The 71,725-nt window shown below is 47.3% G+C and overlaps 2 protein-coding genes and 1 long non-coding RNA gene across 7 annotated transcripts; 2 read left to right on the top strand and 1 right to left on the bottom strand.

Annotated features, from left to right (window-relative positions):
• Positions 1-6,914: 6,914 nt before the first annotated feature.
• LOC120673370 (probable protein phosphatase 2C 3) lies at positions 6,915-23,873 on the top strand. Of its 5 annotated transcripts, none has more exons than XM_039954178.1 (8): positions 6,915-7,409; positions 7,837-8,008; positions 8,098-8,254; positions 9,390-9,453; positions 9,608-9,715; positions 9,836-9,961; positions 10,092-10,324; positions 11,380-12,144. In XM_039954178.1, the coding sequence occupies exons 1-8, from the start codon at positions 7,020-7,022 to the stop codon at positions 11,471-11,473; spliced, it is 1,344 nt and encodes a 447-aa protein (XP_039810112.1). In that variant the 5' UTR covers positions 6,915-7,019; the 3' UTR covers positions 11,474-12,144. The 5 variants fall into 5 exon arrangements, with proteins under 5 accessions (XP_039810112.1, XP_039810111.1, XP_039810113.1 ...); XM_039954177.1 differs by lacking the exon at positions 11,380-12,144 and adding an exon at positions 23,333-23,873 and having other exon boundaries at positions 6,916-7,409; XM_039954179.1 differs by lacking the exon at positions 11,380-12,144 and adding an exon at positions 10,667-10,956 and having other exon boundaries at positions 6,919-7,409.
• Positions 14,564-27,673, bottom strand: LOC120673372 (chaperone protein dnaJ 15-like). Its single transcript, XM_039954180.1, has 12 exons — positions 27,506-27,673; positions 27,269-27,414; positions 25,644-25,767; positions 24,187-24,269; positions 23,995-24,106; positions 23,805-23,909; positions 18,442-18,492; positions 16,689-16,778; positions 16,502-16,610; positions 16,277-16,425; positions 16,146-16,199; positions 14,564-15,054 (listed from the first exon to the last, which is right to left on the bottom strand). The coding sequence occupies exons 2-12, from the start codon at positions 27,397-27,399 to the stop codon at positions 14,836-14,838; spliced, it is 1,227 nt and encodes a 408-aa protein (XP_039810114.1). The 5' UTR covers positions 27,400-27,414; positions 27,506-27,673; the 3' UTR covers positions 14,564-14,835.
• Positions 27,674-29,594: 1,921 nt separating this feature from the next.
• LOC120673373 lies at positions 29,595-30,665 on the top strand. Its single transcript, XR_005674636.1, has 3 exons — positions 29,595-29,782; positions 29,971-30,208; positions 30,295-30,665. It is a non-coding gene; the product is annotated as an uncharacterized LOC120673373 (long non-coding RNA).
• Positions 30,666-71,725: the final 41,060 nt, after the last annotated feature.

The raw sequence follows: 71,725 nt of genomic DNA on the forward strand, positions 1-71,725 counted from the left end.
CTACTGGTACTGCTGAGGCTGCTGGAGGCGTGGACGAGTGTTGCTGCCGGAAGCAACGGGGACAATCTTCCTCTTCTTGTCCTCCATCTCCAGGTGCTTGCGCTCAGTGTTGAGCGCTGTCAACCAGATGGTTGAAGTCGTCGAAGCGGAGGTTGAGCAGCGCGTACTGGAGGTAGTCCTCAAGACCCTCCATGAAGTGCTACTGCTTCTTGCGGTCATCCGCAACATCGGCAGGGGCGTAGCGAGCAAGCTGCAGAAAGCGATCATGATACTCCGTGACCGACATAGTCCCCTGAAGTGACAAAGACAGATAGATATCGAAAGATTAACTCAAGATTTCATAAGGATGGAACAAGGGGCATTAGCTCAAAAGAAACCGCTGAATGATTATATTTAAGATTACCTGCTTCACTGCAAGGAACTCCTTCTGCTTCATCTTCATAACGCCTGCGGGGACGTTGTGGCTGCGGAAACGCTCCCTAAACTGGAGCCATGTGAGAGCCTCGCGGTCCTGGATTGGGTGGGACTCCCACCAGTCCAAAGCTGCTCCTCGCAGCTGTCCTGCTGCGTACAGAACTCGCTCCCGATCATCGCACTGGGCGATGTCCAGCTGACGCTCCACTGCACGGAGCCAATCGTCAGCCTGAAGAGGGTCGGACGTATGAGAGAACGTCGGCGGGTGACCCCTCAGGAACTCAGCACGCCTGTCGCGAGGCTGCGGCGGTGGAGGAGGCGGAGGCTGAGTGTGAGCCTGCTGAAGAGCCTGAACAGTGTTGTTCAGGGTTGCCATCATCTGCATCTGGAGCTGGAAGTACTGCTCCGGAGTCAAAGGCGGCGGCATCGGGATCCCGGTCCCCTGGGTGTTCTGACCCTGGTTGTTCTGCCCTTGCTGGTCAGAACCACGCCTGGTGTTCACCAACTGATTTTGGACAAAAGATTTCACGAGTAAGGATATTGCAGGAATAAATTCAGATGGATATGATCACTCTTTGCGGAAAAAGACTCAGACATGATAAAGTAGACAGGATGGAGTGGACTGTTTTACCCCCAACGATCTAACTCATTTTATTAATTAGTTAACTTTAACACCTGAGTGATTTTCTTTAAACAATTTTAAACTACTAAGCTATACAATCATTCAAAAATCCAAATCAAACATGTAGCATAATAACAAGCAGACAATTTTCACAACTTAGCCGAGTTTAACATACGACTCGACTAACACAACGCGTCGCAGAGCGTGCTATCGTATTATTATAAAAGGGTCACTAGCTAATACTCATGGTGGTCAGATGACTGATTCAGGCCAAAGTCTATGAAAACTATTCTTCAGAGAGAGAAATCAAGGCAAGACGAGTAAAAAGTCATAGAAGTCAAGGGGTATAATAGTAAAATAGTTTCAGCAGGCAAGGATTGGAGAGAAGAAGTCCTAAAACTCGACCAGTTCTATCTAGGCTTCGTCCTACAGTCGATACGGCTCTGATACCACTCTGTAACACCCGGTTTATAAAAGAACATAAACCGAGCAATCATATACGTGCCAGGATCAAGTCACACGTATATACAACAGAATGAACAGTATATCACAGCACATATCACGAATAAGACATAATAAAACGAAGTACGAATGTTATTTATTACATTAATGACAAAGATGTCTGATACAGCGGAAGCGAAGTACAAAATACGAATAAAGCTCTCCGAAGCCGAAGCAGGGCGCCACAGGGACGTCGACTGGGAGACGAACTGCCTAGAAGTCCTCGTAGTCCTGGTAGCGATGGATGAACTCCCTCGTGTCGGCAGGAACTGAGCAGCAGTAGCGTAGCCAAGAGGAAAAAGTAGAGAAGAGGCAAGAGTGAGTACACAACTTGTACTCAACAAGTATAACACAAACTATGAGGCTCTAAGGTTGGCTGACTCAACTGCATTAGCTTTTAAGTGTTGGCAAGATTTTATTAAAGCTATTTACTACGAGTTGATGAATTACCATTAACCCAGTTACATAGTAATTAGTCAAATTTAATCATGATACTACTGCGAACCAAACCAAAACCAAGCCACCAAGGTAACCCCGAGAGGCAGCTCCCTCGTCGGAAGGAGACAACCCCACTAATCAAAAGGAGGATCTGGGCCGCTCATAACCGTGAGCACGGCTAGTATACCAGTTTTACACTCTGCAGAGGTTGCACATCTTTACCCACAAGTCGTGAGCTACGCTAGAGGTTCATCACACTTCCTTAGGTGAGATGGCTAGCGACTCACTACGAGGCCGTTACAAAGAATCTCGTTGGTAAGGCGTAACCGCGAGAGATAGGTCAGCGACGATGGGGCCCACCTCCGGGGGTACAAGCACAGGAGCGCAATCCAAGCACAGACCAAGCCGGAGGAGCAGGGACCATTGAAGCTTACTACTCTTGCCCCGCAGGTAAGTTACTCCAAACCAAAAAGACCTAATTAGTAAGCCAAGTCTATCCCATTCTAGCCTTGTGGTAGCGCTGTTGTCCCAGGTTGTCGCTCTATGAACCGGTCCTTATGGAGAGTGGCTAACCAAGCACTAAGCACCGTGCTGGCCCCCTAAACCATGTTTCTAACAAAACCAGTTTTAACGAGAAGTGAGCCACTCAAGCCACACAGAGTGCCACTCTCAGAATTAAATTCAAGTAAACCATTAATCAATTTAATTAAAAAGGACCAGAGTCTGTTATAGTGCAGCAACCTAGCACAACTAACCAAAATGCAACCCAAAGGTATATATAAAGGATATAAGGTGGCTAGGAAATCCTTATAGGCATACAGTATTAAATGCAGTATGAAATTGTATTTAAAAGTGATAGGTTGTTCATGTTATACTTGCCTTCCTCATACTGCTCCTGCTGCTGCTCAAAGTGCTCGGAAGACGGCTGCTCCGGGTACTGGTACTGGGGCTCCTCAGATGGATCAACGTCTACTCACGAACACATGGCCAAAACAAAGCACAATAATAAGCATACAAGCAAACACTAGCAAAAACTAAGAAACAGTACATCAATACATAAAAACAGCACACTAAACTAGTCTAACACTATTCTACGCGTTACAACGATCGCATGGACATAAAGAACGCTAAAAACGGAGCTAAAACGCATAAACTAGGCCTAAAACAAGGTTCAGGGGCTTATTTGCAAGAAAACTGAAGTTCCAGGGGGTTTTCTGCAAAAACCGAGGGCTAAAACGTAATTAAACTAAAGCTTCAGGGTCTAACTCGCAAAAACTTCATGCCTGGACTGCGGGTACTAATACTGGAAAATGCAGGGGCTTACGCGCTAAAATCTGGGCCTCAGTGTAAATATTTTACACTAAATAGGACTGCGGGTTGAAACCCAAAAAGAGCAGGGGCTCTTTAGCAAAAGGTACAGGCCGAACCGGTATGGGTGATCTTCGGCCGTAGGATCGCGATCGGAGGGTTCTGGATGAAGGGGTTTCTGGCTTCTAATCTTGGGCGTAGATCTTGGATCGGACGGCGCGGGTGTGTTGGGGACGTGGGCGGCGGCGGGCGTTCTGGCGCGCGGCGGCGCACGGCGGTGAGGTCGCCGGACTTCACCGAAACGGTGATTCCGGACTTGAATTCGAGCGGAAATTGGTCGGGGAGCAAGGGAGCGACACCCTAAACAGATCTAGGGGATTGACGTAGGGCCACAGCACGGCGGAGGCCCGGTACGGCGGTGAGGCGGCGAACTCTACTGCGGCGAGCGATTATGCGTCAACAGAGGGAGGATAAAGGGAAACAGGAGCGCGCCGAGATTTCTCACCCACGTGCGAAGCTTCGGCGGTGGTCCAGAGGGTCAGAGAAGCGGCGGAGCGCGGAGTTCGCGGTGGCGCGGCGGCTCTGGTTCTGCAGGGCGGCGAAGTGCGAGGAGCGGCTGCGTGGATGCTTCCCTGGGCGTCGAGCTCCGGTGGAAGGCGGCGCGACGGTCCTGCAGAGGTACCAAGCAGGTCAAGGGGGCGGGAACTCCACTCCGGCGGCCATAGCCACCCTCCCGCGCCCGCATCTCATCCCATCAATCCAATCTCGAGCGAACGCCTCAGATTAGATCGCGACCCAAATCCGATCAGAACCGCCAGATCGCGATCCAGCGGCCGATATCTGAGGATACCGGTTCGGCCTGGTTTAATTAATAAAGAGCCCCTCAGCTTTTCTATATTCAATCCGAGCTCCTGGTCAGTTCAAAACTAATTCCAGTTAGACCCAGAACTTTGCAGGGACACCCCTGGGCTTTCTAGAAATAGAACCCGCAGTCCAGAGCCGTCAGTTTTGCATGTCAGACCCCAGATCTTTAATTTAATTATGTTTAGGCCCTCGGTTTTCACAGAAAACCCCCAGAAACTTAGTTTTTCTTGCAGAAAAGCCCCTAGAACTTGTTTTAGGCCTAGATTTTGCGTTTTAGCTCCGTTTTATGCGTTATTTATATCCACGTGATCGTTGTAACGCGTAGAATAGTTCTAGCATAGTTTTATTTGCTATTTTCATGTATTGATGTACTATTTCTTAGTTTTTGCTATTGTTTGCATGTATGTTTATGTTGTGTATTGTTTTTGGGTCATGTATTCGGGAGTAGACGTTGAGCTACTGGAGGAGCCCCAGTACCAGTACCCGGAGCAGCCGTCTTCCGACCAGTTTGAGCAGCAGCAGGAGCAGTACGAGGAAGGCAAGTATAACATGAACACCACCTATCACTTTTAAATACAATTTCATACTGCATTTTAATACTGTATGCCTATAAGGACTTTCCTAACCACTTTATATCCTTTATATATATCCTTTGGGTTGCATTTTGGTTAGTTGTGCTAGGTGCCGCGCTATAACACACTTGGTCCTTTTTAATTAATTTGATTAATGGTTTATGCAACTTAATTCTGGGAGTGACCCTCTGTGCTCTGTGCTTGGGTGGCTCACGTCTCGTTAAAATATGTTTTGTTAGAAACATGGTTTAGGAGGCTAGCACGGTGCTTAGTGCTTGGTTGGCCACTCTCCATAAGGACCGGTTCATAGAGCGACAACCTGGGACAACAGCGCTACCACAAGACTGGAATGGGACGGTCTTGGCGTAATAATTAGGTCCTTTTGGTTTGGAGTAACTTACCTGCCCTGCGGGGCGGTAAGCTTCTATGGCCCTCGTGCTGAGTGGCCTCGTCTGTGCTTCGTGTCTTGACGCCTACTAGACCTGCTCCATAGTCGCCGATCCACCCTCGCGGTTACTCCTTACCAACGAGATTCTTTGTAAAGGCCTCGTAGTGTGATTGCTAGTCATCTCACCTAAGGAAGTGTGATGAACAACTAGCGTAGCCCACGACTTGTGGGTAAAGATGTGCAACCTCTGCAGAGTGTAAAACTGGTATACTAGCCGTGCTCACGGTCATGAGCGGCCCAGATCCTCCTTTTGATTTGTGGGGTTATCTTCCTTTGACGAGGCAGGTTTCCCCGGGTGGCTTGGTTTGGTATGGTTCTCAGTAGTAACATGATTAATTTTGATTAATTACTATGCAATTGGGTTATGGTAATTCATCCACTTGTAGTAAATAGCTTTAATAAAATTTTGCCAAGACTTAAAAGCTAATGCAGTTGAGTCAGCCAACCATAGAGCCTCATAGTTTGTGTTATACTTGTTGAGCACAAGTTGTGTACTCACTCATGCCTACTCTACTCTTTTTGCTCTTGGGAACACTCTACTGCTGCTCAGTTCCTGCCGACGCGAGGGAGTTCGCTCAGCGCTACCAGGACTACGAGGACTTTTAGGCGTTCGTCTCCCAGTCGACGTCCCTGTGGCGCCCTACTTCCGAGAGTTTCTCGTATATGTACTTTACGCTTCCGCTGTATCAGACATTTTGTCATTAATGTAATAAATAACATTCGTACTCGCTTTATTATATCTTTTTACGTGATATGTGCTGTGATATATTGTTCATTCTGTTGTATATACGTGTGACTTGATCCTGTCACGTATATGATTGCTCGATTTATGTCCTTTTATAAACCGGGTGTTACAGTTGGCAGTTGGTTTTGCGTCGGTGTTGCAGTTGCTAGGCCGGCCGGCCTCCCTCTGGCCTATCTCGGTCTTTGACTTGGCCGAGGCATGGCTCTGCTCTTGAACATCCATCAGGGAAGTGGGTTTCTGCAATTTTTGTGCTCTTGGGCTGCCTTGTGAATCTTTGGATGAGTGTTGAGGCCTTTCGGTGTTTCCAGTTGAACCAAGTCCTGACCCTCGACTTAGAGCCTCTTTATTGTGTCACATTGTTACTGGTTCGAAGCCGGGGCCTTGTCTGTGGAGGTGCCAGGCGGCCGGCCTAGGAGAGGCCAGGCGGTCTGGGATTTTCCCCTTTTCTGCTCAATTTTGGTATACTTAGTTCTGAAATCAAAACTCATCCAAAACTCGTGAAACTCGTTAGAATTAAATAATATATGAATGAAATATAGTGCAGAGCTCATGTTATTTCCGAAGAAGTTGACGGCTTAGAATGTAAATTTATGGCTGTCAACACACTGTCTGGTGTCAGCTGGTCAAACACGGCGACAAAGACGTCAAACGTCCGGTGCTGGTTACCCACGTAGACTGCAGTCAAGTAATGCTGCGAATTAATATCTGCACATATTTTTATAATATGACATAGTAATGGAAATTTAAAATTTGAAATAAACTTACATCTCGTTTCGTCTGGATCGATCCCATGGTGGGTCTATGGATCGCGTCGAAGTGTCTGCCGCGCGCACGGGATTCCCTCACCATCGACGACTCAGCTGTCAGCTCTCATGGTACAACGGGAGATTGGGCCGGCGACTTCCGTGGGAGCACGAGCCTGCAGTGTCGACGAAGGAGGCGATGGCTCTCTTCTCCTTCCTCATTTAATTCCTGTCATGTAAGATAATTTTGCACATATGAATATAAATACAATCCGCCATAATAAAACCAAAACCGCGTCTCGCCTCCATATGGTTCCACCCCCTTTTCCTTGCCTCCCCCCGCCCCCCAGCGCGCCTCGATCCGATGAGGGACGGGTCGAGGGGCAGGGGAATGTCGTCGTCGTCTTCGGCGGCGGCGCACCACCACCAGCACCGGCGCCAGGGCGGAGGGAGCGGGCTCGTGCCGCTCGCCGCGCTCATCAAGGAGGAGGCCCGCACCGAGCGCCGCGCCTGCGCCGGCGGCGGCGGCGGGACCAGGATCTGCGCGCGCGACGAGGACGCAGGAGGCTCCGGCGTGGGTGGGGAGCCAGCGGAGGAGGAGGCGCGGCGGCAGCGCCCGCTGCTGCGTTACGGGTGCGCCGCGCAGTCCAAAAAGGGCGAGGACTTCTTCCTGTTGAGGACGGACTGCCCGCGACCTTCCACGTCTGCTTCCTCCTCCGCGGCCTCGCCGCACCAGACCTTCGCCGTTTTTGCCGTGAGTAACTCACCCATCTCGCGTCTCCGCTCTCTAGGCATCCATCTCTCTAATCTTGGTCACCTAGTGGGTTGAATTGCAGCAAAAGTACCGAGCTATTCTGCATCTGTTGATTTGGAACTCGGAATTAGCCAAATATCGAGCTAGCGAGCTTCGATTCGCTCGCCTTAGCAACTGTGCTGCATTGGTAGCTTGGAGTTTGCTTTGCATCTATCAGGGTGGTCGCTGAAAAATTGTCCTCTGCTGCAGATCTTAGTAGGCCTGTTCGCTGTTTAGGACCTAGGGCATGGAGCCATGAGCTCAGAATTCGCAATTACACACTTAACTGTTCCATGGGTGGTCAATAATGCAGAATGCTTGACGCTAGAAGTGACATGTGTAGACTGGAGTGGCGCCAAGCGCTAATAGTACGTTTCTCTTTCTTCAGGTACTTGATGGCCATAATGGTAACGCCGCCGCAATATACACAAGGGACAATTTGCTCAACCATGTCCTCAGTGCGATGCCACGTGGGCTGTCCAGGGAGGAGTGGTTGCATGCGTTGCCCCAAGCACTGGTCGCAGGGTTTGTTAAGACTGACAAGGAGTTCCAGAGCAAAGGCATGTACCTGCAATCATTATTTTTCCAATTACTCCTGCCCTATAAGCTATCAGGAATGCTGATGAATTTCTCCTTTTTGGATGTTTAGCAGGCCAAACTTCTGGCACAACTGCTACTTTTGTGATAATTGATGGATGGACTATCACTGTTGCCTCTGTTGGCGATTCTCGCTGTATTTTAGATGCTCAGGGCGGGACTGTTTCTTTGCTTACTGTGGATCACAGACTAGAAGAAAATGTTGAGGAGTGAGTATTAGTTGGTTTCCAAATTATGTGCTGATATGGTATTTTGCCGGTAAAATTGCATGCCAACAATTTTCTCCATTGCTTCATCTGGAATTGGGATTATGTGTGCTTTTGTTTGTTACTAAATCAGCTGTATGTAATCAATTGCTAGTTGCTTTCAATGTTCACACCTCTTCATGCAGCAATTACTCCTCCCCATTTCTATGTTACTATTCATGGTTTTTAAGGCGTCGCCTAGGCGTCCGAGCGGGAAAAAAAGCTGGGCGTCGGCGTCGCCTTTCCATTCCTCGCCTTGGCCGGCGTTCCAGTGCCGCCACCTGGGGAGGGAGCTGCGCCGCCGTCTCCTGTCCTTCCTCCCCCTCCTCCTCCTCCGGTCTTGCATCGGGCGGAGGCAGGGGCTGGCGGCGGAGGAAGCAGAGGCGGGCGGCGGAGGAGGCAGGGGTGGGCGGCGACGGAGGAGGCAGAGGCGGAGGATGGCAGCGGCAGCGGCTGAGGAGGAGGAGGTGGACGAGGGCAGGCGGCGGCGACGACGCGGTCGGAGGAGGAGAGGCAGAGGCGGCAGGATCTAAGGAGAGGCAGAGGCGGCGGGATAGGGGATGGGAGGGAGAGACCGAGAGAGGCACAGGTGGCTGGTAGGGTTGCGATAAGGTGGAGGAGGGAGATGGGTTCAACTGGGTTGGGCTGACTTGATGGGCCTGTTTTGCACCTCTAGGCCCAGTGATCCTCTATTTTCCCTTTTCTTTTACAGTTAAATGTATGTGTTTTAGAGGTAAATGAATGTGTTTTACAGGCAAATAAGGCGTCGCCTCGCCTCACGCCTTATCGCCTAGGCGTCTGAGCGGTGGCACATCGCCTCGCCTCGCCTTACCGCTTTAAAAACCTTGTTACTATTTCCAGACATTAATTGGAGCATGCCAGCACTATTAATAGAAGTTACTAATTACTATATTAGCTTGTATTAGTTCCCAATATTCAAAAGTAAAAGACTTGGTTTGATGAACTATAATCGGTAGCAATTCTTAATGTTCTTGCTTTGTGTGCTAGTGTGGATATTATTGTTGACCAATTGTTTGGCTGGAAAAATAATAAATGGTTATTTTTGCTTTACCAAAACTATCACGTGAAATAATGGCAGGAGGGAACGCGTTACAGCAAGCGGAGGTGAAGTTGGAAGGCTTAGTGTTGTTGGTGGAGCTGAGGTGTGCTCTCACTTAATGCATTTCTTCTGTCAAAAAATAGGATTTTACATGCTACCTTTCTATGCTATATGTATCATACCATGCCTTAAATACTAGTAGCTTAACATTTCAAGGATTAGAAAACAACATAACAATTGCCCTACCCTGTTACAAGATTGGCCCACTACGATGCTGGCCAGGAGGACTATGCCTATCAAGATCCATTGGAGATATTGATGTTGGTGAATTTATTGTTCCTATTCCTTATGTGAAGCAAGTGAAGGTACTCTATTGTTTTCATAAATGTCAGAAATTCTCCTACCTATCACATCACTCTCCATGTAGATGCTATCCATCAATATGCTATTTGGTTGACTTGGTTCATTTTTCTTCTTTCCCTTAGTTGTCAAATGCTGGAGGAAGACTTATCATTGCCTCAGACGGCATTTGGGATGCATTATCCTCAGAGGCAGCTGCTAAGTCTTGCAGAGGATTGCCTGCTGAGCTTGCTGCAAAGCAAGTCGTTAAGGTGAATGGTTCAAAACTAGGTTATAGATTCTTGTTTAGCCTTGATGATGCTTTTTATGGTTGCCAGTAACAATTGTTTTATCACCAGACGTGTTTTTCTTACCAACCACATGTTTGTAATAATCATTTAGGAGGCGCTCAGGACAAGAGGGCTAAAGGATGATACAACTTGCATTGTTGTTGACATAATCCCACCTGGTCAAACAATACGGCCTCCATCTCCACCTAAAAAGATGAACAAGTTGAAATCGTTAATCTTCAGAAAGAAAGCAAAGGAGCCTTCTCAGAAATTGACTAAGCAGCATTCAGGGGCTGATGCTGTTGAAGAGATATTTGAGGAGGGTTCAGCCATGCTCTCAGAAAGGTTAGATCGGTTCTCTCCAAATGTTTTTTTTAGAATCTTCATGTGTGTTTTTGCACTAGCTCCATGTTTATAGGTGTCAGTAGCAGGGTTTGTTTTCTTTCAACGGGGTTGCAGTAGTATTTTGTTGTGAACTATACAAATATATTACATGCCAACTAGGTTGGAGCCTAGTAAGCTACATTAGTTCATTGTAACAGCTAGTTCATTCATTCCCCGCCTCATTGTTCTGTCATTGCTAAACATCTGACTTGAACATTGATCAATTCTAATATGGAACCTCTGTGTAGATTCAAACCAGTTTGACGTATTATTAGTTCTCACAACCTACTGTTTATGATCCAGATCAGAGTTTTGTTGTTTTCTCTACGGTTCTCGGAGTTGTGATATCTCAATTCTTCAAGCGAAGTGACTCCCTACAGATTTTAAGGACTATTCCATTTGACTGAGTGCTAAGTGTGTTTCAAACTTATAATTATGTATGTAAAATTTCAAATGTTGACAAAAGGAGTTTTGGCTAATCAAAAGAAATGTTTGATTGTTCCTTCTCTCTAGTTTTGGTGCTGGTAAGGTTTTGTATTAACCTTGAAAACATCGGTAATTCCACAAATCAATTTTGTGGAAGTTAGATTCTATTTCTTTAACCTTGAAAGTTAGATTCTCATTTGGAACACAGTTTTGATCCTCGTAGTGGTTGTTTGAACACGCTTTTTTTGCCCCTAGACATTGCCCTAGATTCTTTTCAACCATTTCTTTTGGATCCATTGAAATTCTCCGCACAAGTTATCGGCTCCTTGCTGCACCCAATAGCATACTTAAACATGGTACTAGCAAATGCACCTTTTCATCACTAGCATATCACTCATCATTGGCTGAATATGCAAAAAAAAAAAACAAACAAAAACAAAAGCAAATGCTGCGTATAGTCCTTACCACCTTGCTGCAACCCATGGTGCAATTTTTTCTTCACAGCGCAATCCTATGCCGTTAATGCACAGGTGAAGTAGATGCTATAAGCTCATAAGCATGATGGCTGAATATGCAAAATCTGGATGCAGTGTCTCCATGATGTGGGCGCTCCTTTTATCTGCCAGTACCCTTTTATTGTTCACAGCTTCATTATGGACCTTGGCATTGGTCTTGTTTTTCTAATGTGAGAAATCAATTTTTAGTTTTTCAGATTTAAACATTATGTTGTTGCTTTCTATCTATGCTATCCATTATATTGTATATGCTGAAGCATGCATTCAGTAAGGCTGTATATTATTTTTTTTCCAAGTGGTTAATTTTCTGCATACTACACATCTTGTGTTTGATCTCTTATGTTTGCCTCACATTATTTCCCTGGAACAAGAAGCTGGTTGAAACCTCACTCCCAGTTTCAACAGCATGGGTTTTGGAACTCAACCCATGTCAATAAACCTTCTAAGAGGTTGGCTATGCTCAATAAGAGTGACATGAAATATTAATATCTAGGAAACAGTGGATGTCAAAGGGAAATCCTGCAGTACTCTATAGACCATATGAAGGTTAATGGGCTGCTGAACTTGGTTTGAACTGCCCAGTTTTTCAGTTTCTGGGGAGGGAGCCAATTTTTGCGATCACCTGGGTTTGAGGTGGGGTGTTTGGTCACCTCAGCATAGCTCGATTCTGTTGAATCTGAAATTACATTGCTGGCTGCAAAATCACATACTGGCATACATTGTCATCGCTAACTTGTTACTACTAGTACTGTTGAACTAGCGTGCTAAACATCATTTAAAATTGAAATGCTATAAATGTTTTGTTACCTGTCATTTGGGATATCCACAATAGAGCAGCACTAATTTTCATGTACCTGTATCTGCAGGTTAGGTCCCGATTTGAATGGCGGGCATACATCCTCAAGTTTGTTTACATGCGCCATTTGCCAGGTAGACCTGGAACCAAGTGAAGGCATATCTGTCCATGCTGGATCCATCTTCTCTTCAAGCTCCAGGCCATGGGAAGGCCCATTCCTCTGCTCTAATTGCCGTGACAAGAAGGATGCAATGGAAGGCAAACGGCCCAGCGGAGTCAAGGTTCTGTAGTCAACGGCAACCGATCACCATTGTAGCTTCCCGCTCTTCTTTTTTCTTGGTGAGCAAGGAACCTTGCGTTACAGAAAATTTCCTTAATTTTTTAGGTGGTTTGGATAATTTTTAGGCTGCATTTTATTTTGTTTTATTATGCGAGGAACTAGCCGACTATGTAAGTAGCTCTTGGCAAAAGGAAATGTGAAGCGAGTGAATAGGGTATGCCTTCATTTTTCTTTCTCTTCTATTATAGGAATGGACTAACTGTAGCTCACTGCTCAGGAGGTGAGTATGATAGCTAAGCTATTCTTTATTTGTCACCCATTGGTTCCTTTGCTAATAGAGTATGTAGTTATTGCATTTTCGCCACCCCACCCCTTGGCTTTTCTACTAAGAAAATGCACCCCATTTGTTCAGTTTCTCCTAGCCCTGTGTGGCTGTATGAGCCATTCATCTCTCTCCCTTCCTCGCTCACCCTCTCTCCTGTATTAGATAATTATAGAATTTCAGGCATATTTCAATTTCAAAATTAAATATATATTTCAGCAACATTTCCATGACTAGTGAGTGATATTAACATGTGCATGTGTTCAGGATTAACACATATTTAGCTAAAAGCAAAATGAAACACAGGAGTCTCAGTCTGCACCCCGAGGCGGGATTGGTGTTGGAGACACCTGTTGTGCCGTTACAAGTTGGAATAGACATGCTATTCGATTGGTCTTGTACGATGTAGCCGTATAATGTCGATGCAAGAAGATGTTTGGAGTGCAATCCCTCGAACTGTCACCTGGAAGTAGAAGTAATAGTTGTTCTCGAGAATGCCACCATATACTAGAGGATGTAGTTGACCAGGAGTGAGCAGCAGTTTAGTCAGTTTTGCATAGAGTTTAGTTCTTTAATTAAATGGTCCAAAATTAACCCAAAAATTATGAAACGTACTAAAACATGTGCGGTCCAATAGTGTGGATCGGGAGCGTTTGTTGCGAAAAATTCCAACGCAATTTTGTGCCACGAACTTTTAAATTAATTGCTCTAGTTCGGCCTGTTTTTCATCATATTTAGTGCAACAACGAAATAGTCCGAAATGAACCATACATTACGAAATGCACCAAAACATGAGTGTAGGGTCCAATGGTGTGGATCGGGTGCGATTGTTGTGAAAAATTCCGACTCGACTTTGTGGCACGAACATTTGTATTAATTGCACCAGTACAGTCTGTTTCGCTCCGAGTTTAGTGCAGTAATTGAACAGTTCCAAATGCAGCCAAAACATTACGAACAAAGTTTGAGTTCAGGATCCAATAGTGTGGATCGGGTGTGTTCATTACAAAATGTTCTGACACAACTTCGTGGCATGAATTTTTGCACTACTTGCATCAGGTCGGCCTGTTTTGCATAGAGTTCAGTAAGGAAACGGTCTCAAATGCATCCAAACATTACAAAACGCACCAAAATCTAAGTTTAGGGTAAATTGGTTTGGATCAGGTGTGTTCGTAGCGAAAAGTTCCAACGCGACTTCGTGGCACGAACTTTTGCATTAATTGCACCAGTACGGCCCATTTTGCATAGAGTTTACTGCAGTAATAAAACAGTCCCAAATGCCCCCCAAAACATTATAAAACGCACCAAAGCATGAGTTTAGAGTCCAATGGTGTGGATTGGGTGCATTCGTTGCAAAAAATTCTAACAAGACTTCGTGGTACGAACTTTTGCATTAATTGCACCAGTTCAGTCAGTTTTGTATAGAGTTTAGTGCTTTAATTAAATAGTCCAAAATTACCCAAATATTATGAAACACACCAAAACATACGTTACGAAAAATTTCTATACAACTTTATGCCACAAACTTTTGCATTAATTGCTCTACTTCAGCCCGTTTTTCATTGAGTTTAATGCAATAACGAAAAAATCCCAAATACACCTGAGCATTACGAAGCACACCAAAAATCAAAGTGGCGTGGATCGGAAGCATTCATTGCGAAAAGATTCAAGGCACTGCATAGAATTTAGTGTAGTAATGAAATGGTCATAAATGCACCAACATTAGAAAACACAGTTTAGGATCTAATGGTAGAGATTGGGTGCGTTCATTATGAAAAATTACGATGCAATTTCATGACACGAATTTTTATATTAATTGCACTAGTACAGCCTATTTTGAATAGACTTTAGTGTAATAACAAAATAATCTCAAATGCACTCAAACATTACGAAACACACCAAAACATAAGTTTAAGAACATTCATCACCAATACAACTTTTCAGATGAACCGGGAAACATGGGATAATGGAGGAATTTAAAGATGATAATACATGTCATTAAAATGCTGTACCAAAACTCCTATATGCTACAAAACCCAAAGAATTGGCTACCAAACAGCTCATAAGGCATGAATACAATAGAGGGTTCTGAAATGTACAACAAAGTGAAACACATGCCATTTCCAGCAAGACTCTTCAAGCTTTCTTGTCAGATCTATCAAGGTTTAGATTAAACCACTTCTTTTTGCCAGATTTGTCTCTGCCATTTACGCTACCATTCTCAGGGCTCTCAGGGATGCTATGCTCTGTGGTATACCTACTGCTGCTACTACCAGCGCCAACAGGGTTTACCAAAGTTCGTTCAGTTGTGAATGAGCAATGGATATTATCCCTCTCTCTCAGCATATCATCAACCTGCAAATAGTGCAACACTTAGCACATTTCAAACAATTCTTCAGATTAAAGACCAGACAGTCAGACAGCCTTCTTGTTGAAGGCATATCCTATTCAGGGTATTACATATATAAGAGTTCAAAGCACACATCTAATAAGATTTAACAAATTAACTCCCAATAATTAGTATTTAGAAATTCATGTGATCCTATTCAGTCATGCGCAAGCATGCATCATTGACCATGCAAGCCTCATTTTAACTCCTGTGAATAAGTGGCCAGATTTGAACACAGCATGAGGCCAGGTCAAGCAACAATGAGAATGATAAAAGTGCACATAATGCAATCACAGTTTTCACGCACATATCCAAATCACAAAAACAGCACACATGAAAAGAATATCCAAAAGGAAAGGAAAACACATGATTGACGAAAACATAGAGGCTACAATAAGAATAATATTAATGCAATGACACATGCCTTTACTATGAATTTATTAGTCAACTTGTTACAGCATCCAGTAAAGTCATTTCAATCAGACAAGTTGTCTAACAGAAATGTAGCTGCAACTATCCCTATACATTGTTTAAAACGTGATTGCAAATAGCTGACACAGAGACTATTCTACATGATTTATCTCATACAGAACAATAAGTTTCACAATTTTTATCAGAGTTAAATAGCATATACCTACAAGAATCATCTTTACACAAGTTTCAACCAGTTACAAGAAAGTGTAGAATATTATCCATTAAACAGTCGCAGCGAGGAAAAGGGGATATTATTTCTGAGTTTCTATGCACAATAAGTTGTTATGCCTTAAGGAGGCGGCTAAACACATCAAGGAAAGTTTGAACCTTAGAAGCAGCTACATTAATCGTACCTATCTGTACTCTCGGCTTACATATGTTTTAGTGTGATTTACCACTATAGCTTATCACTCGGACCCCTAGGCTATACCCATGCATAGCCACTCACTACATTACCTATGTTGGACCAAATGGTTTTTGGACAGCAGTAAGCTGTGTCTTACTTGTCTAGTTTTCATCAACTCATCACAATGTTGTCTAGTTGTACATGAGAGGAGAGGGGGTGAGGGAGCTATAGGCATACCGCTTCTCTCTCTTGCGTATATCTGTTGGTGACTTCTTGAAATCGTGCCAAAGCCTGGAAGCCATATTATTCAAATGGATAAACAAACCAAAAAGAATGATTACTAACAAAATGAAAACATAGTTACTGACTTTTCTGTACTCAGTTTCAAATTGACGCAGATCATTTCTCTTCGCTAGAATTTTGGATTCTATTTCCTTCAGCCTCTCTGTTGTCTCTTCATAACTTTTAGCACACATTGCTTCAATCATATAGCTTGCTGGCTTGAAAAAATTATCACCTGCACAAATCAATTAGGATGGCTCAGTGCAAAGGAATGGCATCACAATACAAAGGGAGATGGCAAGAATGCAGACCATATACAGCAAATATATGAGTTCCAGATTTGAGAGCCGACACTTCGCAGGGTTGGAGACCTTCCAATCTTTTAAAGAAGGCGGCCTCAGGATCTTTGGCCATTGCCAACTGCAGTTGTAAGAAACAAATTCTCAAAATCAGTTACATTACATAAAACAACTAACAACAGACCATAGAGTTACTTACCGCATTCACTGTTGAGTCCATACGGTACACCTGGAAATGCAAGAAATACATGCCTGCAGATGTCACCTTGCCAGTCTTCTGACTATCTTCCTGAAGATCAAAGGGAAAACTGAAGATAATATTAAAATAGAACTCTAAATGCATGTCTTATTCTTATCTGAAATGTACCATGAGCATACACAGAAAATAGAAAGGAGATTAATTGAGAAACTATCAGTTATTCATTATCCATTCGTACTGCATAACCATACCATGATCTTAGGAATACCAATGCAAAATTAGGATCACCACTTGAAAACACGTTTCCTTATGATCACTTCCAGTAGAAACAATGTACTCCACCCCTCTGGTTTTAAAGATACGATGTTAGCACAACTTAAGTTCTTAAGTTGTCCTATCATCATATTTTAAAAACTAGAGGGACTACAATATACAATGGAAAGATCTCCCAGAAGGCCAAAACCATCCTTCACCTACCTCACTAAGCAGGTAATTTCTTTTATCACACTTCCCACTACACCCAGCACATATGAAATACAAATGGAATGAAACAAAAAAAGATCTTGAAACCCTAAAACAAGGGCAAAACAAACAAGTAATCCATATGACCCCGCCCATCCATGAATGAAGACATAAGCAAAGTGAAATAAATTGTCCATTATACAGTAAATCAGTTGCATTTCAAGTAAGGAAATGTTGATTTTTATTCTTAAGCTAAATTCCAAATGTCGACCATAGTTATTTGGACCAGATCGGTGATTGAACAACTTTCGATGGTTCATTGGTCCAACCGGTTAGACCACACGTTCAAAACGGTCTAAATAGGTTTATATTTCATATGTAGTTCCAGAGTAGGACATTGGGTGTTCAAACCTTCCCCATGCGATATTTAAACATTTATTCTTCATCCCCCCCCACCCCCCCCAACCCCCGCCCGCCCCCTTCCACCTCGGCTGCTAGTCACCTGGCACCCAGCACACTTTTATCCAGTTTCTTATACCAAAAACCAGGCGGTTTCTAAAGAAAACCAGCAGTTCGACCAGAATATGCCCGGTTCGATTGCATGGCAGTCTTTTAGCTCAAATGGACCAAAGAGAACTCAAGTTCCCAGTTCAACCGGTCGGACCAGCCAGTTAGGTCTGGTCCTAATAACTATGAAGTCAAGTGGATCAAGTATTACATGTGTCTCAATTCGAAAAGGTATCATAACATTATACCACCTACTCTCTCCGTCCTGAAATGTAAGTCATTTTGTTTTGTCCTATAAGTCAAAGTAGTCTAACTTTGATCAAATTATAGAGAAGAATACTAACATCTAACACATCAAATAAGTAAATTAAGAAAATATATTTCATAATGGATCTAATTATTCTCATTTGACATTCAAAATGTTATTACTTTTTTCTATAAACTTGGTCAAACTTGGAACAATTTGAATTAGGATAAACCAAAATGCCTTACATTTCAGGATAGAGGGAGTAGAGTTAAGAAAGTATGCATATAAACATATCAATCACTTAGGTAATGATAATGATGATAGCAATTGCAGTTCCCTAAAAAGCTATATTCAAGATTTCTAGCACCAGAGCCAAAGTTAAAGATCCCTGGGTATAACAATAACATTCATTCAGGAAAGTCGTAAATCTATGGGAATTAAACCTACATAACCTACGGAAGATGCCATTCTATTGAAAATACTTGGTACAAATCTAACAAAGCATATTAAAAATACAGTAGCACAATTAGAAAGTACCTGCAAAGCGAGTCCATAACCTCCATTAACTTCTTGCTCAAAGTAAAGAAGCTGTATATATTAAATAGATAAGAAAATTGAAAAAGTCTCCCAAGAGGAGTGTGAGCTGCTGGATAATAAATTCTCTGAGGAAGTAAAGCATGCAATCTTTTCTATGGAGAGGAATACAGCCCCAGGCCCTGACCATATACCTGTGGAATTTTTCCAGACCTGCTGGGAAGTAATCAAATATGACATGCTCCTTATGTTTGAGGAATTTGATAGACACAATCTAGATATGGAAAGACTAAATTATGGCATCATTACTCTACTCCTTAAGACTAAAGAGGCCAACAAAATACAACAATACAGGCTCATTTGCTTACTAAATGTTGTCTATAAAATTTTTACCGAAAATCTGATGCTCAGGATGGAAAAAAATACTAGAAAGAATTTTAAACAGATGTCAAACAGCCTTCTTAAAAGGCAGAATATCATGGAGGGGGTGATGAGTCTCCATGAGATCCTCCGTGACACTATAAGGAAAAAAGGAGGTCTGATCCTAAAACTTGACTTTGAAAAGGCTTAGGGCACCTCCAGTGTGCAAATCGATTTTTCTGAGCAACATCTGTAGGGTGTCAGTGTGTTCGACGTTCGCAGTGCAACAAGTTAATAGGAGGGCTGGTTCCTGGATATGTGCAGAATGGGGTAGCTTTGCTTCAATATGCTGACGACACGATCTTGTGTTTCCAAGATGATTTGGAAAATGCACAACACATGAAATTCCTACTTTATCTGTACGAGGGCATGTCAGGCCTAAAGATCCAACTTCGGGAAGAGTGAAGTGATCCTAACTGACCAGGACTCAGAAAAATCAAACACTTTCTTGAAGATGTTCAATTGTGCTATTGGAAAGTGGCCAATCAAATATCTAGGAGTTCCTATCTCCAGGTCTCGTCTTCGAGTGGCAGACTGGCTACCTCTTGTTGAAAAAATTAACAAAAGATTAGATGGTTGGAAAGGTGGACCTCTTTCACTTGGTGGGAGATTGACTTTACTGAATGCTTGCTTGAGTAGTATCCCTTTATATTGAATGTCTATGTACCTTCTTCCCAAAACAGTGATTAAGAAGGTTGATGTGAGAAAAAGGTTCTTCTGGCAAGGTGGTGGGACTAAAAGAAAATACCACCTTATCAAGTGGTCCAGAATTTGTAAAACAAGAAGGAAAGGGGGACTGGGCGTGAAAGACCAAAGAAAAAGGAATATTGGTCTACTCTGTAAATGGTGGTGGACACTGGAAAGGGGAGAAGGTTTGTGGCATGAAATATAACAACAACAACATAGCCTTTTTTCCCAAGCAAGTTGGGGTAGGCTAGAGATGAAACCCGAAAGAAATAAGTTCAAGGTTCAGGCACATTGATAGCTAGTCTCCAAGCGCTCCTATTCAAAGCTATCTCTTTAGAGATATTCCAATCCTTAAGGTCTCTCTTAACCGACTCATCCCACGTCAGTTTAGGTCTACGTCTACCCCTCTTTACATTGTCGACCCGCTCAAGAACCCCATTACGCACCGGCGCCTCAGGAGGCCTTCGTTGGACATGTCCAAACCATCTCAACCGATGCTGAGTAAGTTTCTCCTTAATTGGTGCCACTCCGACCCTATCCCGAATAACTTCGTTTCGGATTCTATCCCTCCTTGTGTGCCCGCAAAACCACCGCAACATCCGCATCTCTGCTACACTCAGTTGCTGGACATGTCGCCTTTTTGTAGGCCAACATTCAGCACCGTATAGCATCACCGGATGAATTGCTGTCCTATAGAATTTGCCTTTTAGCTTTTGTGGCACCCTCTTGTCACAAATGATGCCAGAAGCTTGCCGCCATTTCAACCAGCCAGCTGAAATTCTATGCCTAACATCTTCATCAATGTCGCCAACCTTTTGTAGCACCGATCCTAAATACCGAAAAGTATCCTTCTGGACCACAACTTATCCATCTAGACTAACGTCTCCCCCCTCATGCCTAGTCGCGCTGAAATCGCACATCATGTACTCGGTCTTGGTCCTACTAAGTCTGAACCCTATCGACTCTAACGTGCGTCTCCGCAGCTTTAACTTCCTATTAACCCCTGCCCTACTCTCGTCAACTAGCACCACATCATCAGCAAAGAGCATACACCAAGGGATCTCACCTTGTATATCCCTTGTGACCTCATCCATCACTAAAGCAAATAAATAAGGGCTCAATGCTGACCCCTGGTGTAGGCCTATGTTAATAGGAAAGTCAGTGGTGTTGCCATCACATGTCCGGACAAACGTCGTCGCATCCTTGTACATATCCTTAATGAGGGTAATGTACTTAGTTGGGACTTTGTGCTTCTCCAAGGCCCACCACATGACATTTCTCGGTACTTTGTCATATGCCTTCTCAAGGTCAATGAAGACCATGTGCAAGTCCTTCTTCTGTTCCCTATATCTCTCCATCAATTGTCGTATTAAGAAAATCGCCTCCATGGTTGACCTTCCAGGCATGAACCCAAATTGGTTTTGGGTCACACTTGTCACTCTTCTTAGGCGATGCTCGATAACCCTCTCCCAAAGCTTCATCGTATGGCTCATCAGCTTAATCGCACGGTAGTTAGTACAACTTTGAACATCACCCTTATTTTTGAAGATAGGTAGTAATATACTTCTCCTCCATTCTTCCGGCATCTTGTTTGACCGAAAAATGAGATTAAAAAGCTTAGTTAACCATACTATTGCTCTATCTCCTAGGCATCTCCACACCTCAATGGGGATACCATCAGGGCCCATCGATTTACCTCCCTTCATCCTCTTCAAAGCCTCCCGGATCTCTACCTCCTGAATTCTCCTCACAAAACGTCTGTTGGTATCGTCAAAAGAGTCATCTAACTCAAAGGTAGGGCCCTCACTCTCCCCATTAAACAACTTGTCGAAGTACTCTATCTATCCATGATCTCCTCATCCTTCACTAGCAGTCGATCTGTACCATCCTTAATGCATTTGATTTAGTCGATGTCCCTTGTCTTCCGCTCGCGGATCCTAGCCATCCTATAAATGTCATTCTCCCCTTCTTTCGTGCAAAGCCGCTGATACAGATCATCATACGCCTTACCCTTTGCTACATTCACAGCTCGCTTTGCAACCCTCTTCGCTAATTTATAGGCCTCGATGTTGGCTGCACTTTTGTCAAGGTGGAGACGCTTGAAACACTCCTTCTCCTTAATAGCCCTTTGCACCTCGTCATTCCACCACCAGGTGTCTTTCCCCTACTGTTTGCCTCCCCTACTCACGCCAAACACCTCTGAGGCCACCTTCTGAACACATGTTGCCATCTTTAGCCACATGTCATCTGCGTCTTCTCCTTCTTCCCAAGGCCCCTCACCTAGCATCCTTTCCTTAAACGCTTGTGCTGCTTCCCCTCTAAGCTTCCACCACTTTGTTCTCGCAATCTTGGCACGTTTGTCCCGGTGGACACGTACCCGAAGACGAAAGTCCGCCACCACAAGCTTGTGTTGAGGGACAACACACTCCCCAAGTATCACCTTACAATCTAAGCAATCATGTCTATCCTCCCTCCTAGCAAGGATAAAGTCGATCTGGCTCGAGTGTTGTCCACTACGAAACGTCACAAGATGGGATTCCCTCTTCTTAAACACGGTATTCGCTATCAACAAGTCGTGAGCTAACGCGAAGTTCAACATATCCTCCCCCTCTTGACTCCTGCTACCATACCCAAAACCCCCGTGCACTCGCTCGAACCCTACATTAGTCGCACCCACATGGCCATTGAGATCTCCTCCTATGAAGAGTTTCTCGCTAGTAGGCACGGTACTAACCACGCTATCTAGATCTTCCCAGAACTGCATCTTGGTGCTCTCACTAAGGCCTGCCTGAGGGGCATAGGCACTGATCACATTCAAAACCGAATCTCCAACTACCAACCGGATTAGGATAATCCGGTCGCCTTGCCTTCTAACCTCTACGACTCCATCCTTAAGGCTCCTATCAATCAAGATTATTTGAAATAGTGAGGAAAAATTATTTGAAGAACTCCTGTGTTTCTCATTTGAAAAGGAAGCAATCCAATTCACCTTCTTGGAATGATCTACTCTCCATCAGGGATAATTACTTGAGGGGGAGAAAAATAAGGATTGGTAAAGGCACCAATGCTGACTTCTGGCAGGATGCCTGGTGTGGTAACACCCCTATAAATGAAAAATTCCCAGCTTTATTTGAGATCTGCAATGAACAGAAAATTACTGTGGCAAAAATTGCCCAACGCAACTGGAGATTGACCTTCAGGTGTTGGCTGGATGCCGAGTTACAAGAACAGTGGAGAACTCTTGAGTGATATGCTCCTTGTGCTCTTAACGAAGAGGAGGATATACCAGTGTAGAAATGGGAAAATTCAGGGTATTTTTTGCCAAATCCATGTACTCCCATCTTGGCTCTAACGAGGTCAGGGTGTACTATAAGTACGTTTGGAAAGCAAAGATACCTCTAAAAATTAAAAATCTGGATATGGCTTATATACCACAATGCCATTTTAAGAAAGGACAACTTACTCAAAAGAAATTGGTTGGGCGATCAGAGATGTCCCTTCTGTAATGATAATGAGACTATTCCTCATCTCTTCTTTGAATGCTCCATGGCAAATTATGTCTGGAGCATGGTTGCATATGTCCTAGGAGCCGGACCTACTTCTTTTGGGCAATTCTGGGCCTGGATTCAAAATGTTCTAAAAGAGGGCAGAAGCTTTCACATGGTTGGTCTCTCGGCCATCTGCTGGGTGATCTGGCTGACCAGAAATAAATTCTCCTTTTAAGGGAAGCTAATTAGATCTACGGAGATCATTTGCTCAGCAAGTTCTTTCATTTCTTATTGGGCAGGTCTGCAGAAGGGGAGTGCCAAAGAGATGCTGGAGGTTGGTGCAGAGACCCTCAAGCAGGCGGCCTTGCACTTCCACCTGCGAGAAGACAGTAAGGAGGACGGCACTCTCTCTTGTTCCTGTGTTTTAGCAGTTGTATCAAGCAGGCATCAGCTTGTCTAGCTCGGGTTTCCTTTTTGTCACTAGTGTTGTTTTCGCCTCTGCTGCGTGCCTTCATGTTTCCTTTGGTCTCGGTCGGTACCTCTTTTAGTTTTGGTTTCACTCCCAGTTGGGAGTAACTAGGGATCTTTAAACTTACGGTCCTTCGTTGGCTGGCACTTATCTCGCTGTAATTTCGTTGCTCATGGTAATGAAATTCGGGCTCGCCCGTGGTGCAAATGATAAGAAAATTGAAGGAGACACAAAAGAAAGGAACACAGAAAGGCTCTAGTTCTAGAGCAAATGAATTTTATAAAGAAAAATCAATCTCATACCTTAAATTTACTTTGTGCAGGTGAAGTGACTCTGACGACTATTCCAGAATGAGCTTGTTCTTCACTTATCGTTACACCAAAAAAATGAGCACATTGCTTATCAACCTATAAATAAACAAGATGTAATTATATATATAAGATAAAAGAGTAATCACACTATAGATATTATAACAAGAATAATAGTACTCACCTTGCCGGTAGCTGATGTTCCAACAGGGAGTGGTCTCACTGTAACTGTACCATTCATAGCCTCTTCCAGCACGGTGGGAGATATTGTGGTCTTGATAGGAACTCCAAGCTTGCTATAAGTGGTAAAATTTATTACAAAAGCAAAATAAGGATATTTAATTCTAGAAATAAATATACCTGATTCTACAATTACCTAAAAAGTGCTGCAAACATCGTGTTGACAGTTCCAAGATTGGACAAATCAATCTCCATATCCATTCCTTCATTTTCTAACAGCTGATAAAAGAAAATAAGAAATGTAACAGAAGTATCTCATACATAACTTGATCTTTCAACAAGAGATTTAGTCCACTGCTAAACAAATGAAACATTTTTTTTCTTGAAAAAAAAAACAATGAAACATAGCAATCACATATGAAATTTACATGTCATCACACATTGAATTTTCATGTCATCAAAATAACAAGAACCAATGTCAATTATCATGTCCAGTGCTACATCAAGATGCCAATTACAAACTGCTTATGGTCTGAATTACAAGTTTAAGAAAAAACTCGGTCTCCAAGCAACATGGTACGATCATTACCAATGCATAATATATCCAGAATTAGTAATGTTCAGGTAAATGGTACAAGTACCCTTAGTATCAATTTACCATTGTTGGCAAGGTAAGACACCTCCCAATCAAAGATTAGCCCACTAAATAAAAAATATAGTAACAAGGTCATATTTAAGAAAGACATATGACATTAAAATAACCAGGTATTCCCAAATCTAACACCAACAGTGAACAACATATATCTGCCCATGGCCCAACCACTACCTATTTACTCTCCTCCCAATAATCTTCAGCCTTTACTTTCATATTTTTCACTCCACACCTTGTCTCTATCTCATTTCTGTGTTCTGTTTACCAAATGGCACATGATGGAACACCTGCGGTGCTCTTCTCTAGCCCAACTTCCCCTCGTTCTTGTCCTCCCCTTGGTGAGATCTACAAGACTAGACAATAGAAGCAGGGCCTTCTTCAGCAGAATAGGCTACGAACAGCTATACCTGACAACCAGTGACCGATATCTGCCAGTCTTTGCTTCCAACTTACACTATTCAAACAACTCCAATGAAATATAGAATGTCACAATCAAGGAAAAGGTGGATTTATTAGAGACCGCAGTTCACTTGCCATATGGAGCTAATATTTCTCATTATGAACCTAACTACACTTAATTAGATAACATCGACATCGCCCTGTGCTAACATTTTGTCATGTTAAAAGATAGCCTCAGCAGCTGAGTAAAACTAATTCAGTTACGAAAGGAAAAATCAATGAACTCTGGATAGTCATTACTTATACAAAAGAACTTTCCTACTAAAAACACATGGCTGAAACTCAATATATACATATAAAGATGATTAAAGAGTTCCAGTACCCTAAGATGCTGGAGCATATCTAACAACCAAAATATCATTGTTAAGAGTTTAATCATTTTGACACACTTAAAGTTAAAATAAAAGTAAAAACTAAGGGCTTAGCATCTAGCAATTTTGATCACACAGATCCGAAAATGTGAGAAAATGCAGAAGCATTGAAGGGAATACAAAATTGTAGTATAGTATGGTAGATTCAACAAGACAAAGATAAAACAGCACCTCAAAACCAGCAGTATCATATTGCCTCCTTTTCTCAGGATCTGACAAGATGCTATAAGAATATGCAACTTCTTTGAAGAGTTCTGATGCTTCTGGGTTGCTTGCATTCTTATCAGGATGGTACCTGTCAACAATGAGAAGAATTATTATGATCATTCTACAGTAAGGTAGGGATTCATCAGCACTGTAGAGTTCAGGCATAATAAACACTATAGAAACAGCAGAAATAATTTCTCAATAAGCTGGATGCAATGGGATGGCAGTATTTGATATTTTAAGGTACCATAGAAATACCTCATAACTAAAGGAATAATCATTTTGACACAAAAGGGCAGTAACATTAAAAATCTAGGCAATGCAGAACATACACTATTTCCATGGAATGAACACTCCCAATATCCCGTTAATATTTCACTGGAGCCACCCTCCTTTCTTATATGAAGGGTCACAGAGTGCATACACGTGGTGTAAGAGCAACCATGACTTCAAAGAAATGTGCTTGGATTTTTCCAAAAAGAAGAAATGTGCTTAAAGATTGGTTGAGTGGCATTACTGCTAAGCCAATTTCTAAGGTCATCTAAAAATAGAAGTTAGTTTCCTGCTGACACCTATATTTTTTCTAGTCACTATGTAGTTTGTAGGATGATTGTTATTTTCTGTAATGTAAATGAGTATACATATATAAATCCATAATTTAATAAAAAACAGCTGTTAGAAGGGCAGTATAATATAATGTCAATAGGGCTTGAATACCAAAAGAGTAGCTGTTACTAAGATTTAGGACATTGGGTGGAAACAAGATATTTGCACTAATTTTTGTGGCACTATGCTTAGCTGTATCATTTTTTGCTTGCAATTCTTTTCATATTGTAGGTTCTAACATGATTTAAGAAAAACATAACTAGCACACACGATTTTTCAGGAATATCATTTATGAAGACAGGAAAGTATAATATTATCGTTTACAGATAGTGATACAGCATTTTCAACTGAAACAAACAAAATTATTGGAGGGGTCTTTCAGAACATATAGAATCTATTCAACGCAATAAGAATGCATTATTAAAAGCCATGAAATATATACATCTGAAGCCTAAAGTTCTTTGTATTGACTTGAAAAGATTGCCATTATGTTTTCCATTGCTTTCTCATTAAGAAGCAGACAGGAACTACACTATCATCATTTGAGTGCACCTCTCATGAGTATTATTTCCAAAGTGATGTATCTGCATTACAGCATTGCTATCACAGCTGGATGGAAAAATTTAGAAACCATGAGATAATAGAAATTTCCAACACTATAGCTGACATATTGATTTGCTTTGTTGACAACTACCAAATCAGGGCTAATTCAATCAATCATTCATTGCTCAAGAGTCCTTTTCCAGATACCAAGAATCAAGTATAAAGTGAAGCATACGCAAATATGACATATATAGCGTCCGATAGTAATATTTGCATACACAGACCACGTGACTTCCCCTGCTGCAAGGTGCAAACAAACCCAGATAAAGCATTCTGCACAACTAATGGAGTAGCATCTTGTTTTTCCTCTGAAGCGCGCGAATAAATTAACACTGCATAGCAACATGAACAAAAGCATGGAAGAAAAGGGGGGCACCGACTTGAGTGCGAGCTTTCGGTAGGCGGACTTGATCTCCTGATCGGAGGAGTCCCGGGGCACGCTGAGCACCTCGTAGGGGTCCCGGCGGACCGCCGGCGCCGATGGCCCCTCCATCTTCCCCGACGACGCCATCCCGGGACAAAAACCCTAACAATAGATGGAACACCAAAGCCGTCACAAACGGAAATGCACGGCCTCTGCCCAAAACGACATGAGATCGGGGTTGGGTATGGCTCACCTCACAGGCGCCGGAGCGGGCAGATCTCGCCGCCTCCTCCCGAGGAGGGGGAGACGACGAACAGGGGCAGAACGGGTTCGAGACGCCTCGGGGGAGCAAGAGCACGAGCCGCAACTTGTTGCAAAGGGGAATTTTCTGATTTTGTTTGGGCCTTCCTTCGCCTCAACCTTGGATTCGGTGCTGTGAAAGCGGGGGGGGGGGGGGGGGATTGGTGATTGATTATTGAGTAAAATGCATTGTATGTCTTTAAACTAATTCTCCTGTTCTGTTTAGGTCCATGAATTTTGAAAATGCATTTCTAGGTCCAGGATCTATTTAAGTGAGCCATTGAGGTCCAAAACGCCCTTGACCTGCTCTGACCGTCTACGTGGATCGCCAAGTCGGCTCTGACGTGGATTTTCTTTTTATTGTTCACCCCTCTCTCTCCCCGTCCTCCCCCTCCATCACGCCTCCGCCTCCGCCTCCCTCTAGCCGGCGGCGCCCCTTGCTCTCTCGGCGCCTCCTCCCTCTCCGGCGAGCAGGGGCCCGGCCCTCCCTCCCTTCGTCTCCTCTCTCCCTAGCGGCGAGCCGCCCCAGCCCTCCCTTCCTGCCCCGGCCGCGAGCCGTCCCGTCCCCTCCGGCGGCAGGGGCGTGGGGTGGCGGCGAGCGTGCACGCTGCCCGCGGCGGCGGCGCGCGCGCAGGGCCAGCGGCGGCGGCTCGCGCGTAGGGCCAGCGGCGGCGGCACGCGCGCCCAGGCCCATGGCGGCGACGGCGGCGCGCGCAGCCCCCTCCTCCCTCCTCCCTCGCCGCGCGGAGCCGCCCCCTCCTTCTCCCTCCCTCCCGGCGGCCATGGGCTTGGGCGGACGCCGGCGGATCGAGTTCCGCGGCGGGCGGTGGTGCGGCCTGCAGCATCCGGGCGGAGGCGGCGCGCGGAGGCCGTGGAGCGGAGGCGGCTCGTAGAGGCGTCGTGTGGTGGACGCGGAGGCCGCTCCAGGAGCGTCGCGAATGCCGGCCCTTCCTTCCTCGCTTCCATGGCGGGTGGCCGGCCCCTCCCTCGCGCAGCGGAGCAGAGCTCCTAGAAGACCGCGCACCGTCCCCTTCCTCCTCCCTCGCTCAGCAGAGCAGAGCTCCTAGAAGACCGCGCGTCGCCCCCTTCCTCCTCCCTCGCGCAGCGAAGCAGAGCTCCTTGAAGACCGTGTGCCGTCCCCTTCCTCCTCCGCCGTCCTCGCAGTGCCCGCCTGAGCTCCGCCTGCTCGCGCTCGGCCGCAGCCGAGCTCCGCCGTCAAGCCTGTCCTCCGCGGGGCCATGGCGGCCGGCATTCGCCATCCCCTGCTCCCTCCGTCGCGCAGCGGAGGTGAGGCGAGGCGCCCCCATCGCCGGCGCCACTCCTCCCCCTCCGCCCCCTCAGCTCGCGCGCGCGCGCCGGCCGCTTGCAGTGGAGGCGTGGCGAGGCGAGGTGCGGCCGGAGAGCCGCGAGCTCGCGGAGCTGAGGTAGCACGCGCTCGGGCCATGGCGGGCTCGCGGAGCTGCGGCGGCGTGCGCTCGGGCCACCGGCGCACGAGGTCGACGGCCACGCGGTGCTCTCTGCCCCCGCTGGCGGACGAGGGAGGGAGCAGAGTAGGGGCGGCGGCACGGGAAGGACGCTGGAGGAGGGGATGGGGAGGAAGAGAGAGAGAGAGGCAGTCCACGTTGGATCTAAGTCCATGTTGGATCCGAGTTGGCCGTCCACGTAGACGGTCAGAGGCAGTCGGAGGCGTTTTGGACCTCAAGTGACTCACTTAAATAGATCCTGGACCTAAAAATGCATTTTCAAAGTTTATGGACCTGAACAGAACGGCTCAACTAGTTTAAGGACCCACAGTGCATTTTACTCTTGATTATTGAAAGCGCATGAGTTTAGTGGGGTTATTTAGATAGGTGACATTACAATTCTGCCGATTTGGAGATCTACCATTGGAATTCAACTAATAGCATTGGCACCATTACAATTCGATACTTATTTGAGATATGCCATGCTTTACACCAGCAGCACGTCAGGCCCACCTGCAGGTGTATTCGAACCCGTATTGCCCAAGCTGCCCCTGATACAAGTGGATAAGATGTTCTCAGCCTATACCCACCTGCTAGCGAGTCCCCCATCCCCACTCTCCCTTCAACTCCGACCCAATCCCTAACCCTAGACGCGGTGATTGGAGACGGCGACGGTGGCGGCGGACGAATCCATTCTTCTCCAGTGATGGAGAGCGAGGCGGACTGAAGACAAGGAAGGCGGGCAGCATGGACGATGGAGCAATGAGGTACCGATATTGAGCCTGTGTGTAGATGACTCGTGGTGGGATTAGAATGGATATGCGCTGACTTGCGGTAGGATTAGAAGGGATTTGCTCGAATGTAGTAGGATTGAGTGTCGTTTGACTTGATTTTTCCTCATCGTTGCTTGCTGGTAGAGTTGACTTGGGTTTTTCTCTTGTTCGGTTGCTGCTAGGGTTGACATGTTTTCTTTAGAGATTAAAGTTGAAGGTTTTGTCACCACTACCAGTGATGGCGGTAGAACCTACAGTGAAGGCAAGGTTATTAAGTGGATGTCTAGAGAAAAATCCCAACAAAAAGAAAGTAAGATGTAAGAGGTGCAAAGGGCATGGACACTTTGAAAAGACCTACAAGCTGGTAGAACCAAAAGAAGATGAAGCTGTAGAAACTGAAACTAAACCCCAAAATAAGAGGTAATATTGCTTGAGCTTGTTAGGTTCCTTAATAATTCTTGCCAAAGTTTTGTTTTCATGATTACATATATATTTGTGCATTCTAGGACGCGACAAGAAGATGAGGGCACTAGTGAAGCACCTCAACAGAAGAAGAAAAAGAAGGCACCGGCCAAGAAGGCACCAGCCAAGAAGAAGGATACACCCAAGAAGAAAAAGACACCAACTAAGAAAAAACAGAAAAAAAATTAACTGCTCCACCACCTAGAGTTGTTAGGAGCCTGTTGGATTGGCTTAATCAAGGCATCGACAACTGAAGCACCTCAAGTCAACAACTTTGTTTATTTTGTTAAGTTTGTGAACATGTCTGTTATTTTATCCACTGAACTTGTAAGGCTTATATGTGGCCAATTTGTGAACCTTTATGCCAAATGAACCTGTTAGGCGCTTCTATGGCCACTCTGTGATGTTATCTGAACCTGTAAGGTGATCCTGTGCCTGTGTTGTGTGAACTCTGTGAATCTATGATGTCGGTACCCCAGGACTGGGGTACCCCCTCTTGCTGTGTCTAGGCAAGGATCTTGTAGTTATCCTTAACTACATCCAAACAGCCGGACCCCTGCGGTCCGGAGTCCTGTTCTCCCAGTAATGGCCCGGACCGTTCCACAGTTGGGAAGGGTCCGGAGACACCACGTGTCCCGGAAGAGGCAGGAACTCGTGCGCGAGCAGCCGGGGCTCCGGACCTCCCAAGGAGACCGGACCCCCACAGGGTCCCGGACCCCTCATGGGTCCCGGACCCCTGTATAATAACCGGACCCCTCACTAAGGGAAGAAATCGGCACCCCGCGTCGGGGTGGTCTGGAGACGCCACGTGTCTGCAGGATATGGCCGTTTGGGTTTCCATACTAACATTCACCCACCATTGCATTCATTGCGGTAGGTGGACGTCTGCATTGATATGGCAGAAGCTGAGGCGTTTCATTGACCAGGGGACACTATTGATCGCGTATTACCAAGGCAGTGGAGCCGCTGGCGCCGCCCATACCGCATCTGCCAGCCTGCCGTAACAGATGGATACGACGGCTCGGCTTCGCCCATTATGACGCTACATAATAGCCTCAGCAGGCCACGCTGCAAGCTACGCTACTCCAACGGGCGCCTCGCTGACGGGACAAGAGAAGACCCCCCTGAGTCAGAGGAGCAGCAGTACGCATATTGGAGGAAAGATTCGCTACCACTGTGGCCACAGTCACGTTGGGCCCACCTGTCGGGGCATCAACGTCCTATGTATCCGCTCCCCCTTGATCTATAAAAGGAGGGGGCGCCGCTAGAAGACCTAAGGCTGGGCAAGAGCCAAGGCCAACAGAGGATAGGTTCATACACACCACCAAGAACAATACATTTCCCAGTGGACGTAGGGTATTACGCTCCGGCGGCCCGAACCACTCTAAATCGTGTGTTCTTGAGTCCTTGTCTCAGCATAGATCCAGCCCCATCGCCTAGTACTTCCCCGAGTACTCCCTCACTGGGAATAGGTGGGTGCGTTCCGCCACCCGGCTGTGGGTACCCCTAGAAACCCCACAACATTTTGGCGCCGTCCGTGGGGACCGTCAGGCGCAGGTTGGATCTTCAGGCCTCTGGGCTGTGTTCTTCCTCTGCAACGACGAACCTGAAGATGAAGGAAGGCAGGGCCACACTCACTCCACCTGTCTTGGCACCGGCGCGGCAACGCCCTCGGTGCGGCGGCGCACGACAGCGACGCCTGCTGTGCGTCGCCACTGCGACACCTCGGAGCCGGCGTAGCGGCGCACAGCGGAGGCGCCGCTGGGCGCTGCTGCCCCTACGTCGACTCAAGGTTTTCACTGAAGCAACGGCCACACCTCCTCTGCGGTGGCATGGTGTCGGCTCAAGGCTTCCTCTCAACATAGAGCCTGGAGCCGATGGCCATCCCGGAGGAAGTGGACCGTGTCGTCCTGCCATCTCCAGCACCGGAGATCCACCTCAGCGTTGCTCGGTGCTGCTGCAGACAGGACCCCGCCACCTCGCGCGGGGGCCCCTGGCGCTAGCACCAAGGACAAGCCGGCGAACGACCGCACTTCTCCACGCGTCGCACCGGTCCATCTGCTGCGCAAGGGCTCTGGTTTCCATCGGCAACGGCGACGGCAGGGGGAGGGGGCCTCTTCCATTCAAAGCCAAAGAATTTGTCTCATGCCATCTAAGCATGTGACAGCTCTTAAGGCAAGGAGGGGTCCCCCGAGCTCCCGAGGTGATGCTGGATGATGCGGTTCAGGCACGTCCAGGGCGCCTTCACCTCCGAAGAACACATTGTGCAGCCGTAGGTTACTCCTAAGAAAAGACTAAGAGAATTCCTCCTTTGTAATAACGTGGCACCTACGTGTGTGTCCAAAGCGGTCAAGGTCCGACCTTGTAAACCCGACCTCTGGCCCTATCACACAAACAGGCAAAAAACGGTCCGGAGCGGTGGAGGTCCGACCTCGTAATCCCGACCACTGATGTATACCGTGACAACCACAATAATAAAGGAGATTTTCTTTCTCAGTTTTACCTAGGCTCCACCCTGATTACATTTATTCGCCTTGGTTTAACTATTCTTTCCTCTTGAACGGAGTTTTCCTTGTTGCTAACAATCCAAGTTAAGTTGCTAGCTTATGGTCAGGTGAAGACACCCCTTCTAGCTGGAAGGCAGTCCGGACCCCTGAGGACCTGCTCTGGAGAAGTGGTGCTTGTATCCTGGGGTAGAGAAGCTCCGCGTAGCTTAGCCTGGTAATGTACCCTAAGTTTACGTACTTCACTACCCTGTTACAAGTACTCTAGTATCCAGGACTGCTGTCCTTAGAGGTCCCGGGCTCCCTTCTAGTATAAGGCTTGGTTTCTTTACACCTTACTATGAGGTCTGGTAGCATGCTTCATCAGATCGTCAGCAACGGTCGCTCCAAGTCCACTCCGGTGGCCCGCTCCGGCGGAGACCGCTCGCCACGGTCGCTCCAAGTCCACTCCGGTGGCCCGCTCCGGCGGAGACCGCTCGCCACGGTCGCTCCAAGTCCACTCCGGTGGCCCGCTCCGGCGGAGACCGCTCGCCACGGTCGCTCCAAGTCCACTCCGGTGGCCCGCTCCGGCGGAGACCGCTCGCCACGTTCGCTCCAAGTCCACTCCGGTGGCCCGCTCCGGCGGAGACCGCTCGCCACGGTCGACAAAAGCCGGGTCCGGGAAGTGGTGGTTGCTCCCGGAGCGATCCGAAGTCTGTGTAGCCGCTTAGCTTGGTTCCGTACCCTAAGCCTACACCTTCGTCGCCCTATGGAGAGCACTCTAGTACCTAAATCTGGCAACAGGTGTACCGGCCTCAGGGGTCCGGGACTCCCGCTCTCTACACGAGCACATCAACGCGATCAAGTTGCGTAGAAACACATCCTGATAGTGGCCCCACCCGCGGGTTCGTACCTCTCCCGAGGTGGGCCCGGGGGCCACTGTCGGTACCCCTAGGACTGGGGTACCCCCTCTTGCTGTGTCTAGGCAAGGATCTTGTAGTTATCCTTAACTACATCCAAACAGCCGGACCCCTGCGGTCCGGAGTCCTGTTCTCCCAGCAACGGCCCGGACCGTTCCACAGTTGGGAAGGGTCCGGAGACACCACGTGTCCCGGAAGAGGCAGGAACTCGTGCGCGAGCAGCCGGGGCTCCGGACCTCCCAAGGAGACCGGACCCCCGTAGGGTCCCGGACCCCTCATGGGTCCCGGACCCCCTGTATAATAACCGGACCCCTCACTAAGGGAAGAAATCGGCACCCCGCGTCGGGGTGTTCTGGAGACGCCACGTGTCTGCAGGATATGGCCTGTTTGGGTTTCCATACTAACGTTCACCCACCATTGCATTCATTGCGGTAGGTGGACGTCTGCATTGATATGGCAGAAGCTGAGGCGTTTCATTGACCAGGGGACACTATTGATCGCGTATTACCAAGGCAGTGGAGCTGCTGGCGCCGCCCATACCGCATCTGCCAGCCTGCCGTAACAGATGGATACGACGGCTCGGCTTCGCCCATTATGACGCTACATAATAGCCTCAGCAGGCCACGCCGCAAGCTACGCTACTCCAACGGGCGCCTCGCTGACGGGACAAGAGAAGACCCCCCTGAGTTAGAGGAGCAGCAGTACGCATATCGGAGGAAAGATTCGCTACCACTGTGGCCACAGTCACGTTGGGCCCACCTGTCGGGGCATCAACGTCCTATGTATCCGCTCCCCCTTGATCTATAAAAGGAGGGGGCGCCGCTAGAAGACCTAAGGCTGGGCAAGAGCCAAGGCCAGCAGAGGATAGGTTCATACACACCACCAAGAACAATACATCTCCCAGTGGACGTAGGGTATTACGCTCCGGCGGCCCGAACCACTCTAAATCGTGTGTTCTTGAGTCCTTGTCTCAGCATAGATCCAGCCCCATCGCCTAGTACTTCCCCGAGTACTCCCTCACTGGGAATAGGCGGGTGCGTTCCGCCACCCGGCTGTGGGTACCCCTAGAAACCCACAACATATGAATTTCGACTCTCTGTGAACCTGATGTCGAAATTTATCTGTGCCTGTGTTGTGTGAATGTGAATCTATGAATTTCGACTCTCTGTGAACCTGATGTCGAAATTTATGAATTTGAACTATCAATCTGTTCACATTTTCATACCACATCACATTTCATTTCATAATTTCTTTAGAAGTTCAAGCCATCCAGTACAAACATATACATCACCACATTGCATTCACTTTCAGAATAATGTCACTAAGATGCCAAACAAAAGGCCTGCGAGGTCCTATTTTGCTTCTCCTCCTGAGCCTGTGCCTGCGTTTCAGTGCACCTGTGACTCTACAGCTTTTGATTGATGCTGGGGCTTGCAACACTAGCTGGTTCTTGCCCGCCGCTGCTGCTTCTTGCTAGCCGGCCGCAAGGGGCCACACAACAGATGAGCTCGCGAGCTTGCCGACGGCTCCATGCAATGGCGACGACGACGGCTTCCAAGTGCCCACACCGGCACCAGCGGCAGCAAGAGTGTCGCTGTGCATGCCCTGTTCGCCTCACCGAGGCTGTCGCCGGCCGTGGCGGCATAACGGCCTGCACGGCCTCACGGACGCGCTGAGCTGCAGCGACCAGGAAACGAACTGGATCGTCCTCGCCGCGACGTCGCCGTCCCTACTGGTCAGGTCGTGCTCCCTAGATCCGTCAAGAACAAGAGCTCATTGATGCCCTTCGCGCCTGAACTAGCCCCTGCGCTCGAACTGCTCCCCACCATGACGAATCACTGGGTCAATCACCAGTGACGAAATGGGAAGAGGAATCGCCGGCGACTAGTTGAGAAGAGGAAGATAACGAGAGGGGCGACTAGGTCGACGAGATAGAGGAGAAAGAGCGCGAGGGGACCGGCACATCTTATCCACTTTTATCCACTTGTATCAGGGCAGCTTGGGCAATACGGGTTCAAATACACCTGCAGGTGGGCCTGATGTCGCTGCTGGTGTAGAGCATGGCATATCTCAAATAAGTATCGAATTGTAATGGTGCCAATGCTATTAGTTGAATTCCAATGGTAGATCTCCAAATCGGCAGAATTATAATGGCACCTATCTAAATACCCTATAATATATAGGCGACTATCGGTAGAAACACCCAATCAAATCCGTCTCTATCACCACTAATACTAAGTGAACACTCAATTTAGTAAACAACAAAAAACTAATAATGAACTTGAAATAAAATTACTGAACACTGAATAAGTCACAAATACGTATAGACTGATAACACTACTGAAAAAACGCACATTCGTCCGCGGCCGTTAGTACCGGTCACGGCTTTGGCCGGTACTAACGTGCAAATTTAGTACCGGGCCAAAGGAATAGTGGCCATTGGACCCTATTAGTACCGGCTGCTAGCTCTAGCCGGTACTAAAGTATGCCACCGACAGGCTCTGACCTCCGCCTGCAACAGCTAGTGACAATTTAGTACCGGCTGGAGCCACCAGCCGGTACTAAATTGCCGCCAGGAAACTTAGTACCGGCTGGTGGATCCAGCCGGTACTAAATGTGGTGCGGTAGTATCGGCTCGAGCCACCAACCGATACTAATGCGCCCACTATAAATTGGCGCCTTCTTCCTCCCCGAGCCCGAGCCAGTGCCATTTCACCAGAGAAGCTCGAGCTCGGGGTTGTTGTTCCCCTTAGAGAGTTGCCGCCATTTTTTCAAGTTTTAGTGAGTGTTCTTGTCATCCAAGTGCGCCAAAGATTTGCAACTTCATCATCTCTTCATTGATAGTCTTTATTCTTGGTTTTATGCTCCATAGTTAGAGAAATTTGTGACTTTTGGAAATATTGAGGATGAGCATGATTTCTTTGATTTATGCAATGATTTGAGATATATAGAACCGATGACTTGAATGTGGGAGTAGGTTTATTGGCTAGGTTGAATGTGGATAATTTATAGACATATTTTTCAATCATTTTCTATATATTAGAAATGACCGTAGCATATTTTTTAATTTTACATTCAGATGAGCATGTGGATAGTAGAAATTTTTAGAATGAGTGTAGACACTTCATGTGATTGTAGTAGATATGACCATAATATGGATAGTTAATTTTTTATAATGAATTATTGAAAGTGCACCTTTAGTACCGGGCCGCCCGACCGGTACTGTTGTGGGGTTTCTAGGGGTACCCACAGCCGGGTGGCGGAACGCACCCGCCTATTCCCAGTGAGGGAGTACTCGGGGAAGTACTAGGCGATGGGGCTGGATCTATGCTGAGACAAGGACTCAAGAACACACGATTTAGAGTGGTTCGGACCGCCGGAGCGTAATACCCTACGTCCACTGGGAGATGTATTGTTCTTGGTGGTGTGTATGAACCTATCCTCTGCTGGCCTTGGCTCTTGCCTAGCCTTAGGTCTTCTAGCGGCGCCCCCTCCTTTTATAGATCAAGGGGGAGCGGATACATAGGACGTTGATGCCCCGACAGGTGGGCCCAACGTGACTGTGGCCACAGTGGTAGCGAATCTTTCCTCCGATATGCGTACTGCTGCTCCTCTGACTCAGGGGGGTCTTCTCTTGTCCCGTCAGCGAGGCGCCCGTTGGAGTAGCGTAGCTTGCGGCGTGGCCTGCTGAGGCTATTATGTAGCGTCATAATGGGCGAAGCCGAGCCGTCGTATCCATCTGTTACGGCAGGCTGGCAGATGCGGTATGGGCGGCGCCAGCGGCTCCACTGCCTTGGTAATACGCGATCAATAGTGTCCCCTGGTCAATGAAACGCCTCAGCTTCTGCCATATCAATGCAGACGTCCACCTACCGCAATGAATGCAATGGTGGGTGAACGTTAGTATGGAAACCCAAACGGCCATATCCTGGAGACACGTGGCGTCTCCAGACCACCCCGACGCGGGGTGCCGATTTCTTCCCTTAGTGAGGGGTCCGGTTATTATACAGGGGGTCCGGGACCCATGAGGGGTCCGGGACCCTGCGGGGGTCCGGTCTCCTTGGGAGGTCCGGAGCCCCGGCTGCTCGCGCACGAGTTCCTGCCTCTTCCGGGACACGTGGTGTCTCCGGACCCTTCCCAACTGTGGAACGGTCCGGGCCGTTGCTGGGAGAACAGGACTCCGGACCGCAGGGGTCCAGCTGTTTGGATGTAGTTAAGGATAACTACAAGATCCTTGCCTAGACATAGCAAGAGGGGGTACCCCAGTCCTGGGGTACCGACAGTGGCCCCCGGGCCCACCTCGGGAGAGGTACGAACCCGCGGGTGGGGCCACTATCAGGATGTGTTTCTACGCAACTTGATCGCGTTGATGTGCTCGTGTAGAGAGCGGGAGTCCCGGACCCCTGAGGCCGGTACACCTGTTGCCAGATTTAGGTACTAGAGTGCTCTCCATAAGGCGACGAAGGTGTAGGCTTAGGGTACGGAACCAAGCTAAGCAGCTACACAGACTTCGGATCGCTCCGGGAGCAACCACCACTTCCCGGACCCGGCTTTTGTCGACCGTGGCGAGCGGTCTCCGCCGGAGCGGGCCACCGGAGTGGACTTGGAGCGACCGTGGCGAGCGGTCTCCGCCGGAGCGGGCCACCGGAGTGGACTTGGAGCGACCGTGGTGAGCGGTCTCCGCGGGAGCGGGCCACCGGAGTGGACTTGGAGCGACCGTGGCGAGCGGTCTCCGCCGGAGCGGGCCACCGGAGTGGACTTGGAGGGACCGTGGCGAGCGGTCTCCGCCGAAGCGGGCCACCGGAGTGGACTTGGAGCGACCGTGGCGAGCGGTCTCCGCCGGAGCGGGCCACCGGAGTGGACTTGGAGCGACCGTGGCGAGCGGTCTCCGCCGGAGCGGGCCACCGGAGTGGACTTGGAGCGATCGTGGCGAGCGGTCTCCGCCGGAGCGGGCCACCGGAGTGGACTTGGAGCGACCGTTGCTGACGATCTGATGAAGCATGCTACCATACCTCATAGTAAGGTGTAAAGAAACCAAGCCTTATACTAGAAGGGAGCCCGGGACCTCTAAGGACAGCAGTCCTGGATACTAGAGTACTTGTAACAGGGTAGTGAAGTACGTAAACTTAGGGTACATTACCAGGCTAAGCTACGCGGAGCTTCTCTACCCCAGGATACAAGCACCACTTCTCCAGAGCAGGTCCTCAGGGGTCCGGACTGCCTTCCAGCTAGAAGGGGTGTCTTCACCTGACCATAAGCTAGCAACTTAACTTGGATTGTTAGCAACAAGGAAAACTCCGTTCAAGAGGAAAGAATAGTTAAACCAAGGCGAATAAATGTAATCAGGGTGGAGCCTAGGTAAAACTGAGAAAGAAAATCTCCTTTATTATTGTGGTTGTCACGGTATACATCAGAGGTCGGGATTACGAGGTCGGACCTCCACCGCTCCGGACCGTTTTTTGCCTGTTTGTGTGATAGGGCCAGAGGTCGGGTTTACAAGGTCGGACCTTGACCGCTCTGGACACACACGTAGGCGCCACGTTATTACAAAGGAGGAATTCTCTTAGTCTTTTCTTAGGAGTAACCTACGGTTGCATGCTATACAGCGTGTTCTTCGGAGGTGAAGGCGCCTTGGACGTGCCTGAACCGCATCATCCAGCATCACCTCGGGAGCTCGGGGGACCCCTCCTTGCCTTAAGAGCTGTCACATGCTTACATGGCATGAGACAAATTCTTTGGCTTTGAATGGAAGAGGCCCCCTCCCCCTGCCGTCGCCGTTGCCGATGGAAACCAGAGCCCTTGCGCAGCAGATGGACCGGTGCGACGCGTGGAGAAGTGCGGTCGTTCGCCAGCTTGTCCTTGGTGCTAGCGCCAGGGGCCCCCGCGCGAGGTGGCGGGGTCCTGTCTGCAGCAGCACCGAGCAACGCTGAGGTGGATCTCCGGTGCTGGAGACGGCAGGACGACACGGTCCACTTCCTCCGGGATGGCCGTCGGCTCCAGGCTCCATGTTGAGAGGAAGCCTTGAGCCGACACCATGCCACCGCAGAGGAGGTGTGGCCGTTGCTTGAGTGAAAACCTTGAGTCGACGTAGGGGCAGCAGCGCCCAGCGGCGCCTCCGCTGTGCGCCGCTACGCCGGCTCCGAGGTGTCACAGTGGCGACGCACAGCAGGCGTCGCTGTCGTGCGCCGCCGCACCAAGGGCGTTGCCGCGCCGGTGCCAAGACAGGTGGAGTGAGTGTGGCCCTGCCTTCCTTCATCTTCAGGTTCGTCGTTGCAGAGGAAGAACACAGCCCAGAGGCCTGAAGATCCAACCTGCGCCTGACGGTCCCCACGGACGGCGCCAAAATGTTGTGGGGTTTCTAGGGGTACCCACAGCCGGGTGGCGGAACGCACCCGCCTATTCCCAGTGAGGGAGTACTCGGGGAAGTACTAGGCGATGGGGCTGGATCTATGCTGAGACAAGGACTCAAGAACACACGATTTAGAGTGGTTCGGGCCGCCGGAGCGTAATACCCTACGTCCACTGGGAGATGTATTGTTCTTGGTGGTGTGTATGAACCTATCCTCTGCTGGCCTTGGCTCTTGCCCAGCCTTAGGTCTTCTAGCGGCGCCCCCTCCTTTTATAGATCAAGGGGGAGCGGATACATAGGACGTTGATGCCCCGACAGGTGGGCCCAACGTGACTGTGGCCACAGTGGTAGCGAATCTTTCCTCCGATATGCGTACTGCTGCTCCTCTGACTCAGGGGGGTCTTCTCTTGTCCCGTCAGCGAGGCGCCCGTTGGAGTAGCGTAGCTTGCGGCGTGGCCTGCTGAGGCTATTATATAGCGTCATAATGGGCGAAGCCGAGCCGTCGTATCCATCTGTTACGGCAGGCTGGCAGATGCGGTATGGGCGGCGCCAGCGGCTCCACTGCCTTGGTAATACGCGATCAATAGTGTCCCCTGGTCAATGAAACGCCTCAGCTTCTACCATATCAATGCAGACGTCCACCTACCGCAATGAATGCAATGGTGGGTGAACGTTAGTATGGAAACCCAAACGGCCATATCCTGCAGACACGTGGCGTCTCCAGACCACCCCGACGCGGGGTGCCGATTTCTTCCCTTAGTGAGGGGTCCGGTTATTATACAGGGGGTCCAGGACCCATGAGGGGTCCGGGACCCTGCGGGGGTCCGGTCTCCTTGGGAGGTCCGGAGCCCCGGCTGCTCGCGCACGAGTTCCTGCCTCTTCCGGGACACGTGGTGTCTCCGGACCCTTCCCAACTGTGGAACGGTCCGGGCCGTTGCTGGGAGAACAGGACTCTGGACCGCAGGGGTCCGGCTGTTTGGATGTAGTTAAGAATAACTACAAGATCCTTGCCTAGACACAGCAAGAGGGGGTACCCCAGTCCTGGGGTACCGACAGGTACTAAGTGGCGGCCCACTTAGTACCGGCCAGGCGGTATCGGGCCGGTGCCCGATACAAACCGGGGGTTCCGGCTCGGTACAAATAAAGGTTTTTCCAGCAGTGTAAGCATCCTAGGCTGCCTAAGAAAATTACTGAATATTGAATAATTCACGAACACTTATAGACCGATAAACATCCTAGGCTGCCTAAGCACCTAGGGAGAACTCCCTATCTCTAATAGAAGTAAGAGCGGAATGGTGTAAAGATATATGTGTCTCATTCTTTAGCCCCCCTCTCATATTTTTAGGGAGGAGCAATGGAGCCTTCACGCAGCGTTTGCAGCAAGTGTAGCACCTAAACCGCCATAAGGAAGCTTGTTAGACCCGGGGCCACAGGATCTCTAACGTGGTACGGATCACTGCCATAAGGAAGCTTGTTAGACCCGGAGCCACAGGATCTCTAACGTGGTACAGATCAGTACTAGATATGGAATGGGGCATATCCTATACCCATACATCATGTAACTACTCGTGCAAATCTAGAACTAGCCGGATTGGATAGAAACCACCCGAGTAGTACTCGCGAAGGACTCTAGGCGCCGCACCGACCTAGAGTTTCATGTAACCCTTCTCTCCCGGCCTATATAAGAGCGGGCAGGGACCCTCCAAGGCATAGCCTAACAGATCAATTCCCGTCAAGCAATACAAACCACACAAGACGTAGGGTATTACGCAACTCGCGGCTCGAATCTATCTAAACCCTTGTGTTGCTTGCACCATCATATTTCTGATCTCGGTGATCCTCTATGCGACCAAGTACTACCTGAGGGTATTTCTAGGTGTATGTAACGGTAAAACACCGAGAACTGCCCCATGGTGCGGCAGATCACCGACGATCTCGTGGTGAACTCGATGGCAGTAATCATCAACCGGGTGAGTTTGTTCCAAATATTGATACTAGATTGATCTAGTTTCTTTATGGCAACTCATAATTTTTTCTCTCTTTCTTTTTTAAATCTGCTTGCGGACAGTGTTCTCCTCCGATCAAGCGCAAGGTGCTACACCGATGGAGCAGTGCAGTGCGCACGGGTGGTGGAGCAGGCAGCTCTGCCCTAGTGAGTATCGCGCTCGCACCAGGCCTCCCCGCCGTGGCTCGATGCGGGGGCACGCGTCCCATCGTGAGAAGGCCGCCTAAGTTGCAGGAGCAGATCGGTTCAGCAACTCGCCTGGTCAATTTACTGCCTAGCGCTAGCGGCTTCGTCGAGTCGCTGAATCAATCAAATATTGGAGGGCAAACTGCTACTCGCACATCTAAAGAGCTACCAGCAAAAATCAAGATGCAACAATTTCGATCCCACGAGGATGCTTGGTGACCCGTTGATGACTACTTCAACTACTTGTCTCGACTAGTTTACATTAAAAACCAGCCGAGAACGGGCCTTACAACATCGACAACTAATCGAAAATGACTCCGACTAGTCGGCTTCACCAATAGACCACTACTACATTATTCTTTTCAGAGATGGTTGAAAACTATTTTTAGAGGCGAGCAGAGGCAACCGCCTTTGAGCAATCATCTCTGAAAAATGAGGCATTTTCAGAGGCGGTTGCTCGCCCGCCTCTGAAAATCGAACTGAAAAACAAAAAAAGGGATGGGCCCACTGCGGCCACCCACCGCCGCTGCTCCAGCCCGCCGTAGCCGCTACACGCCGTGGCCACCACCCACAGCGGTCGCCCCCGCCCGCCGCGGCTGCGCTGGATCCGCCGCCGTACTAACCCAGTGCGGGAGAGAGGGAGGGAGGGAGAGAGAGTGCGGGAGAACTACGGTAGAGAGAGAGAGAGTTAGGGTTAGGATTTATTATATACTCCTCTTAGCAACCGGACTCAATTGAGCTTCGATTAGGCCGGACCATTAACTGAGGCGGACATCTATAACATGTCTGCCTCTAAAAATAGGGGTATTAACAGAGGCGGTCACATTAAAGGTGACCACCTCTGTTAATTGATTTTGTGAGGCGGTTTCTAAAACCGCCTCAGTTAATAAGAAATGACCGCATTTGTTAATGTTGAGTATTAACAGAGAGTTATTTTTTGTGCTCGCTGTTGACGGTCTAATTTCACTCGTTTTGACTGTCAACTCCGGCATGAAAGCCATACATTAAAGTAGAATTTATGGTAGCTTAGGATTATTTATTAACAAATTTCACAAGTGTTGGTTTGACAATGCATGTAGGTGAAATTGAGCTTAAATTGGAGCTAGATGGCAGGTCATGATCCGAGGGACAAAAGTTCGACGAATCAGAGCGCAACACGTGTCATCACATGGATCAAAGAGCCCACCAGAGCAAGACAACCAACGTTCTAGAAGCTCAGGCGCGTGGCAAGATCGAGGGGACCCACCAGGAAGCTTCCTGGACAAAGGCGGCGGCCAGTGCTGGGACCCACTAGTCGGCCGACTGGTGGGCCCAGCCACCGACCTCCAGTTTTGGTCAGCAGATTCTAGGAAGCTTCCTTAAGTTGGTTTGGGGTGCCTCACCTGCTGCAACTCGGGCGAGAATACGAGACGGAGGGCTAGAATAAGGACACACACATCTCACACCCCTTCTCTCATCCTTCACTTGGAGCTTGGAGTTCTTCCTAGGAGCTTAGGCAGCCTAGGAGGTTAAGGAGAAATAGGGACAGAGTGAGGAGAAGCCGGGGGAAGTGCCGGACCTGTCGGCACTCTTCTTCGCTTGTACCTCGACGGATGCTTATAAATTTGTAAGTTCACAGTTTGTAAGTGTTCGTTACTACCTCAGTTTCATAATTTACATTACAAGTTCATGTTAGTAGTTTCATGTTGTTTACTAGTATATAGTAGTTATCTCTAGTCTAAGACTCCTGATAGAGATAGATGTTCTTGGCCGAGATTAGAGCTAGTAAACGATAGTGTAGGCATGGTATCTAGACTAGACTTTATGATTTGATTGTTGTGCCTCCCACGGTTTGTAGAGGTAGCCTCAGGTGGTGACAGTCCTGTTTAGTGCCATCATAATCCTCCACGTTCGGTTGCATGATAGAAGCCTATGACGGAACTTCTGGTCTGACCAAGCAAAGCCGTCGTCTGACGTTTGCAGCTGATTTTTAGTCCGATCTTACCTTGATTCTGAGTAGTCCTCTCTACCCCTTTGATCCTACCGGTGCTGTGTCCTTGGTTGAGCCTGAACCTTAGATATTATACTCATGTTCCCTTGGATTCGATAACCCTTGGAATACTTTGAGGTGAAAGTTACAGCGGTATCCGTACGCTTGCGAATTCTTTCCCGTGGGCTGCTTTCTAGCGCTGTTGCTGGTTAATCTAGTAGCGACACTAGGAAGTGCCAACAAGCTTTCTGGCGCCGTTGCCGGGGAACGACAGCTACTTTATCTTAGGACCCAGCTCATCCTCGTATCTTTTTTATTTTCCAAGTCATCATCCTCGCAAATTGGTCACTTGCACCGTATTGTAGAATGTCATTTAAGTTGTGTGAATAGAAGAACATTTGACACACTTCTGCTATTAGATCATCTGGACCACTGTGGTAGGATAATTCAAAACCTGTTAGATCCTTATTGCAGCCACTAAGGCCACTAAACCACAAAGCCTAAGATGTCACTCAACACCCTTTCAACAAGTTGGAGTATGAAAAACTCAACAGCTTAACCCCACAAACAGAGTAAAGCGCGGAAGCAACCACATAAATGATATATAAGTTGAACCAAACTGTAGCATTTAAAGAGCAAATTAAACAAAAGACAAATAGCAAAAGTCATCCACACTCATTCTTATGAAGCCAAGTAAAAAACAACACAAGGTCTACTACAAAAAAACCCATTACAGCAAAACAAATTTTTTTCATTATTATTATAACATGACATTGTCAAAGATGTGATGATGTGTTGCTAATCCCATCCCTTCAAGCAAAGCATCCAATCAATTACCTGGAAAGATAAAGGGGTGTGAGAATAAATCTCAGCAATCAAACTGCTTTAACGAGTTATTTAAACTACGAGTTCATTAGACAACAATTTAAACATAGAGATATGATAGGAAAGATAAATTTGAAATATTTAAGAAGATAATACTTGTATTAAATAAATAAATAACCGAAACCACTTATGAACTTCAGAACGAAATTGAAAGCAACCTCAAATACACTTCCATGACAAAGATAAATCACAATGCAATGCAATGCATATGCCATGTCCACTGCCTCCATACCCAACAAGGTATGAAGCTGCATCGTACCCCTCCTCGGGCAACGCACGATGCTGTACCGGTACGGTCGCGGCTAGTAAGCGGCAACATAATCCACAAGAGCACTCCGGAATAGTCCTATAACTTTCTCACCGACCTGGCTCGATGCACATGCTCATAATAAGAATGCACATGATGCAATGATATGATGCAACTGCAAGTATGCTCCTCATTTGTGCCATACACAACCACATATATGAAGATACCACTTACCTCATGAATTAAAATTACAACTCTTATCATAAGACAACATATTCAGATTCGCAGAATAAATCAACAGCAGCACGGATTGAGGGTCTCACTGAACAAAACAATGCATATGGATTCGGATAACAGCAGCACACAGCTTATTCTTTCTGTATCCTTAATTCCTGATGGAAAATAATTCTGATCTTTTTCCACATGAAATATAATTTCAGAACATACAACTTTCTAGTTATTCAAAAGTAGAGGAAAAATCACGATCATTGGGTAAATTTGAGGTGAATCTTAATCTGGCAATCAGACAGATCCTGCAGAACAGTTCTACTAAAACGATCATAACTGAAGCTCCAAAATTTGTATGAATATGAACTTTACCAATCTGGAAATCTTGTGAAATTATATACAACTCTTTTAACTACCAGAAAGTCCAATTCTTCCATTAACTTATGCTAAACTTCATGTTAACAGACGCTGCCCAGAATTTCGAGACTGAAAAACTGTCAGATTCCAACCTTATTTTCTCCCTCATCTTAAATCTGATTGAGGTGTTCTCTGCGGCCACGAAAAGATCTCTAACTCTTATCCAACTCATATAAAGGTTTAATATTTTTTTGAGATCAATAAAAGCAAGAAAAACAGCTAGGAACAGAATCTGCCGAATCTGCCAACCAGCAGAGACTCATCACGAGATCCATCTCCAAATCCCCCCAATAATCCAACGAAAAATACTAAATACCAGCCATAAAACTCATCCAAAAGAGGGGAGGACGTCCATGGGGTCTCACCTTTGATTTCCCCTTGAAGGGCAACGATCTAATGATAGGGAAGATGATGATGTGCCCTTCTTCTTGGTCCTCTCGTTCTCCTTAATCCGTTTTCTCCCTTTCCCCTTCCTTTCCCTTTACTTTCTCCCTTGAATCTTGGGGCTGCTGGAGGAGGAGAGGGGGTGTTTTTCTTCTGTTCGTGAGAGAAAGAGGACGTGACGGAGAGGGGCGGCACTACGGAGGGGCGGCTGCTTAGGGTTTGGAGGGGGGTACTGTTCATGGTAACGGGTCCGCCCGCCTAGCAACTAAAAAAAACTATAACCATTTGATCCGAACTCCAAACGCGACATGTAAATAGTCAAACAGAATGTACTCAACGAGCTCTATGCAACCATAGTGTCTATTCATTGATTCGAGCAACGGATCAAAAAGTTTTATTTTAGGTATCAACTTTATGTATTCCCATGTAGAAAGCGTATTTTGCCCTTTATTCATCTTGGGTGTTACATTCTCTCCTCCTTAGAGGAATTCGTCCCCGAATTCAGCATCACTGACGCAAGAGTGGGGAAAAGAATCACGGAATACAAACAACTAATTACTTACCAGACTCGGAGAGCTCCGGATATTTCTTGTGCATCTGCGCGTCCAATTCCCATGTGGCTTCCCGCTCGGACTGATTACTCCATAGCACCTTCACATACTTGATTTTTCTATTCCGCATAACGCGGATAGAGTAATCCAATATGTGCACTGGGTGACACTCCATAGTCAAATCCTACTGAATAATCACTGGCTCCGCATCGATCTTCTGTTCTGGATCCTTCAGATACTTCCTCAGCATCGATACATGAAACACAGGGTGCACATCACCCATCTACTCAGGCAACTGCAAATGATAAGCTAAGGATCCGACTCGAGTGGTGATCATGTACGGTCCAATGTACCACGGGCTGAGCTTTCATCTAATGCCAAAACGAACAATACCTTTTGTTGGTGACACTTTGGGAAGAACCTCATCACCAGCCGAGAACTCTAAATCCCTTCATCTGACATCTCCATAGCTCTTCTGATGATTCTGAGCGGTCAACAAGTTCTGACAGATCTCCCGTACCTTATCATGAGTCTGTTGTACCCAATGCGAACCAACCAAAGATGTCTCACCAACGACATTCCAACAAAGTGGGGAAATACACTTGCCGCCATACAATGCTTCATATGGAGCCACTTGATACTAGCCTGATAACTGCTGTTATAAGCAAACTCTACCAAAGGCAAGTGATCTTCCCAACTACCCTTCTAGGAGAGGACACACGATCGCAACAAGTCTTCTAATATCTAAATAGTACACTCTAACTGACATCTGTCTGAGGGTGAAAAGCAGAGATCCAATCCAGTGCCCAAAGCTCTATACAAGCTTTTCCAAAATTTAGATACAAATTTGGAAGCACAATCAGAAACAATAGACTTAGGCACACCATGCAACATTACCACTTCCTTGACATACAAGGGAGCCAAACCTGAAACAAAATTTGTAGTCTTCATGGGAATAAAATGGGAAACATTCGTGAGTCTATCAATTACCACCCAAATAGCATCCTTACCGCTAGGGGAACGAGGTAAACCAACCACAAAGTCTAGGGTAATGTTCTCCCATTTCCACATAGGGATCTCTAATGGTTTCAGCAATCCAGCTGGCCTCTGATGCCCAGCCTTCACTTTCTAACATATACCACAATAAGCCACATATTTAGCAATAATCAACCACTATCCGCTTCCACCTCTTTGCTTCAAATCCTGATACATCTTAGTCTCACCTGGATGTACCATATATGGAGTGCGATGAGCTTCCCTCAAAATCTCCATCTTTACTACAACTTTCTGTGGTACACAAAGATGACCTCTGAGAAAAATAGTGCCATCCTCCTCCATACTGAACTTGAGGGGTCTCCCCGCCTCAATACGCTTGTGAACAACTAGAACCAAGCGATCCTGCAATTGTGCCACCCGCACCTGCTCATGCAACGGTGACCGAATCAACAACCGAGTCTCCTCACAGGCAACACCAGCATAGCAGAGAGAAATACCCGTACGGTCCAAGTCAGCTATGAAAGACATACAAATCTTAGGAACAGCGGTCCTACTAAGCGCATCTGCAACGACATTTGCCTTGCCAAGATGATATTGAATAGTCAAATCATAGTACTTGATCACTCAAGCTACCTCCTCTGTCTCAAGTTTAACTCCTTCTGAGTGAAAATATACTTGAGACTCTGATGATCTGTAAAGATATCACACGACTCACCATATAGATAATGTCTCCAAATCTTCAATGCAAAAACCCACTGCTGCTAACTCTAAGTCATTGTGTTGGATAATTCTCCTCATGCTTCCTCAATTGCTTTGATGCATAAGAGATCACCCTACACTCCTACATGAGCACACAACCAAGACCGACACGGGAGGCATCCATGTACATTGTGAAACGCTTGCCACTCTCTGGCAACACCAAAGTAGGGGCACTCAGCAGCTTCTCCTTTAGAGTATAAGAACTTACATGACAATCATCAGTCCATACAAATGGAACACCCTTCATAGTTAGCTTCGTCTTTTGCTTTTCAATGGTGGAAAAATCCTAAACAAACCAACGATAGTAACCAGCAAGACCAAGAAAACTTGAAACATCCATGGTAGTTGTCTGTCTCTCCTACTCGACCACAGAAGCAACATTCCGGGGATTAACAATGATTCAATCCTAATTAAATCTTCCATAATGCACATAAAGCTTTTTTTGTTCTGTCCTTCTTCTCCACAAATATCATAGGAGTTGCTCAAAGCAAGACACTTGTCTAATAAATCCTTTTGCTATAAGATCACCAATCTGTTTCTTCAATTCCTTTTGCTCAATGGCTACCATCCTATATGGAGACCTAAAGGTGGGCTGAGTTCCCTGAATCAACTTAATCCTAAATAGAGGCTCCATTTTATGAGGCAGACCTGACAGCTCATCAGATGAATCCTTTGCCTTCTAACCATGGTAATAAGGGTTTGCCTTCCCTATGTGACAAAATTGCATATTAACAACACATTCTTGTTGACATGCCTCAAAACAAAGCACATACTATTAGAACTGAGCTTAGAGAGAACTCTTCTCCAAATTTGTGTTTGGGCTTCTTGTAGATGATGGTAAATACCTGACCTCCTTCGCAACCATTGAAAAAGAAAAGACTAAGGAATCACATATGGATCTATTAAGACAACACCATTCAAGCATTACACTTTCTTCACTTCCAGCTCCAACCACATGATCTCACATTGTCAGGGAAACAAACAATTTTGGTATAGCAAACATACCAAAGACTTCAATTAGCATATCTATCCATCTACACATCAAAACTTTGCTTCAAATAATCCACTTACTGAGAATACTTGGTTTAACCTTCTAGTCAAAGATCCTAGAACAACTACTCATACCTCTACTACAACCTAAAACTTCAAGCTAAGAGTTTGCTTCAATTGCTCAGCTCCAGTCAGCCCATCATAGAAAATAGGAGGGAAAAGCAAAGCACTTAGGTTTAAAGAAGAATTGCCAATGTGACATCTCAACATCTTCTCCACTACGTTTGCAGACCCACACCAATATAGCATCACATCTTTATTCCCTTGGTAGATGCCTTCTAGAAAGTCCATGCTACACCAACCAATAAGTGTTATGCTTCATAACATCATATTTCTGAAACATTGTGTGAATCATGGCAGGTTTCCAATAAAGCATGGTAAAATCACCATGAAACAACCTCCGAGACTATTGTCCTTAAAGGCACTAGCCTAGAACAACTATAAGTCATCGTCCTTGCAAAATGGTCACTTGCACCATATTGTAGAATGTCTTTTAAGCTATGTGACTAGAAGAACATTTGACACCCTTCTGCTATTAGATCATCCAGTCCACTATGGTAGGATAATTCAAAACCACTTAGATCCTTATTGCATCCACTATAGCCAGTAAAACACATAGACTAGGCAAACAAGGATACAAAGCCTCTTTTATTTCAAATTACATTAACCATCCAAACACCAAGCACAACAGTAGGCTTAAACACTAACAACCTTAGAAAACTCCACCTGGGTCTATTATCACCTCATCTTGATGACCAACACTAAGACAGACTTGAATAGAGTGAAAAGAAAACTGCACCAGGCTAAGGTTTGGCTGAAACGTCGCCACTCCAATCTATAGGACAAGACACACAATGACCCACCCATTTGATATATCAAGAGAAAATAGTTACAATGCACGGCATGGTGGCCAATCCATCCGTCATTGAACCATTTCCTTTGAATATAAATAGTTGGGTCAACCTAACCCTCGGCCAACCTCACTTGGCAAAACAGAGAGGCATTGTGGGGGCCCTCCACTCAACCCATCTGCAAAGCCAAACTTAATCTATTATATAGGATTCAAAACCTATTAGATCTTACAGGCCACGATAACACCAAAAGCCTCCAACATTTAGATCATTGAAGAAAAGATATTTACAACTATTTAAAATAACAGCACAAATAACACCAACCCAAAAATACAATAATAACACAAGCCATAGATAAAGCAAGGAAACTGCACTTTTATATAAAAACTCCCATTCCTATATGTGCAAGTGTGTCAAGTTTTATTGTTGGTCAAATTTTATCATAACAACTTAAGCCTAGAACCTATAACCTAGGCTCTGATTACCAACTGTAACACCCCAGAAGATTACAGAATAATACTAAGGAGAATTACCACACGACAACACAAACATAAAATAGTGTACGCGGAAGCAACATAAATCGTTCAGATAGATTAACAAAGACTTAAACATTTCACAAACCGAACCACACGAGAGCATTTAAAACAACATCAAAGTCTCCACTTCCAAACATTTTATTATAATCATTTGTTCAACAAAAATAGATAACTGTGTGCACACGTGCTGCTACTCCCATCCAACGCTGCACCATCCAACTCAAGGACCTGTGGAGGGAGGGGGACGTATGAGGTTTATGGAAAAACCTCATCAAGCAATCTGCTTTAACCAAGCTATTCAAATCACAGTTTGATAAAACATCAGATTAATAATTTGATAAAAGAAAGTATCATAAAGAGGCAATGTATAGCTTCAGGTAGAGATATATAAACAAGTGCTTCATAAAGATGCTTCAATGCAAATGCAAATGGTGCAATGCAATGCATGACTTCACTTCTACCCACAAATTCCAAGAAAGGAAGTGAGGGCTGGAACCACATTGCTATATCTCAATGTGCGTTGCTGTACTGGTACTTACCGCACCAATCTGGCTATGGTTTCTTCATATGCATATTCAATATGAGAGTGCAAATGTATGCTTGCCATGCATGAACTTCATATACCTCAAAAATTTATAACTCCAAGAGCAATGCCACAAGCGGATAAACATATAAATCCACAAATAAAGCAAAATTCAGACCTTATCTGGCTAGTGTGTGCTTCTTAAATTAATGGAGGCAATTCAAATAATAAAGTTAAAGTGAGTAGACCACAACGCTACGTTTACTTACCTTCACCGATGATCAAGAACGTGAGCTAAGCATGGTCCGAAGGTGCACCACTTGTTCACAAACATGTCTCAGTACCAAAACAAACACACTTCATAAAGAAATACATTGAGTAAAGCATTCCTACGCCCGAACCCATCGTCCTCGCACAAAACACTCCAATCTAGACATAACAGCAGTACTACAACTTGTCCTTTTTGTATCCTTAAATCCTGATGGACAAAAATTCTGGTAATTTTCCACATGAAAGATAATTCCAGAACCTACAACTTTCTAGTTATCCAAAAGTAGAGGAAAAATCATAATCATCGGGTAAACTTGAGGTGAACCTTAATCTGACAGATCCTGTAGAACAGTCCTACTAAAACAGGCATAACTGAAGCACCAAAATTTGTATGAATATGAACTTTACTAATCTGGAAAGCTTGTGAAATTATCTACAACTCCTTTAACTACCAGAAAGTCCAATTCTTCCATTAAGGTCTCCTAATAGTTAGATTCCAACTTTGGTTTCTCCCTCATCTTAAATCCGATTGAGGTGTTCTTTGCGGCCACAGAAAGATCTCGAAGTCTTCTCCAACTCATATAAAGGTTTATTATTTTTTTGAGATCAATAAAAGCACGAAAAACTGCCACGAACAGAAACTGCGCAGATTGACAACGTGCTGAGAACAACGACGAGGGTAAACCGTTAACCCTAGTCCGAACGGTGACTAATACCACTACTCCTATGAACTAAAAACCTCTAAAACCAGAGGGAAAACAAGTTCTGCAGCAGGGGCATGCCTCACCTAGGGTTTCCCCTTGAAAAGATCAAAGGCGACGGCGATGACGATGACAACTACGGCGATTATACTCCGTTCCCCCTTGTTCCTTGCATCCAACCTCACTGCGCTACACCACACAAGGCGGCACCACCATGAACAGCGAGGAGAAGCCATGGAGATGCGGAAAAGGGGAAAGAGGAGAGGAAATTCTACCAGTTTTTGGAGGGGAACAACGACGACAGACGGCGGCATGCCCTAATCTCCCTTCTCTTATCTTCTCTTCTCTTCCTCTCCCTCTCTGTTCTTGATCTGGTCATGGCAACAAGGAGTGGCGGCACAGGGAGGGGAGTGGCTTAGGGTTTGAGGGGGGTCGGGCACTGTAGCACGGTACTGTAGTGTCAGACTGTAACACCCGGTTTATAAAAGGACATAAACCGAGCAATCATATACGTGCCAGGATCAAGTCACACGTATATACAACAGAATGAACAGTATATCACAGCACATATCACGATTAAGACATAATAAATTGAAATACGAATGTTATTTATTACAATAATGACAAAAATGTCTGATACAGCGGAAGCGAAGTACAAAATATGATAAAGACTCTCCGAAGCTGAAGCAGGGCGCCACAGGGACGTCGACTGGGAGACGAACACCTAGAAGTCCTCGTAGTCCTGGTAGCGCTAGATGAACTCCCTCGTGTCGGCAGGAACTGAGCAGCAGTAGCGTATCCAAGAGGAAAAAGTAGAGAAGAGGCAAGAGTGAGTACACAACTTGTACTCAACAAGTATAACACAAACTATGAGGCTCTAGGCTGGCTGACTGACTGCATTAGCTTTTAAGTCTTGGCAAAATTTTATTAAAGCTATTTACTACGAGTTGATGAATTACCATTAACCCAGTTACATAGTAATTAGTCAAATTTACTCATGATACTACTGAGAACCAGACCAAAACCAAGCCACCAAAGTAACCCCGAGAGGTACCTCCCTCGTCGGAAGGAGACAACCCCACTAATCAAAAGGAGGATCTGGGCCGCTCATAACCGTGAGCACGGCTAGTATACCAGTTTTACACTCTGCAGAGGTTGCACATCTTTACCCACAAGTCGTGAGCTACGCCAGTTGTTCATCACATTTCCTTAGGTGAGATGACTAGCGACTCACTACGAGGCCGTTACAAAGAATCTCGTTGGTAAGGCGTAACCGCGAGAGTTAGGTCAGCGACGATGGGGCCCACCTCCGGGGGTACAAGCACAGGAGCGTAATCCAAGCACAGACCAAGCCGGAGGAGCAGGGACCATTGAAGCTTACTACTCTTGCCCCGCAGGTAAGTTACTCCAAACCAAAGAGACCTAATTAATAAGCCAAGTCTATCCCATTCTAGCCTTGTGGTAGCGCTGTTGTCCCAGGTTGTCGCTCTATGAACCGGTCCTTATGGAGAGTGGCCAACCAAGCACTAAGCACCGTGCTAGCCCCCTAAACCATGTTTCTACAAAAACCATCTTTTAACGAGACGTGAGCCACTCATCCACACAGAGGGCCACTCTCAGAATTAAGTTCAAGTAAACCATTAATCAATTTAATTAAAAAGGACCAGAATGTGTTATAGCACAGCAACCTAGCACAACTAACCAAAATGCAACCCAAAGGTATATATAAAGGGTATAAAGTGGCTAGGAAAGTCCTTATAGGCATACAGTATTAAAATGCAGTATGAAATTGTAATTAAAGTGATAGGTTGTTCATGTTACACTTGCCTTCCTCGTACTGCTCTGGCTGCTGCTCAAACTGCTCGGAAGACGGCTGCTCCTGGTACTGGTACTGGGGCTCCTCAGATGGATCAACGTCTACTCACGAACCATGGCCAAAACAATGCACAATAATAAGCATACAAGCAAACACTAACAAAAACTAAGAAACAGTACATCAATACATAAAAACAACACACTAAACTAGTCTAAAACTATTCTACATGTTACAACGATCGCGTGGACATAAAGAACGCTTAAAACGGAGCTAAAACGCATTTTCTAGGCTATAAACAAGGTTCAGGGGCTTAATTGTAAGAAAAACAGGGTTCCAGGGACTTTTCTGCTAAAACCGAGGGCTAAAACGTAATTAAAGTATAAACCTAGGGTCTAACGCGTAAAAGAATGAGTGCTGGATGGCGGGTTTGATATTTAAAAAGCTCAGGGGGGGGGGTCTGAGCAAAATTTTGGGCCAAACTGTAATTATTTTTTCAAAGGCGGTGGACCGCGGGTTGAATCTGAAAGACCCCAGGGTCTCTTTAGCAAATAAGCCAGGGCGAAGGGGTACGCGCCGATCTGGATCATTGGATCCAGATCTGATGGCCTGGGTTTTAAGGACGCTGGATCTAATCGTGGGCGCAGGTTCTCGATCGAACGGCTCAGGGCCATCACGGCTACAGCGGCGGCGGGGATCGCCGGGGGACTCTTCCCCGCGGCGGCGCGTGGGGAAAGACTCGCCAGAGTCCGCTAATCCGGAACTCCGGTGGTCGATTTGACCCGGGCTTGGGTCTGGGATGCTCATCACGTCACGCGTGATCGATCTAGAGTATTAGTTGGGCATGTGGAGGCCTGCAACGACGAGTGAATCTACGGCGGCGGGTCTGCGTAGCAGGGTACGCCGGTGCGGCGGCGTTTCCCTCACTGGAGCATCTACAAGCTACGAACTCTAGCCTAAAACAAAGAGCAAGGCAGAACGAAGCTCACCAAGGCTCGGATTTCACTCGGGGAGGTCGTGCGAGGCGCTGACGTCGGTCTCCGGCGGCGAGGTCGGCGCTGCGCACGTGGAGGAGGGTGTTGCAGGGGTCGGGGTCGGAGAAGAAAGACTCGGAGGCGCTCCTGGAGTCGACGTGAGACCTCTGCGCGGCTCTGGTGTGCTGGGGGTGCGGCGGAGCAGCGTGGCCGTGGCGGCGCAGCAAGCTCTGCTCCGGCGGAGCAAGGAGAGGCGGCGGCTCTGGGATGGCGTGGTGAGATAGGTGCCCAGGGGAACGCGGGGGTGCCAAATAATGGGGGGGGGGAGGCCGGGGATTTTGGGCGAGCGTGCCCAGCATGGACGCCGCGGCGGGGATTGCGGCCGTGATGCACACGCGGATGAAGCGGAGCGCCCAACGGCTCAGCTTGATCCAGTTCTAGGGGCGAGGCTTCTAGAAGGCTCCAGGTGTGCGGGCAACTGTCTGGTGGGTCCGCGGGGTCGAGGTCGGTCCACGGGCAGAGGCCGGATGAGCGGGGCCGAGCTGTGCGGCCGGAGTGCGAGCGGCCATCACGGCGGGGAAGAAGGACCCGACCGGTGGGCCCTGGCGGTCAGACGCTGCGGGAGGAGCGCGCGCTGGCTGAGCGGGGAAGTGGCGCCGACAAGCAGGGCCGGCTTGTCAGGGAGAACGCGGGCGAGCGGGCGTGGGTCGTGCGCGTGGAACGGCTGGCAAGTGGGCCCGGGAAAGCGGGGCGCACGGGGCTGACCAGTGGGCCTGGCGGGGCGTGGTGAAGGGCGACGCGCGGGTGCGCTGACGTGCGACCCAGGCGGTCAGTGGCGAGGCGGGGAGCGCGTGCGCGTGACGCGGGCTGCGGCGCGAAGCTGGCTTGCAGGTAGGTCCGGGGCGCGGTTCAGGGTGATGCTGGGCTGAGCGTGAGGCAGAGGGAGGGGTTGGGCCTCGCGCTGCGCGGTGTGGGCAGGCCCAGGGAGAGAAAACGGGCCGCGCGCTGGAGGGAAGGAAAGGAGTGGGCCGAACTGGGCTGGTGGAAGGGTGGGCCGGACGGCTTGAGGTGCTGGGTTGGGCCAGGGTTGTTGGACTGGGTTTGGGTTGTTGGGTTGGTTTTCCTTTTCCAATTTTAACTCTATTTCCTATTTCTATTTCAAACAAAGTTTGAATTCAAATAAAAATTTGAATTCAAACCACACTCAAACAATTAAAACTATGCACCAGCATGAATGCAACACAAAAATTAAACCTAGACAAATTTTAATTACTTGTGAAACAAAATTAAATTAAATGCAAGGCTAAACACAATAATCCTTAGAAAATTAAATAAAGCCAATTATATTTATTATTAAAAGCTGGAATTTAAATTAGGGTGTTACAGACCCTACCCCCTTAAAGAAATCTCATCCCTGAGATTTAGCTGGGCTGGCTAGCAAAGAGATCTGGATATGTCTTCATCAGCTCATCTTCTCGCTCCCATGTAGCCTCAGCTTCACTGTGATGACTCCACTGAACTCTGCACATCTTGATGCGCTTGTTCCGAGTAACCCTCTCTAATGTCTCCAGAATCTTCACCGGATGCTCAGTATAAGTCAGATCTTCCTGCACATCGACTCCATCCAGGGGTGCCTACTCCTCGGGTACTCGCAGACATCTCTTCAGCTGAGATATATGGAAGACATCATGAACTCCTGAGAGGCTGAGAGGTAACTCCAGGCGATAAGCAACTTCGCCTTTCCGCTCTAGCACCTTGAATGGCCCCACATACCGAGGTGCTAACTTCCCTTTGACATTAAATTTGTGGATTCTTCTCATCGGAGACACCTTCAGATACACATAATCACCGACACTGAAGGTCAGATCTCTCCGTTTGCCATCAGCATAGCTCTTCTGTCTGCTCTGTGCAATCCTCAGATTTTCTCGCACAGCCTGAACCATCTGTTCTGCATCATCTATGATCTCAGGGCCAAAGAGCTGCTTCTCACCAATCTGATCCCAATAGAGAGGAGTCCTGCACTTTCTGCCATACAATGCCTCGAAGGGGGACTTCTTCAGACTGGCCTGATAGCTGTTGTTATAGGAGAACTCAGCATACGACAGGCACTTATCCCAACTAGTACCGTACTGAATGGCACAAGCTCTCAGCATATCCTCCAACACTTGGTTGGTTCTCTTTGTCTGCCCATCTGTCTGAGGGTGATACGCCGTACTGAAACGCAGCTTCGTATGCAACGAATCATGGAGCTGCTCCCAGAACCGAGAAGTGAACTGAGACCCTCTGTCAGATATAATCTTCTTGGGCACACCATGTAAGCAGACAATCCGAGAGATGTACAACTCCGCAAGTCTGGCACCGGAGTAAGTAGTGTTCACTGGAATGAAGTGAGCAACCTTTGTCAGACGATCCACTACTACCCAAATGGAGTTGTACCCTTTCTGAATACGAGGCAATCCAACTATGAAATCCATCGTGATCTCCTCCCATTTCCACTCTAGAATCTTCAAAGGCTGTAACAGACCTGCTGGTCTCTGATGCTCAGCCTTGACACACTGACAGGTGTCACAAATAGCCACGTACTCTGCCACTGAACGCTTCATCCCATACCACCAAAAACGTTCCTTCAGATCATAATACATCTTCGTGCTGCCCGGATGAATAGAGTAAGCTGTATCATGGGCCTCACTCAGAATCAACTTCCGGAGATCCTTCACATCTGGCACACAGATCCGGTTCTTGTACCACAAAGTACCCTGATCATCCTCTCTGAAATGAGGAGCCTTGCCCTTCTTGAGCAACTCACGGATCTCCTGCAGCTTCTCATCATCTTTCTGATGCTGCCTGATCTCTGGCTCTAGAGTCGGTACTGCCTCAAACGCTGCACTGGAAGTATGATGCAAGAAGCCCAGACTCAACTGCTCGAACTCCTCGCATAACTCTGGAGGCATCTGGAAAGCCACGGCCATGTTGACATAACTTCTTCTGCTCAGAGCATCTGCTACAACATTGGCCTTGCCCGGATGATAGTGAATCTCCAGATCATAGTCTTTGACCAACTCTAACCATCTTCTCTGCCGCATATTCAGCTCATTCTGCGTGAAAATATACTTGAGGCTCTTGTGATCAGTGTAGATATCACACCGCTGCCCATACAAGTAATGCCTCCAAATCTTCAGAGCATGCACAACTGCGGCTAACTCAAGATCATGAGTAGGATAGTTCAGCTCATGCCGACGTAACTGTCGTGAAGCATAAGCAATCACTCTGCCCTCCTGCATCAGAACACACCCAAGACCATCCTTCGAAGCATCACAATACACCGTGAACCTCTTCGTCTGGTCTGGCAGAGTCAGGACTGGCGCCGTAGTCAACCTTTTCTTCAGCTCATCAAAGGCCCTCTGACGCTCATCAGTCCACACGAAAGCCACATTTTTTTCCAGTAAGGAAGTCAAAGGCGTCGCGATCTTGGAGAAATTCTCAATGAACCTCCGATAATATCCAGCTAAGCCCAAGAATGACCTGACTTCCTTTACTGTCTGCGGTATCTCCCACTCTAGCACATCCTTCACCTTGCTTGGATCAACAGCAATGCCTCCCTGAGAGATAACATGACCGAGGAATGGAACCTCGTCAATCCAGAACTCGCACTTGCTGAACTTGGCATACAGCTGATGCTCTCTCAATCTCTGCAATACGAGTCTCAGATGCTCCTCATGCTCTTCTTCTGTCTTGGAGAAGATCAGAATATCATCAATGAAAATCACCACAAAGACATCCAGATAATCCATGAAGACCATGTTCATCAAGTGCATGAAGAAAGCCGGGGCATTAGTCAAGCCGAAGGACATGACCGTGTACTCATATAGCCCGTACTTGCAGGTGAATGCCGTCTTCGGAATATCCCCAGGACGGATCCTCAGCTGAAAGTATCCCGAACGAAGATCAATCTTCGAGAATATACGAGCACCTCGAAGCAAATCGAAGAGATCCTCAATACGGGGCAGTGGGTGCTTGTTCTTGATAGTAACTGCATTCAGCTCCCGATAATCCACACACATCCTCTTCGAGCCATCCTTCTAATCTACCAGCAACAATGGAAAAGCCCAAGGAGAGAAGCTGCGACGGATATAGCCCTTGGCTAGCAACTCATCAATAGTTTTCTTGACCTCTTCATGCTCTATAGGTGCCATACAGTAGGGCCGCTTTGCAATAGGAGCTGTGCCAGGCAAGAGATCAATACAAAACTCAATGGCACGTTCAGGCGGCATACCTGGCAGATCATCCGGAAAGACATCCGGGAATTCAGACACCACGCGAATACCGTCCGTGGGTCTAGCCTCCATCTGATGAAGAAATCCAGAAGGCTCTACTGCACTGATAACAACCTCTTGGACACTGGAAGCTGATAGCAAGACTGTCCTCTGAGCACAATCTATCCGAACTCCCTATTTGGCCAGAGTCTCCATTCCCAGAATGACATCAATGCCCTTGGTGTCTAGCACCATCAGGTCAGTACAGAACTCTACTCCCCTCAAAGAAACACTGACTCTCGGGCAGTAAGTGTGAGACCTCAACTGTCCTCCCGGTGAAGATACTAACAGGCACCTCTTTAATGTGCTAGTATGAATACCATGATGCTCGACAAAGGACTGAGTAATGAAGGAATGAGTAGCACCAGTATCGAAAAGCACTGTAGCTGGATATGAATTAACCATGAACGTACCAATAACCACGTTGGGAGCCTCGGCCGCTGACTCGGCCGTCACGTGGTTCACTCTGCCCTGAAGTGGCGCCCTGGGCTGAGCTGGGCGCCCCTGCTGTCCCGCCTGCACCTTCCGGGGGCAAGCGTTGGCGTAGTGCCCCGGCTGGCCGCAGTGAAAGCAGGTGCGAGGAGGTCCCTGAGCCTGCTGTCCGGTAGGAGCTGCCGGACGTGGAGCCTGCGGTGCCGGTGGAGCTGGTGGAGCACGAGCCGGAGGTGCCGGTAACCTCTGGCCCTGCCCTGCCTGCTGCTGCTGTCGAGGCAGGTACTGCTGCGGTGGCCTCTGCTGGTACTGCTGAGGAGGCCGGTACTGAGGCTGCTGGTACTGCTGGGGCTGCTGGAGGCGAGGTCGAGTGTTGCTGCCGGAAGCAACGGGGACAATCTTCCTCTTCTTGTCCTCCATCTCCAGGTGCTTGCGCTCAGTGTTGAGCGCACTGTCAACCAGACGGTTGAAGTCGTCGAAGCGGAGGTTGAGCAGCGCGTACTGGAGGTAGTCCTCAAGGCCCTCCATGAAGTGCTCCTGCTTCTTGCGGTCATCCGCAACATCGGCAGGGGCGTAGCGAGCAAGCTGCAGAAAGTGATCACGATACTCCGTGACCGACATAGTCCCCTGAAGTGATTAAGACAGATAGATATCGAAAGATTAACTCAAGATTCATAAGGATAGAACAAGGGGTATTAGCTCAAAAGAAACCGCTGAATGATTATATTTAAGATTACCTGCTTCAGTGCAAGGAACTCCTTCTGCTTCATCTTCATAACGCCCGCGGGGACGTTGTGGCTGCGGAAACGCTCCCTGAACTGGAGCCAAGTGAGAGCCTCGCGGTCGTGAACTGGGTGGGACTCCCACCAGTCCAAGGCTGCCCCTCGCAGATGTCCTGCTGCGTACAGAACTCGCTCCCGATCATCGCACTGGGCGATGTCCAGCTGACACTCCACTGCACGGAGCCAGTCGTCAGCCTGAAGAGGGTCGGACGTGTGAGAGAACATCGGCGGGTGACCCCTCAGGAACTTAGCACGCCTGTCGCGAGGCTGCGGCGGTGGTGGAGGCGGAGGCTGAGTGTGAGCCTGCTGAAGTGCCTGAACAATGTTGTTCAGGGTGGCCATCATCTGCATCTGGAGCTGGAAGTACTGCTCCGGAGTCAAAGGCGGCGGCATCGGGATCCCGGTCCCCTGGGTGTTCTGACCCTGGTTGTTCTGCCCCTGCTGGTCAGAACCATGCCTGGTTTTCACCATCTGATTTTGGACAAAAGATTTCACGAGTAAGGATATTGCAGGAATAAACTCAGATGGATATGATAACTCTTTGCGGAAAAAGACTCAGCCATGATAAAGTAGACAGGATAGAGTGGACTGTTTTACCCCAACGATCTAACTCATTTTATTAATTAGTTAACTTTAACATGAGAGTAATTTTCTTTAAACAAATTTAAACTACTAAGCTATGCAATCATTCAAAAATCCAAATCAAACATGTAGCATAATAACAAGCAGACAATTTTTCACAACTTAGCCGAGTTTAGCATCCGACTCGACTAACACAATGCGTCGCGGAGCGTGCTATCATATTATTATATAAGGGTCACCTAGCTTACTCATGGGGGTCAGACGACTGATTCAGGCCAAAGTCTACGAAAACTATTCTTCAGAGAGAAAAATCAAGGCATGACGGGTAAAAAGTCATAGAAGTCAAGGGGTATAATAGTAAAATAGTTTCAGCAGGCAAGGATTGGGGAGAAGAAGTCCTAAAACTCGACCAGTTCTATCTAGGCTTCGTCCTACAGTCGATACGGCTCTGATACCACTCTGTAACACCCGGTTTATAAAAGGACATCAACCGAGCAATCATATACGTGCCAGGATCAAGTCACACGTATATACAACAGAATGAACAGTATATCACAGCACATATCACGAATAAGACATAATAAATCAAAATACGAATGTTATTTATTACAATAATGACAAAAATGTCTGATACAGCGGAAGCGAAGTACAAAATATGATAAAGACTCTCCGAAGCTGAAGCAGGGCGCCACAGGGACGTCGACTGGGAGACGAACACCTAGAAGTCCTCGTAGTCCTGGTAGCACTGGACGAACTCCCTCGTGTCGGCAGGAACTGAGCAGCAGTAGCGTATCCAAGAGGAAAAAGTAGAGAAGAGGCAAGAGTGAGTACACAACTTGTACTCAACAAGTATAACACAAACTATGAGGCTCTAGGCTGGCTGACTGACTGCATTAGCTTTTAAGTCTTGGCAAAATTTTATTAAAGCTATTTACTACGAGTTGATGAATTACCATTAACCCAGTTACATAGTAATTAGTCAAATTTACTCATGATACTACTGAGAACCAGACCAAAACCAAGCCACCAAAGTAACCCCGAGAGGCACCTCCCTCGTCGGAAGGAGACAACCCCACTAATCAAAAGGAGGATCTGGGCCGCTCATAACCGTGAGCACGGCTAGTATACCAGTTTTACACTCTGCAGAGGTTGCACATCTTTACCCACAAGTCGTGAGCTATGCTAGTTGTTCATCACACTTCCTTAGGTGAGATGACTAGCGACTCACTACGAGGCCGTTACAAAGAATCTCGTTGGTAAGGCGTAACCGCGAGAGTTAGGTCAGCGACGATGGGGCCCACCTCCGGGGGTACAAGCACAGGAGCGCAATCCAAGCACAGACCAAGCCGGAGGAGCAGGGACCATTGAAGCTTACTACTCTTGCCCCGCAGGTAAGTTACTCCAAACCAAAGAGACCTAATTAATAAGCCAAGTCTATCCCATTCTAGCCTTGTGGTAGCGCTGTTGTCCCAGGTTGTCGCTCTATGAACCGGTCCTTATGGAGAGTGGCCAACCAAGCACTAAGCACCGTGCTGGCCCCCTAAACCATGTTTCTACAAAAATCATCTTTTAACGAGACGTGAGCCACTCATCCACACAGAGGGCCACTCTCAGAATTAAGTTCAAGTAAACCATTAATCAATTTAATTAAAAAGGACCAGAATGTGTTATAGCACAGCAACCTAGCACAACTAACCAAAATGCAACCCAAAGGTATATATAAAGGGTATAAAGTGGCTAGGAAAGTCCTTATAGGCATACAGTATTAAAATGCAGTATGAAATTGTAATTAAAGTGATAGGTTTTTCATGTTACACTTGTCTTCCTCGTACTGCTCTGGCTGCTGCTCAAACTGCTCGGAAGACGGCTGCTCCTGGTACTGGTACTGGGGCTCCTCAGATGGATCAACGTCTACTCACGAACCATGGCCAAAACAATGCACAATAATAAGCATACAAGCAAACACTAACAAAAACTAAGAAACAGTACATCAATACATAAAAACAGCACACTAAACTAGTCTAAAACTATTCTACATGTTACAACGATCGCGTGGACATAAAGAACGCTTAAAACAGAGCTAAAACGCATTTTCTAGGCAATAAACAAGGTTCAGGGGCTTAATTGTAAGAAAAACAGGGTTCCAGGGACTTTTCTGCTAAAACCGAGGGCTAAAACGTAATTAAAGTATAAACCTAGGGTCTAACGCGTAAAAGAATGAGTGCTGGATGGCGGGTTTGATATTTAAAAAGCTCAGGGGGGGTCTGAGCAAAATTTTGGGCCAAACTGTAATTATTTTTTCAAAGGCGGTGGACTGCGGGTTGAATCTGAAAGACCCCAGGGTCTCTTTAGCAAATAAGCCAGGGCGAAGGGGTACGCGCCGATCTGGATCGTTGGATCCAGATCTGATGGCCTGGGTTTTAAGGACGCTGGATCTAATCGTGGGCGCAGGTTCTCGATCGAACGGCTCAGGGCCATCACGGCTACAGCGGCGGCGGGGATCGCCGGGGGACTCTTCCTCGCGGCGGCGCGTGGGGAAAGACTCGCCGGAGTCCGCTAATCCGGCACTCCGGTGGTCGATTTGACCCGGGCTTGGGTCTGGGATGCTCATCACGTCATGCGTGATCGATCTAGAGTATTAGTTTTGCATGTGGAGGCCTGCAACGGCGAGTGAATCTACGGCGGCGGGTCTGCGTGGCAGGGTACGCCGGTGCGGCGGCGTTTCCCTCACTGGAGCATCTACGAGCTACGAACTCTAGCCTAAAACAAAGAGCAAGGCAGAACGAAGCTCACCAAGGCTCGGATTTCACTCGGGGAGGTCGTGCGAGGCGCTGACGTCGGTCTCCGGCGGCGAGGTCGGCGCTGCGCACGTGGAGGAGGGTGTTGCAGGGGTCGGGGTCAGAGAAGAAAGACTCGGAGGCGCTCCTGGAGTCGACGTGAGACCTCTGTGCGGCTCTGGTGTGCTGGGGTGCGGCGGAGCAGCGTGGCTGCGGCGGCGCAGCAAGCTCTGCTCCGGCGGAGCAAGGAGAGGCGGCGGCTCTGGGATGGCGTGGCGAGATAGGTGCCCAGGGGAACGCGGGGGTGCCAAATAAGGGGGGGGGGGAGGCCGGGGATTTTGGGCGAGCGTGCCCAGCATGGACGCCGCGGTGGGGATTGCGGCCGTGATGCGCGCGCGGACGAAGCGGAGCGCCCAATGGCTCGGCTTGATCCAGTTCTAGGGGCGAGGCTTCTAGAAGGCTCCAGGTGTGCGGGCAACTGTCTGGTGGGTCCGCGGGGTCGAGGTCGGTCCACGGGCAGAGGCCGGATGAGCGGGGCCGAGCTGCGCGGCCGGAGTGCGAGCGGCCATCACGGCGGGGAAGAAGGACCCGACCGGTGGGCCCTGGCGGTCAGACGCTGCGGGAGGAGCACGCGCTGGCTGAGCGGGGAAGTGGCGCCGACAAGCGGGGCCGGCTTGTCAGGGAGAACGCGGGCGAGCGGGCGTGGGTCGTGCGCGTGGAACGGCTGGCAAGTGGGCCCGGGAAAGCGGGGCGCACGGGGCTGACCAGTGGGCCTGGCGGGGCGTGGTGAAGGGCGACGCGCGGGTGCGCTGACGTGCGGCCCAGGCGGTCAGTGGCGAGGCGGGGAGCGCGTGCGCGTGACGCGGGCTGCGGGCGCGAAGCTGGCTTGTAGGTAGGTCCGGGGCGCGGCTCAGGGTGATGCTGGGCTGAGCGTGAGGCGGAGGGAGGGGTTGGGCCTCGCGCTGCGCGGTGTGGCAGGCCCAGGGAGAGAAAACGGGCCGCGCGCTGGAGGGAAGGAAAGGAGTGGGCCGAACTGGGCCGGTGGAAGGGTGGGCCGGACGGCTTGAGGTGCTGGGTTGGGCCAGGGTTGTTGGACTGGGTTTGGGTTGTTTGGTTGGTTTTCCTTTTCCAATTTTAACTCTATTTCCTATTTCTATTTCAAACAAAGTTTGAATTCAAATAAAAATTTGAATTCAAACCACACTCAAACAATTAAAACTATGCACCAGCATGAATGCAACACAAAAATTAAACCTAGACAAATTTTAATTACTTGTGAAACAAAATTAAATTAAATGCAAGGCTAAACACAATAATCCTTAGAAAATTAAATAAAGCCAATTATATTTATTATTAAAAGCTGAAATTTAAATTAGGGTGTTACACAGACCCAGGGCAGCGGGACTGCTTATAGGCATAGAATGTTCTAGAGTAAGGGATAGCTCATGAATGTACCTTACCTCTCTTGTAACTACCCGAATAGGTGTAGAACTAGCTGCAGTACAAAGGAAACTACCTGATTGTGTTGTAGTAGGACTCCAACTGTACTCAGTTAGGACTTTCTATATAACCCTGTCCCCTTGGATATATAAGGGCGGGCAGGGACCCCCTCAAAACACATCAACACCTAAGGCAATACAAAAAACCACACATGACGTAGGGTATTATGCAACTCGCGGCCCGAACTTGTCTAAATATTTGTGTTCCTTGCACCATCAAGTTCCTAAGCGATCAATCCTTACCTACAAACCTTACGACTAAGGGTATCCCTGAGCAGGCTTGGCGGTAAACACTGACAGCTTGCGCGCCAGGTAGGGGATTCGGCGAGTTCATCGGTGAATTAGATGGCCGGATCAAGCGACGCCAACAATGTGCCCGAGGGCACAACTCACGTTTTTGGCTCCTGGGCTTACACGGCTGACAGATCGGGAGGCTTCTCCAGCCACCTTGTCACACCCAACTCGCCTGAGCTGAAAACCATCAACCAATCCACCGAAATCTGCAAGACTGCAGAATACGACGGAAAGCAAGCTCTACTCGAGCTTAGTTCGGATATCCCAGAAAATGTGTCGATTCCAACTCGAATTCGCGAGTTAGCCGAGTCCGATACAAACTCTGATCTCGAAAATCTTCACCTTTCCGAAACCCTCGGAAAATACATGACTTATCTCAGGACAATCAAACGCCCCAAGATCGTCAACTCCGAACTATTTGATGGAGTAGATCGGGTCTCACAATCAATAGAGGGATGCATTAAACTTGCAAAATCCACTCTTGGCTCGTCTAAAACATAGCAGAACCCAGAAGCACTGAACCCACCACAGGAACGGTCAGGCGATATACTCTCAGGGATCGATCGAGTAGATTCTAAGCTCATCGACTGCATCAAGATGGCCGAAAGCACTCTGTAAAATAAGAAGCAGAATTTGGGAGGAGGATTCTGTGGGAAACCTGAAGACACAAACCCCCGGCTTGCTCGGATGGGACCGTCTCCTTCCAGGAAACTCCAGAATCCTTCACCGAAACCTGCTCACAATAGGACTCCTGAACTAGCTGATATCTCTGATCCCTTATTTGATCAGGATTTTGACCAGTTCATGAAAAGTCTTGACAACTTTGAACCATTCGATGATCTAGAAGAATGGTCAGACAACGTCAACCTGTTCATGGACGCTATGGCGCATCCACCCCAGATGGCAGACGCCCTCTGGGAATTTGTCAAAGTTAAAAAAGGAAAATCCAAAGCTTTTGAATAATCTAGCAAGTCGATATTCGACAAACCCTGGATTAAATAACCAAAAGGACTGACTCCTACACAATCGTGGTTACATTGGATGAATGAGAATGCCCTCCACGTAGAGATGGGCATTCCGCTTCTCGCTTATCCAAAACACACATACTCCAAAATTGCTGGCCTAACTGATTCCGACTCCGAGTACTCTTATGACCCGGAGGATGAGCTGGATGACCTAATCTAGTACAACAAGGAAGTCGAAACTGACTCGACTAAGAACTCCAAGTCCGATCAGGACTCTCTCCCGAACTTGGTCATATATGCAACACCGCAAGGACAGATAGTGCGCTTGAAGGAGAAACAAGATCCTAAGGCTTTTAGTCCTCAGCCAACAGATCTCCCCTTTCAGCAGAGCACCCCGCTAGACTCGTCAGCAAGCAAACAAGACCAAGAAATTCAGGATCTCTGCCGTGAAATCTGCATGGTTCGCATCTCTGAAATCCACGAGTCAGAAGGAGATTCGATGGAACGTCTCAACCTCGATGACTACAATTCTGATGACTATGATGAGTATCTTTTCGACAACATGGAAACTACTCCCCCCACGGTCACAGAAGCCCAAGCTGCTACCAAGCAAGACCCGCCTGCACCTCCTCCAACAGTAATAGTTACTGTCCAACTAGAAGAGCAACATGCCGCAGAAGACCTCTATGAGCGTCGTCGCCTGCTTAACCAGAAAAGGGCATTCAGGCGCTAGCGCCTCGCCAACCGATAGCAAGAACAGCAAGGCAACAACTACGACTACTCCAACAGTGACCTCCACAATGTGATCAACATTGGTCGTGACGCACGCAATGTCATCATCTCAAGGAGAAAGGAGCGAGAGGAAATAGAGGCCTACAGCCCTTCTTCTAACTACCACATCCCAGCACACGCCTCCGCATCCTTCAAGAAGCGCAAGCCGGCAAGTACCCTCCCCCAGGGTAAGCCTCGCACCCAACATCATGGATAAACATCTCTTGGCAGAGACAAGATCAACAAAATGCTCCTACAAAAGTGCTTCATGCATCCAAAGAGCTCTCACATGACCTTCGAGTGCAACTCACTCCGCAAGGCCCTTGGGGCACCGTTGGTAAAGGATACTTTACCAAAACTCTAGTCGACTACCAAAACTTCTTATAGGCATAGAATGTTCTAGAGTAAGGGATAGCTCATGGATGAACCCCTCTCTTGTAACTCCCTGAATAGGCGTAGAACTAGCTACAGTACAAAGAAAACTACCCGATTGTGTTGTAGTAGGACTCCAACTGTACTCGGCTAGGATTTTCCATGTAACCTTGTCCCCCCGGATATATAAGGGCGGGCAGGGACTGTGACACCTCAGGTGTTAGCACATCTAATACAATCAAGGTACCTTAGTTAAAGTTAAAAGAAAAATTTGGGAAACTAATTCAAAGAGAAAGGATCAAATAAAAGACAAATCATACAAAAGAAATTAAAGGAAAAAGAAAAAGGAGTGGGAAGCAACTCAAAATTTATTTCAAAAATGTGCACAAAATTTTAGTTGCTCATGAGAGGTGTTTCAATTGACATGTGCTCAATTGAACTTCAGCCAAAATCAATTCAAAAACTGAATAAAACTAAAGTCCTTTTGTGCAAATATGCAAATGTACCAATAGTTCAAAATGTGAGTTTCAAATGAAATTTTGCATAACACAAAAGTTGTAGATCTTGAAAAGTTATGCAAAAATGGTATTCAACACTTTTCCATTTGAGCCCTCCAAATAGGAGATAATTATTGTTTACCGAGAGGTCCCTGAAATTTTCAGAAATCGCAAAAGAGCCCCTACCTCCATCTCTCTCTCCCGGCTTGCTCTGTTTCAGCCGCCGCCTGCCGTACGCCGCCGGTGGACTTCGTCCACCGCGCGCCCGCGGCCAAATGGACCCGGGGAAACCTCTCCACGCCACCTGGCCTGCCCCTTGGCGCCCTCCCACGCGCACACGCGTCCCAGGCCGCTCCCGAGCCGCCACGACACCCCGGCCGGCGCAGTGCCGCTGCCTCCTCCGCCCGCTCGCCGTCGAGCCGCCCAGGACCAAATCAACCGCCCCCAGTCACTGCATTCCTCCCCCAGTAGCTCCTTGGCCTATAAAGACCCCCAGAACCCCACAGTCGCGCCCCTTCTTCCCCTTCTTCCTCCTCCCGCCGCTCCGCCATGGCCGCCGAGATCCAGCTCGCGCGGACCGGCTAGCCCAGCCCCACATTGCCCCCTCCGACCACCGCAGCAGCTTCGCCACCTCCCAGTTAAGCTCCACGCGCGCGGAATCGAATCCAAACCCCCTCCCGAAGCCGTTCCCCTTTTGCGCCGCCGCCGGCGAGCTCAGGCTCACCGCGGACCGGCCAGCTCCGGGGAAGACCGAGCCCGACAGCTACCCCAGAAGCATCCACGAGCTCACGCGGTGCTCGTGCGCGCCTTGTTCCCCTACCCCGAGCCCTCCTTCGCCTCCAGCACCGGCGAACCGAACAACCGACCCGCCATCAACGCCGACGAGCTTGAACCTGTGCTCCAAACGCTCGAACGTCGACCAGGGTAGGTGTTCCTCGATCCTTTCTCCCCCACGCGCCTCCCCGTGGCAGCCCCGGTAAGCCCTGCACCGCAGAACACCACCGGCAAGATGCCACGGCGGAGAAGGCCGGCGAAGGACCCGGTTGTAATTTGTTTTTTTCGTCTAAGGGTGTTTCTGCAAGTTTTACAGTGTATACCAGTGAACTTCTAAAATGCGAAACAAATCACAGAAAAATCAGAAAAATGCAAACTCAACTGATCTGGAATCCTTGTAACAAGATCTACAAATTTTGTAACATTCACTTTTGCAGAAACTCAACCAAGTTTAATCTAGGGAAAAGATTAATAAAACCACCTTATGCATGTTCATGAAGTTCTGCTCATCAAATGACTTTGATTTTTGGATATGTTATCACTAATGGAATTTTAATATCACAGTAAAAAGATGACACCAACCCAAAACAGTTATCATGTTGGAACAATCAAGATTCTCTAATCTGTTGTTAGCTTTCTCGATTTAATTCTGGAAAATATGCACATGAACTTGCCCTGGAATTTTTACTGCGTGCATGTAAAACTAAAACACTGTTAATATCTAAATTTAAGATTTATTAGAGTTCTTTTGCTATATACCATGATTTATGCTTGTTTAATCAACTTAATTCCTTATATATAGTTCTTATGCTCAGAAAAATCCATGTTTATTTCTGGAGTCTCTTTTTAGCTCTGTGTTCCTGTCAAAAAAAATTTGAGCTGCAGTTACTGGGTTTGGCTTTGTCGAATAATCATGCTTAGCATCTTAGGGCTAGATTTACTATTTTTGTTCTGAGTAATCTACAATGTTTCTGATCATTATTTTTGGGCATGATCTTGTTTAGAGTATGTTCTACCTGTGATAAAAAGTTCAGATGCAATACTGGTCGAATGCATCTTGAGAAATTCATGCAAACTCATGTTAAGTTAACTGAATAACTAATTTATCATAGTGAGTTAAATCTTGAAAAGTTTTCTGGAGTATGTTTAACTCAGGACTAGTCTCTGGTAAAAATTTGAGAACCAAATCCTTAGTAAAACTTTCTGTAGAATTAATCTTTATTAATGGCTTGCTATTTTTAATCTTTTTATCACCTCTGCTATATAAGTGTATAAAATCTGGAAAAATTTCAGTACTGAGTTTATGCTTTGAAGTAGCTTGCATAAAATTTGTAGCACCAGAATCCATGTTGAACATTCTGTACAAAAAGATGAAGTAACTAGAGTAATCCATTTGCATGAATAGTTATAGTTCTTGCTCTATGGTAGATGCTGAAATTTATACCCTGAATGTTCAAGTTTGAATCTGAGTTACTTTAGTGTTTCATCACTAGCTTTTTAGTAGTTGTGTTGTTAAGGAATAATGAAAGCATGCTATGTGTTGAAAGTAAAAATGAAAACCCAAAACCCCACTCATTCATGAATGACCGTAGTTATGTTTGCTACTCTATAAACGATTGCCCATGCAATGAAATGTGAGATCATCACTAAATTAACTTTCATGGACTACAACTTTATCGTGAAGGAAAGAAATTATATCCCTGAATAACTCAAAATCTTGCATTGCATATAGAAACGGTTAACCTCGCGGACGGAGACTACGAACTGGTGCCCGCGGACTCTCGTGCGGAGCAGGAGGTTAATCTGAACTGTACTAACTTGTCCCAAGACCTGGGCCAAGCCCCAGAAGCTTTTCTGTCTGACAGTGCCCAAGAAGGCAAGCCCCGGAGCATAATCCCACTATTTTTCCGAATTATCATTCTGCCATCTATTTATTAATGTATGGTAATAGTTGGTTTTCTGCATTTAAGTTCTCTAGGCGTTGATCGAAAACCCTAGATGCATGATCCATAGGAACCTATGTTTGATACCGGATCTTTTTATCGACTAGTTGCCATGCTAAATAGGTACGATAGAAGTCGAGTGGTTTCCTGCCTCTCGCGAGCAAATAGGAATTGTACCGACTTTAATTCCTGTTGAAATGTAAGGACAACGAGCGGGGTTGTGTAGTTGTGATACCCCGCTGGTGTAGTCAAAAATGGCTAAGGTCGCGGTGTGTGGCTCATTTCGCTAAGCGTTTGAAAGTACTAGCCACATACCGAGAAATATGGTAATCGGTAAGCTTAAGTACCTGATTGGACCGGCGAGTGGAACGATCTTG

The sequence above is a fragment of the Panicum virgatum genome, chromosome 5N (assembly GCF_016808335.1).
Source record: "Panicum virgatum strain AP13 chromosome 5N, P.virgatum_v5, whole genome shotgun sequence".
Lineage (NCBI taxonomy): Eukaryota > Viridiplantae > Streptophyta > Magnoliopsida > Poales > Poaceae > Panicum > Panicum virgatum.

Coding starts and splice junctions, on each gene's coding strand:
- LOC120673370 (XM_039954175.1), top strand. CDS start 7,020: ATGAGGGACGGGTCGAGGGGCAGGGGAATGTCGTCGTCGTCTTCGGCG. Junction 8,009..8,097: donor CAAGGAGTTCCAGAGCAAAG/GCATGTACCTGC, acceptor TTGGATGTTTAG/CAGGCCAAACTTCTGGCACA. Junction 9,962..10,091: donor CTGCAAAGCAAGTCGTTAAG/GTGAATGGTTCA, acceptor ATAATCATTTAG/GAGGCGCTCAGGACAAGAGG.
- LOC120673372 (XM_039954180.1), bottom strand. CDS start 27,399: ATGGCGTCGTCGGGGAAGATGGAGGGGCCATCGGCGCCGGCGGTCCGC. Junction 25,768..27,268: donor TACCGAAAGCTCGCACTCAA/GTCGGTGCCCCC, acceptor CATTGTTGACAG/GTACCATCCTGATAAGAATG. Junction 16,611..16,688: donor TGGACTCAACAGTGAATGCG/GTAAGTAACTCT, acceptor TTACAACTGCAG/TTGGCAATGGCCAAAGATCC.